Below are 72089 nucleotides of genomic sequence, written 5' to 3'. Positions count from 1 at the left end.
AGCCTGGAGTCTCTGGCGCTGCGCAGAGACCTCAAGGGACCTCTGGATCTGTACCCAAGAAGCACGTAGGACGGAAAGGTGATCCTCCACAGCCGGAATATCCTGGGGAGAGAATACCTCCGGTAACACGGCAGGTTGGAACCCATAATTGGCCATGAAGGGAGACGTCCCAGAGGAAGAGTTCACCGCCGTGTTCCTGGCAAACTCAGCCCAAGGCAGGAGGTCAACCCAATTGTCTTGGTGATCGGAGACATAGCAACGAAGGAATTGCTCCAAGGCCTGATTGGATCGTTCTGCGGCCCCATTGGACTGAGGGTGGTAGGCCGAGGAGAAAGAGAGATGAATCCCCAACTGGGAGCAAAAGGCGCGCCAGAACCTGGACACAAACTGACTCCCCCGATCCGACACAATCTCCTTGGGCAAACCGTGCAACCGGAAGACCTCCCTGGCGAAAATCGTGGCCAACTCTTGTGCAGAGGGTAACTTCTTGAGAGGAACACAGTGGCACATTTTGGAAAACCGATCCACAATCATGAGAATGACCGTATGGCCTCGGGATGCAGGGAGGTCCACAATGAAATCCATCCCCAGGTGTGACCATGGGCGCTCCCCGGTGGCTATGGGTTGCAAAAGGCCCAACGGAAGGTGCCGAGGGGACTTACTCTGGGCACAAACGGAGCATGCCGCTACATATGCGGCGATGTCGGAACGTAGAGAAGGCCACCAGAACAGACGTGAAACAGCCCAGGACAGCTGATTCTTACCAGGATGCCCCGCGGCCTTGGAGTTATGGTAGGTTCGCAACAACCGAGTGCGCAACTCCTCAGGCACAAAACACCTGCCGTTGGGTCTCCCAGAGGGAGCACCAGATTGAGCCGCCAAAATCTGCTCCCCCAGGGGAGAGGTCAGGCTGGTGCGAATGGCGGCCAGGATCTGATTCGGAGGTATGACCGAAGTCGGAATCGACTCCTCCCCGGACAGCTCGGAGTACTGCCGTGATAAGGCATCCGCTCTGATGTTCTTGGAACCGGGTAGGTAGGAGACCACGTAATTAAAACGTGACAAGAACAGAGCCCATCTGGCCTGACGTGGTGTCAATCTCTTGGCCTCAGAAAGGTAGGTCAGATTCTTGTGGTCCGTCAGGATGAGAACCGGAACCACCGAACCCTCGAGCAAGTGCCTCCATTCTTTAAGGGCCTGCACGATGGCCAATAACTCCCTGTCACCAATCTGATAGTTGCACTCCGCGGAAGACAGTTTCCGGGAGTAAAACCCACAGGGAAGCAGAGGTGTTCTACGCTGAGACAGAAGGGCGCCTACTCCCGTCTCAGACGCGTCCACCTCGAGGACAAAGGGCAACCCAGGGTTGGGATGCGACAGAATCGGAGCCGACACAAAGGCGGACTTTAGAGCCTCAAAATCTCGGATGGCCTCGAGCGGCCAGACCTGGAAATTACTGCCCTTCCTGGTCAGATCCGTGAGAGGCTTGGCTAGCATAGAAAAGTCCCTGATGAACTTCCGATAATAATTGGCGAAGCCCAAAAAGCGCTGCAGGGCACGGAGACCACTGGTCTGGGGCCACTGTAAGACAGCCGAAACCTTCTCAGGATCCATGGAGAACCCCTCAGCGGAAATGATGTAACCTAAGAAGGTTACCTGGGATCGGTGAAATTCGCATTTCTCAAGCTTACCGAACAGCCTGTTCTCTCGTAACCGTTGCAACACTCGTCTGACATCCATAATGTGGGCCTCCATGGATTCAGAATATACCAAGATGTCATCCAAATAGACCACCACACACTGCTGCAACAGGTCACGGAAAACATCGTTGATGAATTCCTGGAAGACTGCGGGCGCATTGCACAACCCAAAGGGCATAACCAAGGATTCATAATGACCGGTCCTGGTGTTAAACGCGGTCTTCCACTCATCGCCCGCCTTGATCCTTACCAGGTTATATGCCGCCCTCAGGTCGAGTTTGGTAAAGACCGTGGCCCCTTTGAGGCGATCGAACAGCTCGGAAATCAAGGGTATCGGGTAAGCGTTCTTGATCGTGATGCGATTGAGACCCCTGTAATCGATGCAAGGCCTCAACTCACCGCCCTTCTTTTTCACAAAGAAAAATCCAGCCCCTGCCGGGGATGAGGATTTGCGAATGTGTCCGCGTGAAAGCGCCTCCCTCACGTACTCCTCCATGGCCTCATTCTCCGCTACCGACAGTGGATAGACTTTGCCACGAGGAGGAACGGCACCAGATTGTAACTCTATGGCACAATCGTATGGGCGGTGCGGAGGTTGGGCAACCGCGCGCACCTTATCGAATACATCCCGGTACTCTTCGTATTCAGGAGGCAACAGAGAGTCCGAGGAAGTACACAGCAACTTGACAGGCCCATGGATGCAACTAGCCCCACACTGCGGTGACCACGAGAGGATCTCGGCCGATCTCCAATCGAAAGTCGGATTATGCTTCTGGAGCCAGGGGTACCCCAAGACCACCGGGTAGTGTGGAGATTAAATCACCTGGAGACAGACCGACTCTCAGTGAACGGCACCAATGGCTATCCCCACTGGAAGGGTCTCATGAGTCACGTGTGGCGGCAGAAGGGGTCTGCCGTCTATCGCCTCAAGAGCCAGTGGGGAACCTCGAGGCTGCAGAGGAATGGAATTGGCGGCAGCGAACACACTATCAATGAACAAACCACCAGCACCAGAGTCCACCAACGCCTGGGTCGTCACCGAGCCCCCGACCCAGGAGAGGACAACAGTGATCAGTGGTTTGTCAACACGGGAAACCGGGGACGAGGAGACTCCACCCAAGATCTGCCCCCGACAGGATCTCAGGTGCGAGCGTTTCCCGGACGGTTCGGACATGCCAACCGAAAATGCCCACCGAGACCACAGTACATGCATCGGCCCTCGCGTCTCCGGAGTACCCTCTCCCCCTCGGACAGGCGAGCAAACCCCAGCTGCATGGGTTCACCCCCAGACAAGTCATCCCCAGGAGGCGTGGGAGGAGAGGGAGGCACGGGTGGGACAGCAAACGTAGGCGCCAATCTGTTAGAAGACCTCCGCAGGCTCTCCTTAAAGGAAGGCCTCTCCCTGAGTCTGGTGTCAATCAAAATCAGGAAAGAAATAAGAGACTCGAGCTCCACTGGTAGGTCCTTAGCTGCAACCTCATCCTTCAAGGCATCCGAGAGACCATGAGAGAAAGCAGCGACCAGAGCCTCATTATTCCAGCCCACCTCTGCTGCCAGGGTACGAAACTCAATGGCGTATTCAGCTACGGATCGTGAACCCTGTCTGATGGACATAAGGAGCTTCGCAGCAGAGGCAGCACGAGCCGGCACATCGAATACCTTCCGAAGAGAAGCAACAAAACCGGAAAACTCGGCAACCACCGGATTGTTGTTCTCCCATAAAGGGCTGGCCCAGGCCAAGGCCTTGTCCGAGAGCAGCGAGATCAAGAAGCCCACCTTTGATCTCTCAGTAGGAAAGGCATGTGGCAGCAACTCGAAATAAATGCCCACCTGGTTGAGGAAACCTCGGCACTGAGTTGGCTCTCCCCCAAAGCGCTGTGGAAGGGGGGCAGAACCGGTCATACCCCGAGACACCGCAGGCGCAGCAACAGGTGTCGGGGTAGACTCTTGCGCAACAACCGGAGCGGCAGTAGGAGCGGGCCCAGGAGCGACAACCGACCCATCGGCAACGGAAGCGAAATGAGCCGTGCGTTCAAGCAGGGTTTGCAACGCCACAGCGAACCGACCCAACAGGTGATCCTGCTGATCAAGTCTGGCAACCAGCGTAGGTAGCGAGGATGGCCCTGTACCGTCAAAATTCATGGCTTGGTCCTAATGTCATGGAACCATGAACCAGACGTACAACAAGAGATAAGTGGAAATAAGAAGGCTTTATTGCAAATCAAGCTGTAAGCAAAAGTCCAAGCGGATGGCTAAACCGAAGCAGGGTCTTGCGTAGACAGGGGTCAGGAACTAGAAGGGTAGTCAGATGAAGCCTGGATCAGGAACCAGCAGGGTAGTCAGACGAAGCCAGGATCAGGAACCAACGGGGTAGTCAGACGAAGCCAGGATCAGGAACCAACGGGGTAGTCAGACGAGGCCAGGATCAGGAACCAGAAGCAGCAGCAGTCTTAGAAGCATGTGAACACAGGAGGACCAAGCAAGGAACTGAAGCCACAAACCTCCTATATATATGAGCTAGGCATCCAGCTCCTCCCAGTGGGAAGGAGAAGCCGCAGGGTGGGAGGCTACAAGAAACCCAGAAACCAAGATGGCCGCCAGCACATGTCAAACGAAGGAGAACAGTGAGAAGGTAAGACCATGACATAACCTCACGACTCTCTTGCCCAGAGGTAGAGGGAGGGACTTGGCGGCGATGTCTGGGCTGGCTGGGCTGGCTGAATAATACAGGGTGGACTGGCCAGTGGTAGGGGGGCCTGGGCCAGTGTTGATTCCTCCGGGTCCTCTGCCGGCGTAGGTGCTGGACTGGTTGCTAGGGAAAAAACCACAGGGGTTTCACTCCCAGCCGAGTCAGATTCTTCTGAGGGATCCAGACTGTCCACAGTACTGTATTTGAAAGAAACAAAAGTTAAAATTAGATCATTTGATTTCAACATTACAAAAGTACATAATTTATATTAGGTGTAACCAGCCGTGTATATACAATATATATACGGAGTGGCACCATACATCAGATATTTGAGTTTACACAATGAACACCAGCTTCTATGTGAATAGTGCAATTCCTAATTTAATTCCATTTTAAATGCAACGATGGGACAAGTCTTGTAAAGGGCTAATGTTAATGTAATGGGAAAACATTGTTTGCCGTTTGGAGCTGTCCAGCGTCAGAAGAGGATTCCTCATTCAAGGGACAAAACCAGTGCGGATATTCAGGCCATCTCGACAGTATGTGGCCTGCTTCAACCATCCAAACATACAAGATGTAATGTTAACCTTGTAGAACCTCATTTACGGCTAAAAAATAACATGTACTAGGCCACACTTGAGCATGGTGAGAGTAGTCGTTTTAAGCCGGCTGGTCAAGCGTTGTTGGAACATCATTATAATCCATTATCATAGGATTCTGGTATTGTCATTTTATATGAGCAATGTAAGGAATCCGTGTTGTGGTTGGTGCTATACCATTAAACCAATATAAATGACATTGCCAATACCTAATGGTTAACAATTTCAAAAACATACAAAAGTAAGATAATAGGTCTCTATGTGAAAAATATTACGTCACCCTATAAAACCAAAAATGATACACTATTCTGGACTCCCATAAAAACGGGAGGCATTAGCACAATTTTTTAAAAAAACAGACCTATCCAGAGGATATGTACGAAAGAATATATTGGTGTGTGACCAACCGCCGACAAACACGCTGAACATCTGTATGAGGAGATAATGCATGCAGTGCGCACGTGGCATCTCGCATCTCAATTCTTGTTCAGATTGCAAACATGTTCCAGGACCGTCAATAAATTGATTCATCAGGAACAAAAAACAGAGAGGGGAGGCGAAATCTGCGCACTGCACGTGTCGTCTCATCATACAGCTCATCAGCGGTGGTGCCTGGTGTGACTTCCCCACAGAAATGATGGAGACAACCAACACCAGGCATGTACAAACTGTTGCCCACCAGCTGATGCACAACTACAACTCCAAGCAGGACTGGTTAGCTTACAGCTATTCTGGCATGCTTGGCGTTTCACTTTTAAAAGAGCTGGATGGAGTCAGTTATGACATGGCAGGCCTACTGAAAGTATATGTCTTCAATAGTACAACACAACTGAACCCATTACTTTCGTGTACACTTTAGCTCACCAAGATACAAACGTAAGTGTATGCAAAATTTGAAATGCAAGTACAAACATAAAAAAACTTACGGCCTCAAATCCATTACAGGTCTTAAAAACTGCAACTGTGAAGTGTATAGGTAGGGCCGCTTTCTTGAGGTACCCTCTCCACTCCGGCCTTTACTTGAGACCTCCCACCGGAATTGGTCCCGGCAACTGGCCCAGCGGGTTTTAGTTTGTTTTACTGTAAAAAAATGACATAAAAATCAATTGTGCGCAAAAAAGATTAATTCCGAAAAAACTTACAAATAGTATAATTTGATCAAAAAAATAAATAAAAAGAGGACAAAGCAATAAAAACTCAAAAATGGACAGATTAAACAGCACATGGTACAGTCCAGAAGGTGTGTGGATACTAATGAAGAAGAGCAAGATGGAGGAGACTAGTCATGGAAGCCATTTGGACTAAAATACTTTACAATATGTGAAGGTGACAACCGTAAGATGCTCAATTACAAGGACACATGTGTCAGGCCACAAAAAAGTGCACAGACATGTGATTATACATGAGTACTGTGTGCTGAAGCAAAGGGAGGGACAGCCATTTAAAGATAGAAATGGTGTGGTATTTAATAGACGCCACTTTTACAAACCATGTACAGGCCTTTATGCAAAATAAAGCTGGACAACCAAAAAAACACTATTGTGACCTCAGGGAATCTAAAACGACATCTTTTTGGCACACAGAGGGCAAGGACAGCACAACTATATTACTCCTTCTTACCTAATTCGGCCCGGCCTCGGCTATCAGCTTTGGCCCGTTCATTTTTGCGCAGGCTCCGGGCCACTTGCTCCCACGTAGCATCCTTTTTTTGTACGGTCCAAATAAACATTGGTTCTGGTATCCCAGATCTCTGGCCTCTCCTGTACCAGGGTGATCAGCTTCTCGACATTCCAGCGAGGCATGGTGCCAGGAAAAGAAATGTAATGGCTCCCTCACCACACAGAGAAGCTTACAGGCACAGGTGGCTAGAAATTAGCATAACCTGTGACCTTAAACTTCCTGTACATATTTTTTTTAAATCTTATTGGCACAAGTTTTGCCAGACAGATTGCCCATGGCAAAAGAAATAAATAAAACGGGCGCGGACGCGGACGTCAAACGGGTGTGCAACCGCGTTTTTCATGGCCCCATTGACTTGAATGGGGCCGCGAACCGTTAGCCGTGAAAAAATAGGACAGGTTATATTTTTTTCACGGGCAGGAAACACGGGTCACGGGCGCGGGTGACAAAACAGTGCAGAAGCCGAGTTTTCAACTGACCCATTGAAAGTCAATGGGACCGCAGAAAATCACGTCAAACGGAACAACGGCCGCGGATGCACACAACGGTCGTGTGCATGAGGCCTTACAGATATTTTTTGTCAAGCTTCGGGTTTCAAATTAAACAGACAAAAGTGTGACTGTTTTGTGATTGGAGACTGGTCAGACGTACACTTACATGATATTAAGATCCATTTAGAAGAGATAAAAATACTCAGAGTCATCTTTGATATGGAGAATAAGGAGAGGAAAAACTGGTGTGCTGAAAAAAGAAAATACAGGAAAAACTAGAGTTTTGGAGACTAAGACAACTGACAATTGAAGTGAAAAATCTAATAATAAAAAGCACTAAGTAATAATACCAATTATGCTGTACCTGTCACAAGTATTCCCACGAGATGAGAACTATACAAAACAACTACAGAGAAGCTTTCAATTCATCTGGAGTTCAAAGAATGAAAAATTTGAGAGGGAAGTTATGTACAATTTAAAAAAATATGGAGGTAAAAGAAATACCGAACCTCAAACGGTTCCTGCATTTACAGTTTTTTTCTCTATGTTCGAAAGTGATACATACGGAGTGTATGTGGTCTTTTTTTCTGAGATACGAAGCTGGTCACCTGTTTCGGAAAAGGAAATGGATTCAGTTACCATTGACAATCCCAGTGTTGTTAGTGCCACCAAAACAATATGCAATAATAGAGAAAATAATATACTCTCTTGAAAGCAATATCCGTAATAATGCAAAGAAAGTAAGAGCTATTCTTGACAATGAACAGCAAGCTGAAATCGTGGTAAATTATCCTCCAAATAAATCCCTCGATTGCTGGAAAATTTGTAATATGTCTTATATGTCCAACAATTTGAAAGACCTTGCATGGATGATAATGCATGAGTGTGTTCCAACTAGAGACTTTGGCTAGTTTCACACGGGCGTTGCGGGAAAAGATGCGGGTGCGTTGCGGGAACATGCGTGATTTTTCCACGCAAGTGCAAAACATTGTAATGCGTTTTGCACGCGCGTGAGAAAAATCGGCATGTTTGGTACCCAAACCCGAACTTCTTCACAGAAGTTCGGGTTTTGGTTAGGTGTTCTGTAGGTTGTATTATTTTCCCTTATAACATGGTTATAAGGGAAAATAGCATTCTGAATACAGAATGCTTAGTAAAATAGGGCTGGAGGGGTTAAAAAAATAAAAAAATAATTTAACTCACATGAATCCACTTGATCGCGCAGCCGGCATCTCTTCTGTCTTCTTCTTTACCGTGCACAGGAATAGGACCTTTGATGATGTCACTGTGCTCATCACATGGTCCAATCACATGGTTCATCACCATGGTGAGGGACCATGTGATTGTATCATGTGATGTGACGTCACCACAGGTCCTTAGCCGGCAGCTCAACATTACAGAAGAAGACAGAGATCCGCAACTACGCGATCAAGTGGACTCTGTGAGTTAATTTTTATTTAATTCTTTTTACTTTTCAGTCTGTATTCAGAATGCTATTATTTTCCCTTATAACCATGTTATAAGGGAAAATAATACAGATCGGGTCCCCAGCCCAATCGTCACCTAGCAACCATGCATGAAAATCGCACCGCATCTGCACTTGATTGCGGATGCTTGCGTTTTTCACGCGGCCCCATTTACTTCTATGGGGCCTGCGTTGCGTGAAAAACGCAGAATATAGAGCTTGCTGCGATTTTCACGCAACGCACAAGTGATGCGTGAAAATTAGGGATGAGCGAACTCGAACTGTATACCGAATTTTGGGGTGTCCGTGACACGGACCCGAACCCGGACATTTTCGTAAAAGTCCGGGTTCGGGTTCGGTGTTCGTCGCTTTCTTGGCGCTTTTGTGACGCTTTCTTGGCGCTTTTTAAAAGGCTGCAAAGCAGCCAATCAACAAGCGTCATACTACTTGCCCCAAGAGGCCGTCACAGCCATGCCTACTATTGGCATGGCTGTGATTGGCCAGAGCAACATGTGACCCAGTGTCACGGCTGTTTAAGGGTAACAAGAGTATACACAGTAAAAAGAGCAACTGACCGGACCCCAAACTAGGGAAGAGAAAGGGTGACCCCTGTCAGACCCTCAACACTCTCCCTATGCTGCTAAAGCACATGCCCGGATCCAAATGGTGGAACGAGGCATGCCCGCGTACCTTAGACTGATGAGCCCTGTAACCCCTACAATAGTGGAAGGGGCACGGCCACCGATGCCCTGCACAGAATATGGAGGGAACCGGGGCCACCTCAGATCCAGTCAGGAAATCACCAGGTACATAACAAAGTTTGCACACTTAGCTGATGGAGCTGCAGCCGCAGAGAAGACGGATCCAAGGACCGCTGGCAATATCCGGAGTGCTTGCAGCAGCAGAACACAGGTCCAGAGAACTAGTAGCTAAAGAAGAGAAGATACTCAAGGCAGAGTTACAACTGAAAAGAGAAATATAATCCACGCCCTGCAATAGGAGGAGGGGTGATTTAAAGGCAGAGAAATCAAACGCAGGAGAGACAGCTGGGAGTAAGACCTCATCACAGGGGCGGAGAAACAGAACAGTGAGAAAACCTCCAACCCTAAGTGACATCATCACAGGGGTGGAGACACAGAGCTGTGAGAACGTCTCAAAGCTCTGGTAGTGACAGTACCCCCCCTTCTACGGGTGGACTCCGGACACCCAGGACCCACCTTCCCAGGATGAGCCCTATGAAATGCCCTGATAAGGCGAGTGGCTTTAATGTCCGACATCGGAACCCACATCCTCTCCTCAGGACCATAACCCTTCCAATGAACGAGGTACTGAAGAGAACCGCGGACAATGCGAGAGTCCACAATTCTGGAAACCTCAAACTCCAGATTGCCATCAACCAAAATCAGAGGAGGAGGCAAAGAGGAGGGTACCGTGGGCTGGACATATGGTTTTAAGAGAGATCTGTGAAAAACATTATGTATCTTCCAAACCCGTGGAAGATCAAGGCGGAAGGCAACAGGATTGATGACTGACAAAATTTTATAAGGCCCAATAAACTTGGGACCCAATTTCCAGGAGGGAACCTTCAGTTTAATATTTCTTGTAGACAACCACACCAGATCACCCACATTCAGGTCCGGACCAGGCTCACGTCTCTTATCAGCCACACGCTTATACTTCTCACTCATCTTTCTGAGATTACTCTGAATCTTTTGCCAAATGGTAGACAAAGACGAGGAAAATCTCTCCTCCTCAGGTAAACCAGAAAGAGCCCCTCCCGAGAATGTCCCAAACTGCGGATGGAACCCATATGCACCAAAAAATGGTGACTTATCAGAAGATTCCTGACGACGGTTGTTCAAAGCAAACTCAGCAAGAGGGAGAAATGAACACCAATCCTCCTGGTTCTCTGCCACAAAACAGCGCAAATATGTCTCCAGATTCTGATTGAGGCGCTCAGTCTGACCATTCGACTGCGGGTGAAAAGCAGAAGAGAAGGACAGCCGAACCCCCAGGCGAGAACAGAAAGCCTTCCAGAACCTGGACACAAACTGCGTGCCTCTATCGGAAACAATCTCAGAGGGAATGCCGTGCAATTTAACAATATGATCGACAAAAGCTTGCGCCAACGTTTTAGCATTGGGTAAACCAGGGAAAGGAACGAAATGAGCCATCTTGCTAAAACGGTCCACGACCACCAGGATCACCGACTTCCCCGAGGAACGAGGAAGATCCGTGATAAAGTCCATGGACAGGTGTGTCCAAGGACGGGAAGGTATGGGTAACGGGAGAAGGGAACCTGAAGGTCGTGAACGAGTGACCTTAGCGCGAGCGCACGTCTCACAAGCCGCCACAAAACTCTCCACAGACTTACGAAGAGCCGGCCACCAAAATCTCCGAGCAATGAGATCTACCGTGGCTCTACTCCCGGGGTGACCAGCAAGAACTGTATCATGATGTTCCTTAAAGAGTTTGTGACGTAGCTCAGGAGGCACGAACAACTTCCCGGAGGGACAACGGGCAGGTGCCTCAGACTGGGCAGCCTGGACCTCGGCCTCCAAATCGGAATATAGAGCAGAAACAACTACCCCCTCCGCCAAAATGGGACCCGGGTCCTCGGAGTTTCCTCCTCCCGGAAAACAGCGAGAGAGAGCATCAGCCTTCACATTCTTGATCCCAGGGCGGAAAGTAACAACAAAATTAAATCTGGAGAAGAACAGAGACCATCTGGCCTGTCTCGGATTCATACGCCTGGCCGACTCCAGGTACGCCAGATTCTTATGGTCGGTAAAAACGGTGATAGGGTGCCTGGCCCCCTCCAACCAATGGCGCCATTCCTCGAAAGCCAACTTGATGGCCAACAACTCCCTATCTCCCACATCATAGTTTCTCTCTGCCGGGGAGAGTTTTCTAGAGAAAAAGGCACAAGGTCGCCATTTGGCAGGAGAGGGGCCCTGGGACAAAACTGCACCCACACCCACCTCGGAAGCATCCACCTCAACAATAAAAGGTAAGGAAACATCGGGATGCACCAAGATGGGAGCAGACGCAAAACTCTCTTTAATCTTAGAAAAGGCTGCAAGCGCCTCCTCCGACCAAGAGGAAAAATCCGTCCCCTTTTTTGTCATGTCAGTAAGGGGTTTGACAATAGAGGAATAATTCAAAATGAACTTTCTGTAGTAGTTAGCAAAACCCAGAAAGCGCATCAATGCCTTCTGATTTTCAGGAAGCTCCCACTCCAGCACAGCACGGACCTTCTCCGGATCCATGCGAAAACCAGAAGCAGAGAGGAGAAAACCCAGAAATTGAATCTCTGATACCATAAAAAGACATTTCTCCAGCTTGGCATACAGTTTATTTTCCCGCAGTATCTGCAGGACCTGAAAAAGATGATCCTGATGAGTCTGAACATCAGGGGAAAAAATCAAAATATCATCAAGATACACCAATACAAATTTCCCCATTAAATGATAGAAAATACTATTAACAAAATGCTGAAAGACGGCCGGAGCATTCATCAGGCCGAAAGGCATAACGAGATTCTCGAAATGCCCGTTAGGGGTATTAAAGGCCGTTTTCCATTCATCCCCCTCTCTGACCCTGACCAGGTTATACGCGCCTCTCAGATCCAATTTGGAAAACACCTTGGCCCCAACAATTTGGTTGAAGAGGTCCGGGATCAGAGGAAGGGGATAGGGATCGCGAATCGTGATACGGTTCAGCTCCCTAAAATCTAAGCAAGGTCTCAGAGAGCCATCTTTTTTTTTAACAAAAAAAAAACCCGCGGCAACAGGTGACTTTGAGGGACGAATATGCCCCTTCTCGAGACTCTCGGAGATATAGGTTCGCATTGCGAGTCTCTCCGGTTGTGAGAGATTGTAGAGGCGTGCCTTTGGCAGCTTGGCGCCGGGAATGAGGTTAATGGGACAGTCAAACTCCCGGTGAGGAGGTAGCTCCTGAACACCGCTCTCGGAAAACACATCCGAGAAATCAGAGAGAAATGATGGCAGAGTTTTAGTAGACACCTCTGCAAGAGTGGCTGTGAGACAATTCTCTCTACAAAAGTCACTCCACTCATTTATTTGCCTTCCTTGCCAATCAATAGTGGGGTTATGTCTAGTGAGCCAGGGTAGCCCCAAAACTAGAGGAGAAGGCAATCCGTTAAGGACAAAACAAGATATCTCCTCCACATGAGTGTCACCTACAGCTAGCCGGATATTGTGAACAATGCCTTTCAGAGATCTCTGCGAGAGTGGGGCAGAGTCAATAGCAAAAACAGGTATATCCTTTTCTAATGTACAAACCTGAAAACCATGCAAGGCTACAAATTGAGTGTCAATAAGATTGACGGCCGCTCCACTATCGACAAAAATCTCACAAGGAATGACCTTGCTCTCTAGCGCCACCCTGGCAGACAGGAGAAAACGGGAACTGCAGGTCAGAGGAAAAGCATCAATTCCCACATCAACTTTGCCCAAAGTAGCAGATGAAGCAGAACTTGATGATCTACCTCTTGAGGTTTTTCTCTTATTATCGCTCTTAGTACAGTTCAGGAATCTCCTAGACGGACAAACATTTGCCAAATGACCTATGCCCCCACAACAAAAACACACCATATTCTGAGGACTAAATCCTCTTTTATCAGGGGCAAGTCGGCCTAGCTGCATGGGCTCCTCCTCAGAGGGGAGCGAGACAGGATGAGACCCCTGCATACTGAATGAGTCCGCACCATTGCCCCTAGACTGACAATGGCTGGACGGAGAGGTCTTGTTTCTTTCCCTTAGACGCCTGTCAAGGCGTACCGCCAATGACATGGCAGACTCTAAGGATGTTGGTCTCTCATGGAAAGCAAAGGCATCTTTCAAATCCTCTGAGAGACCATGACAGAACTGACTTCGGAGTGCAGCATCATTCCAGCCTGAATCAGCTGCCCATCTCCGAAATTCAGAACAATAAAGCTCCGCAGACAGTTTGTTCTGGCATAGAACACGTAAGTTCGATTCTGCCAGAGCAACACGATCCGGGTCATCATATATCTGCCCCAGGGCCACAAAAAACCTTTCCACGGATCGCAGGGAAGGATCCCCTGATGGCAGCGAAAAAGCCCAAGTCTGAGCATTACCTCTGAGCAGGGAGATGACAATCCTCACCCTCTGTTCCTCATTACCAGAGGAGTGGGGACACAAACAAAAATGGAGTTTACATGCCTCTCTGAAGCGAACAAAATTCTCACTGCCCCCGGAGAACGTTTCCGGAAGTGAGACCTTTGGCTCGCAACAGACTCCATGAGCCGGAGCAGAGCCCAATGCTTGTAGCTGAGTCAGAGATTGACGGAGATCCGCTACTTCCAAAGAAAGACCCTGCATGCGGTCAACCAGGTCAGAAAGCGGATCCATGTCAACAAGGACGGTTTTGGTGGATTATAATGTCACGGCTGTTTAAGGGTAACAAGAGTATACACAGTAAAAAGAGCAACTGACCGGACCCCAAACTAGGGAAGAGAAAGGGTGACCCCTGTCAGACCCTCAACACTCTCCCTATGCTGCTAAAGCACATGCCCGGATCCAAATGGTGGAACGAGGCATGCCCGCGTACCTTAGACTGATGAGCCCTGTAACCCCTACAATAGTGGAAGGGGCACGGCCACCGATGCCCTGCACAGAATATGGAGGGAACCGGGGCCACCTCAGATCCAGTCAGGAAATCACCAGGTACATAACAAAGTTTGCACACTTAGCTGATGGAGCTGCAGCCGCAGAGAAGACGGATCCAAGGACCGCTGGCAATATCCGGAGTGCTTGCAGCAGCAGAACACAGGTCCAGAGAACTAGTAGCTAAAGAAGAGAAGATACTCAAGGCAGAGTTACAACTGAAAAGAGAAATATAATCCACGCCCTGCAATAGGAGGAGGGGTGATTTAAAGGCAGAGAAATCAAACGCAGGAGAGACAGCTGGGAGTAAGACCTCATCACAGGGGCAGAGAAACAGAACAGTGAGAAAACCTCCAACCCTAAGTGACATCATCACAGGGGTGGAGACACAGAGCTGTGAGAACGTCTCAAAGCTCTGGTAGTGACACCCAGCCTCTATTTAAGCTGGAGTCACATAGCGCCGCCCGTCACTCTGCTCTGATTAGCGTAGGGAGAGGTTGCGGCTGCGACAGTAGGGCGAGATTAGGCAGATTAACTCCTCCAAAGGACTTGATTATTGATCGATCTGCAGCTGTGGGTCATTGAGCTGCTGATACTCAATTGCTCACTGTTTTTAGGCTGCCCAGACCGTTTGTCAGTCACTTTTTTCTGGGGTGATCGGCGGCCATTTTGTGTCTTGTGGTGCGCCAGCACAAGCTGCGACCAAGTGCATTTAACCCTCAATGGTGTGGTTGTTTTTTGGCTAAAGCCTACATCAGGGTGAAGCTGTCACACCAAGTGCTTTTAACCAGCAATAGTCTGTTTATTTTTTGGCCATATACTACATCAGGGGCAAGCTGCGCCTGTCACCAAGTGCATTTAACCCTCAATGGTGTGGTTGTTTTTTGGCTAAAGCCTACATCAGGGTGAAGCTGTCACACCAAGTGCTTTTAACCAGCAATAGTCTGTTTATTTTTTGGCCATATACTACATCAGGGGCAAGCTGCGCCCGTCACCAAGTGCATTTAACCCTCAGTAGTGTGGTTGGTCAAGCTGTCACACCAAGTGCATTTAACCAGCAATAGTGTGGTTATTTTTTGGCCATATCCCAGTCTAATTCTGTCAGTAAATTCATACCGGTCACCCAGCGCCCAAATACTAGGCCTCAAATTTATATCCCGCTAAATCTGTCGTTACCGCTGTCCTGTTGTGGCTGGGCAAGTTATTTAGTGTCCGTCAAAGCACATTTTTTGTTCTGGGTTGAAATACAATTCCCAATTTAGCAATTTCATAATTTTGTGGTTTCTGCTATATCAGAGCTATTTGAAATCTATCCCTAAAAGGGTATATAATATTCAAGGTGCACATAGGGTCATTCAGAATAACTTCACACACACGCTACTGTGCATTTCCAATTTTAATTCTGTCAGTAAATCCATACCGGTCACCCAGCGCCTAAATACTAGGCCTCAAATTTATATCCCGCTAAATCTGTCATTACCGCTGTACTGTTGTGGCTGGGCAAGTTATTTAGTGTCCGTCAAAGCACATTTTTTGTTCTGGGTTGAAATACAATTCCCAATTTAGCAATTTCATAATTTAGTGGTTTCTGCTATATCAGAGCTATTGGAAATCTATCCCTAAAAGGGTATATAATATTCAAGGTGCACATAGGGTCATTCAGAATAACTTCACACACACGCTACTGTGCATTTCCAAGTCTAATTCAGTCAGTAAATCCATACCGGTCACCCAGCGCCTAAATACTAGGCCTCAAATTTATATCCCGCTAAATCTGTCGTTACCGCTGTACTGTTGTGGCTGGGCAAGTTATTTAGTGTCCGTCAAAGCACATTTTTTGTTCTGGGTTGAAATACAATTCCCAATTTAGCAATTTCATAATTTAGTGGTTTCTGCTATATCAGAGCTATTTGAAATCTATCCCTAAAAGGGTATATAATATTCAAGGTGCACATAGGGTCATTCAGAATAACTTCACACACACGCTACTGTGCATTTCCAAGTCTAATTCTGTCAGTAAATCTATACCGGTCACCCAGCGCCTAAATACTAAATACTATATTCAGCTGAATTTGAATACAATACATTGGGCCAAATAATATTTTTGTTGTTGTGGTGAACGATAACAATGAGGAAAACATCTAGTAAGGGACGCGGACGTGGACATGGTCGTGGTGGTGTTAGTGGACCCTCTGGTGCTGGGAGAGGACGTGGCCGTTCTGCCACATCCACACGTCCTAGTGTACCAACTACCTCAGGTCCCAGTAGCCGCCAGAATTTACAGCGATATATGGTGGGGCCCAATGCCGTTCTAAGGATGGTAAGGCCTGAGCAGGTACAGGCATTAGTCAATTGGGTGGCCGACAGTGGATCCAGCACGTTCACATTATCTCCCACTCAGTCTTCTGCAGAAAGCGCACAGATGGCGCCTGAAAACCAACCCCATCAGTCTGTCACATCACCCCCATGCATACCAGGGAAACTGTCTCAGTCCTCAAGTTATGCAGCAGTCTCTTATGCTGTTTGAAGACTCCGCTGGCAGGGTTTCCAAGGGCATCCACCTAGCTCTTCCCCAGCGGTGAAAGACATAGAATGCACTGACGCACAACCACTTATGTTTCCTGATGATGAGGACATGGGAATACCACCTCAGCATGTCTCTGATGATGACGAAACACAGGTGCCAAATGCTGCGTCTTTCTGCAGTGTGCAGACTGAACAGGAGGTCAGGGATCAAGACTGGGTGGAAGACGATGCAGGGGACGATGAGGTCCTAGACCCCACATGGAATGAAGGTCGTGCCACTGACTTTCACAGTTCGGAGGAAGAGGCAGTGGTGAGACCGAGCCAACAGCGTAGCAAAAGAGGGAGCAGTGGGCAAAAGCAGAACACCCGCCGCCAAGAGACTCCGCCTGCTACTGACCGCCGCCATCTTGGACCGAGCACCCCAAAGGCAGCTTCAAGGAGTTCCCTGGCATGGCACTTCTTCAAACAATGTGCTGACGACAAGACCCGAGTGGTTTGCACGCTGTGCCATCAGAGCCTGAAGCGAGGCATTAACGTTCTGAACCTTAGCACAACCTGCATGACCAGGCACCTGCATGCAAAGCATGAACTGCAGTGGAATAAACACCTTAAAACCAAGGAAGTCACTCAGGCTCCCCCTGCTACCTCTTCTGCTGCTGCCGCCTCAGCCTCTTCTGCTGCTGCGCCTCGGCCTCTTCTGCTGCTGCCGCCTTGGCCTCTTCCTCCGCCTCTGGAGGAACGTTGGCACCTGCCGCCCAGCAAACAGGGGATGTACGACCAACACCACCACCACCTCCGTCACCAAGCATCTCAACCATGTCACACGGCAGCGTTCAGCTCTCCATCTCACAAACATTTGAGAGAAAGCGTAAATTCCCACCTAGCCACCCTCGATCCCTGGCCCTGAATGCCAGCATTTCTAAACTACTGGCCTATGAAATGCTGTCATTTAGGCTGGTGGACACAGACAGCTTCAAACAGCTCATGTCGCTTGCTGTCCCACAGTATGTTGTTCCCAGCCGGCACTACTCCTCCAAGAGAGCAGTGCCTTCCCTGCACAACCAAGTATCCGATAAAATCAAGTGTGCACTGCGCAACGCCATCTGTGGCAAGGTCCACCTAACCACAGATACGTGGACCAGTAAGCACGGCCAGGGACGCTATATCTCCCTAACTGCACACTGGGTAAATGTAGTGGCAGCTGGGCCCCAGGCGGAGAGCTGTTTGGCGCACGTCCTTCCGCCGCCAAGGATCGCAGGGCAACATTCTTTGCCTCCTGTTGCCACCTCCTCCTACTCGACTTCCTCCTCCTCTTCTTCCACCTGCTCATCTAGTCAGCCACACACCTTCACCACCAACTTCAGCACAGCCCGGGGTAAACGTCAGCAGGCCATTCTGAAACTCATATGTTTGGGGGACAGGCCCCACACCGCACAGGAGTTGTGGCGGGGTATAGAACAACAGACCGACGAGTGGTTGCTGCCGGTGAGCCTCAAGCCCGGCCTGGTGGTGTGTGATAATGGGCGAAATCTCGTTGCAGCTCTGGGACTAGCCAGTTTGACGCACATCCCTTGCTTGGCGCATGTGCTGAATTTGGTGGTGCAGAAGTTCATTCACAACTACCCCGACATGTCAGAGCTGCTGCATAAAGTGCGGGCCGTCTGTTCGCCCTTCCGGCGTTCACATCCTGCTGCTGCTCGCCTGTCTGCGCTACAGCGTAACTTCGGCCTTCCCGCTCACCGCCTCATATGCGACGTGCCCACCAGGTGGAACTCCACCTTGCACATGCTGGACAGACTGTGCGAGCAGCAGCAGGCCATAGTGGAGTTTCAGCTGCAGCACGCACGGGTCAGTCGCACTACAGAACAGCACCACTTCACCACCAATGACTGGGCCTCCATGCGAGACCTGTGTGCCCTGTTGCGCTGTTTCGAGTACTCCACCAACATGGCCAGTGGCGATGACGCCGTTATCAGCGTTACAATACCACTTCTATGTCTCCTTGAGAAAACACTTAGGGCGATGATGGAAGAGGAGGTGGCCCAGGAGGAGGAGGAGGAGGAGGAGGAAGAGGGGTCATTTTTAGCACTTTCAGGCCAGTCTCTTCGAAGTGACTCAGAGGGAGGTTTTTGGCAACAGCAGAGGCCAGGTACAAATGTGGCCAGCCAGGGCCCACTACTGGAGGACGAGGAGGACGAGGAGGTGGAGGAGGATGAGGAAGAAGCATGGTCACAGCGGGGTGGCACCCAACGCAGCTCGGGTCCATCACTGGTGCGTGGCTGGGGGGAAAGGCAGGATGATGACGATACGCCTCCCACAGAGGACAGCTTGTCCTTACCCCTGGGCAGCCTGGCACACATGAGCGACTACATGCTGCAGTGCCTGCGCAACGACAGCAGAGTTGCCCACATTTTAACCTGTGCGGACTACTGGGTTGCCACCCTGCTGGATCCACGCTACAAAGACAATGTGCCCACCTTACTTCCTGCACTGGAGCGTGATAGGAAGATGCGCGGGTACAAGCGCACGTTGGTAGACGCGCTACTGAGAGAATTCCCAAGTGTCACAGGGGAACAAGTGGAAGCCCAAGGCCAAGGCAGAGGAGGAGCAAGAGGTCGCCAAGGCAGCTGTGTCACGGCCAGCTCCTCTGAGGGCAGGGTTAGCATGGCAGAGATGTGGAAAAGTTTTGTCAACACGCCACAGCTAACTGCACCACCACCTGATACGCAACGTGTTAGCAGGAGGCAACATTTCACTAACATGGTGGAACAGTACGTGTGCACACCCCTCCACGTACTGACTGATGGTTCGGCCCCATTCAACTACTGGGTCTCTAAATTGTCCACGTGGCCAGAGCTAGCCTTTTATGCCTTGGAGGTGCTGGCCTGCCCGGCGGCCAGCGTTTTGTCTGAACGTGTATTCAGCACGGCAGGGGGTGTCATTACAGACAAACGCAGCCGCCTGTCTACAGCCAATGTGGACAAGCTGACGTTCATAAAAATGAACCAGGCATGGATCCCACAGGACCTGTCCGTCCCTTGTCCAGATTAGACATTAACTACCTCCCCTTAACCATATATTATTGTACTCCAGGGCACTTCCTCATTCAATCCTATTTTTATTTTCATTTTACCATTATATTGCGAGGCTACCCAAATTTGAATGAACCTCTCCTCTGTCTGGGTGCCGGGGCCTAAATATATGCCAATGGACTGTTCCAATGTTGGGTGACGTGAAGCACGATTCTCTGCTATGACATGCAGACTAATTCTCTGCTGACATGAAGCCAGATTCTCTGTTACGGGACCTCTCTCCTCTGCCTGGGTGCTGGGCCTAAATATATGCCAATGGACTGTTGCACTGGTGGCTGACGTGAAGCCTGATTGTCTGATACGGGACCTCTCTCCTCTGCCTGGGTGCTGGGCCTAAATATCTGACAATGGACTGTTGCATTGGTGGCTGACGTGAAGCCTGATTCTCTGCTATGATATGAAGACTGATTCTCTGCTGACATGAAGCCAGATTGTCTGTTACGGGACCTCTCTCCTCTGCCTGGGTGCTGGCCTAAATTTATGAAAATGGACTCTTACAGTGGTGGGTGACGTGAAGCCTGATTCTCTGCTATGATATGAAGACTGATTCTCTGCTGACATGAAGCCAGATTGTCTGATACGGGACCTCTCTCCTCTGCCTGGGTGCTGGGCCTAAATTTATGACAATGGACTGTTGCAGTGGTGGCTGACGTGAAGCCTGATTCTCTGCTATGACACGAAGACTGATTCTCTGCTGACATGAAGCCAGATTGTCTGTTACGGGACCTCTCTCCTCTGCCTGGGTGCTGGGCCTAAATTTATGAAAATGGACTCTTACAGTGGTGGGTGACGTGAAGCCTGATTCTCTGCTATGATATGAAGACTGATTCTCTGCTGACACGAAGCCAGATTGTCTGTTACGGGACCTCTCTCCTCTGCCTGGGTGCTGGGCCTAAATTTATGACAATGGACTGTTGCAGTGGTGGCTGACGTGAAGCCTGATTCTCTGCTATGACATGAAGACTGATTCTCTGCTGACATGAAGCCAGATTGTGTGTTACGGGACCTCTCTCCTCTGCCTGGGTGCTGGGCCTAAATTTATGAAAATGGACTCTTACAGTGGTGGGTGACGTGAAGCCTGATTCTCTGCTATGATATGAAGACTGATTCTCTGCTGACATGAAGCCAGATTGTCTGTTACGGGACCTCTCTCCTCTGCCTGGGTGCTGGGCCTAAATTTATGACAATGGACTGTTGCAGTGGTGGCTGACGTGAAGCCTGATTCTCTGCTATGACATGCAGACTGATTCTCTGCTGACATGTAGCCAGATTGTCTGTTACGGGACCTCTCTCTTCTGCCTGGGTGCTGGGCCTAAATTTATGAAAATGGACTCTTACAGTGGTGGGTGACGTGAAGCCTGATTCTCTGCTATGATATGAAGACTGATTCTCTGCTGACATGAAGCCAGATTGTCTGTTACGGATCTCTCTCCTCTGCCTGGGTGCTGGGCCTAAATTTATGACAATGGACTGTTGCAGTGGTGGCTGATGTGAAGCCTGATTCTCTGCTATGACATGCAGACTGATTCTCTGCTGACATGAAGCCAGATTCTCTGTTACGGGACCTCTCTCCTCTGCCTGGGTGCTGGGCCTAAATATATGCCAATGGACTGTTGCACTGGTGGCTGACGTGAAGCCTGATTGTCTGTTACGGGACCTCTCTCCTCTGCCTGGGTGCTGGGCCTAAATATCTGACAATGGACTGTTGCATTGGTGGCTGACGTGAAGCCTGATTCTCTGCTATGATATGAAGACTGATTCTCTGCTGACATGAAGCCAGATTGTCTGTTACGGGACCTCTCTCCTCCGCCTGGGTGCTGGGCCTAAATATCTGACAATGGACTGTTGCATTGGTGGCTGACGTGAAGCCTGATTCTCTGCTATGATATGAAGACTGATTCTCTGCTGACATGAAGCCAGATTGTCTGTTACGGGACCTCTCTCCTCTGCCTGGGTGCTGGGCCTAAATATCTGACAATGGACTGTTGCATTGGTGGCTGACGTGAAGCCTGATTCTCTGCTATGACATGCAGACTGATTCTCTGCTGACATGAAGCCAGATTGTCTGTTACGGGACCTCTCTCCTCTGCCTGGGTTCTGGGCCTAAATTTATGAAAATTGACTCTTACAGTGGTGGGTGACGTGAAGCCTGATTCTCTGCTATGATATGAAGACTGATTCTCTGCTGACATGAAGCCAGATTATCTGTTACGGGACCTCTCTCCTCTGCCTGGGTGCTGGGCCTAAATTTATGACAATGGACTGTTGCAGTGGTGGCTGACGTGAAGCCTGATTCTCTGCTATGACATGCAGACTGATTCTCTGCTGACATGAAGACAGATTCTCTGTTACGGGACCTCTCTCCTCTGCCTGGGTGCCGGGGCCTAAATATCTGAGAATGGACTGTTCCAGTGGTGGGTGACGTGAAGCCAGATTCTCTGCTATGGGACCTCTCTCCAATTGATTTTGGTTAATTTTTATTTATTTAATTTTTATTTTAATTCATTTCCCTATCCACATTTGTTTGCAGGGGATTTACCTACATGTTGCTGCCTTTTGCAGCCCTCTAGCCCTTTCCTGGGCTGTTTTACAGCCTTTTTAGTACCCAAAAGTTCAGGTCCCCATTGACTTCAATGGGGTTCGGGTTCGGGACGAAGTTCGGATCGGGTTCGGATCCCGAACCCGAACATTTCCGGGAAGTTCGGCCGAACTTCTCGAACCCGAACATCCAGGTGTTCGCTCAACTCTAATAATAAAACATTTTTTTTTTATGTTTTTGTGTCTATTTTCTGCAAGCCATATTTTATTTTATTTTTTCTACCAATTATCCTGTGATGGGGATTTTTTTTTTTTACATAGTAACATAGTTTATAAGGCTGAAAAAATACATCTGTCCATGTAGTTCAGCCTGTTATTCTGCAAATTTATCCAGAGGAAGGCAGAAAAAAACAAAAAAACCCTGTGAGTAGGGATGAGCGAACCCGAACTGTAATTTTGGGGTGTCCGTGACACGGACCCGAACCCGGACATTTTCGTAAAAGTCCGGGATCGGGTTCGGTGTTCGTCGCTTTCTTGGCGCTTTTTGAAAGGCTGCAAAGCAGCCAATCAACAAGCGTCATACTACTTGCCCCAAGAGGCCGTCACAGCCATGCCTACTATTGGCATGGCTGTGATTGGCCAGAGCACCATGTGACCCAGCCTCTATTTAAGCTGAAGTCACGTAGCGCCGCACGTCACTCTGCTCTGATCAGCATAGGGAGAGGTTGCAGCTGCCACGTTAGGGCGAGATTAGGCAGTGATTAACTCCTCCAAAAGACTTCATTCAGAGATCGATCTGCAGCTGTGGATGATTGAACTGCTGCTATTGAATTGCTCACTGTTTTTAGGCTGCCCAGAGCGTTTTTCAGTCACTTTTTTTTGGGGTGATCGGCGGCCATTTTGTGTCTTGTGGTGCGCCAGCACAAGCTGCCACCAAGTGCATTTAACCCTCAATGGTGTGGTTGTTTTTTGGCTAAATCCTACATCAGGGTCAAGCTGTCACACCAAGTGCATTTAACCAGCAATAGTGTGGTTATTTTTTGGCCATATACTACATCAGGGGCAAGCTGTCACCAAGTGCATTTAACCCTCAATGGTGTGGTTGTTTTTTGGCTAAATCCTACATCAGGGTCAAGCTGTCACACCAAGTGCATTTAACCATCAATAGTCTGGTTATTTTTTGGCCATATACTACATCAGAGCAAGCTGTCACCATGTGCATTTAACCCTCAATGGTGTGGTTGTTTTTTGGCTAAATCCTACATCAGGGTCAAGCTGTCACACCAAGTGCATTTAACAAGACAGAAAATGAAAAACAAAAAAATTTGTGGCAATTCTGGAGGAGCTGCTCAGCCCATGACACTGTAGCGTGTCTTTAGTTAGGGGAGCAGCCCGACCGCATGTGGACCGCAGTAATCGACACTCTAGCACTTTTTTGCACCTGGTAACCTCCCTCACATGGTCTGGTGTGGGTGTGGCTCACGGCCTGGCTTCATCCACATTGTACAACCACAGCATTTATGCTGGGCAATTGTGGGGAGCTTGGCTGTGAGCTGAATTATATCATCCCCAGACCGTGTTCACACCATAGTCAGAGCAGTGGTTAGGACCCCTTGCCATGCTGAGAAACCGTGACGTGGTGCATGTGGGCTCCGATATCTCCATGACTGGAACATATTGGCGAAAGTCTCAGCTTTTAATACCTTTACTTGTGTCTTGCCAGCATAGTCAGTGTTATATCTGTTTGGTGCATTCCCTCTGTGTGTTCTCATTTAACCATCAATAGTCTGGTTATTTTTTGGCCATATACTAAATCAGGGGCAAGCTGAGCCTGTCACCAAGTGCATTTAACCCTCAATAGTGTGGTTGGTCAAGCTGTCACACCAAGTGCATTTAACCATCAATAGTGTGGTTATTTTTTGGCCATATCCCAGTCTAATTCTGTCAGTAAACGTATACCTGTCACCCAGCGCCTAAATACTAGGCCTCAAATTTATATCCAGCTAAATCTGTCGTTACTGGTGTGGCTGGTCAAGTTATTTAGTGTCCGTCAAAGCACAGTTTTTGTTCTGGGTTGAAATACAATTCCCAATTTAGCAATTTCCTAATTTAGTGGTTTCTGCTGTATCAGGACTACTTTATAAATTTATCCCTAAAAGGGTATATCAGATTCAAGGTGCACATAGGGTCATTCTGAATAACTTCACACACACGCTACTGTGCATTTCCAAGTCTAATTCTGTCAGTAAACCTATACCTGTCACCCAGCGCCTAAATAATAGGCCTCAAATTTATATCCAGCTAAATCTGTCGTTACTGGTGTGGCTGGTCAAGTTATTTAGTGTCCGTCAAAGCACAGTTTTTGTTCTGGGTTGAAATACAATTCCCAATTTAGCAATTTCCTAATTTAGTGGTTTCTGCTGTATCAGGACTACTTTATAAATTTATCCCTAAAAGGGTATATCAGATTCAAGGTGCACATAGGGTCATTCTGAATAACTTCACACACACGCTCCTGTGCATTTCCAAGTCTAATTCTGTCAGTAAACCTATACCTGTCACCCAGCGCCTAAATAATAGGCCTCAAATTTATATCCAGCTAAATCTGTCGTTACTGGTGTGGCTGGTCAAGTTATTTAGTGTCCGTCAAAGCACAGTTTTTGTTCTGGGTTGAAATACAATTCCCAATTTAGCAATTTCTTAATTTAGTGGTTTCTGCTGTATCAGGCCTACTTTAAATTTATCCCTAAAAGGGTATATCAGATTCAAGGTGCACATTGGGTCATTCTGAATAACTTCACACACACGCTACTGTGCATTTCCAAGTCTAATTCTGTCAGTAAACCTAAACCTGTCACCCAGCGCCTAAATAATAGGCCTCAAATTTATAGTCAGCTAAATCTGTGGTTACTGCTGTGCCTGTATTAGTGTAATACGGTACCTAAATAGATAGCCAGATAGTGTTAAGTGTCTTTAAAAAATGGCCTGAATTAGAATTCAATACATTGGGCCAAATAATATTTTTGTTGTTGTGGTGAACGATAACAATGAGGAAAACATCTAGTAAAGGACGCGGACGCGGACATGGTCGTGGTGGTGTTAGTGGACCCTCTGGTGCTGGGAGAGGACGTGGCCGTTCTGCCACAGCCACACGTCCTAGTGTACCAACTACCTCAGGTCCCAGTAGCCGCCATAATTTACAGCGATATTTGGTGGGGCCCAATGCCGTTCTAAGGATGGTAAGGCCTGAGCAGGTACAGGCATTAGTCAATTGGGTGGCCGACAGTGGATCCAGCACGTTCACATTATCTCCCACCCAGTCTTCTGCAGAAAGCGCACAGATGGCGCCTGAAAACCAACCCCATCAGTCTGTCACATCACCCCCATGCATACCAGGGAAACTGTCTGAGCCGCAAGTTATGCAGCAGTCTCTTATGCTGTTTGAAGACTCCGCTGGCAGGGTTTCCCAAGGGCATCCACCTAGCCCTTCCCCAGCGGTGGAAGACATAGAATGCACTGACGCACAACCACTTATGTTTCCTGATGATGAGGACATGGGAATACCACCTCAGCATGTCTCTGATGATGACGAAACACAGGTGCCAACTGCTGCGTCTTTCTGCAGTGTGCAGACTGAACAGGAGGTCAGGGATCAAGACTGGGTGGAAGACGATGCAGGGGACGATGAGGTCCTAGACCCCACATGGAATGAAGGTCGTGCCACTGACTTTCACAGTTCGGAGGAAGAGGCAGTGGTGAGACCGAGCCAACAGCGTAGCAAAAGAGGGAGCGGTTGGAAAAAGCAGAACACCCGCCTCCAAGAGACTCCGCCTGCTACTGACCGCCGCCATCTGGGACCGAGCACCCCAAAGGCAGCTTCAAGGAGTTCCCTGGCATAGCACTTCTTCAAACTATGTGCTGACGACAAGACCCGAGTGGTTTGCACGCTGTGCCATCAGAGCCTGAAGCGAGGCATTAACGTTCTGAACCTTAGCACAACCTGCATGACCAGGCACCTGCATGCAAAGCATGAACTGCAGTGGAGTAAACACCTTAAAACCAAGGAAGTCACTCAGGCTCCCCCTGCTACCTCTTCTGCTGCTGCCTCCTCGGCCTCTTCTGCTGCTGCCGCCTCGGCCTCTTCTGCTGCTGCCGCCTCGGCCTCTTCCTTCGCCTCTGGAGGAACGTTGGCACCTGCCGCCCAGCAAACAGGGGATGTACCACCAACACCACCACCTCCGTCACCAAGCATCTCAACCATGTCACACGGCAGCGTTCAGCTCTCCATCTCACAAACATTTGAGAGAAAGCGTAAATTCCCACCTAGCCACCCTCGATCCCTGGCCCTGAATGCCAGCATTTCTAAACTACTGGCCTATGAAATGCTGTCATTTAGGCTGGTGGACACAGACAGCTTCAAACAGCTCATGTCGCTTGCTGTCCCACAGTATGTTGTTCCAAGCCGGCACTACTTCTCCAAGAGAGCCGTGCCTTCCCTGCACAACCAAGTATCCGATAAAATCAAGCGTGCACTGCGCAACGCCATCTGTAGCAAGGTCCACCTAACCACAGATACGTGGACCAGTAAGTGCGGCCAGGGACGCTATATCTCCCTAACTGCACACTGGGTAAATGTAGTGGCAGCTGGGCCCCAGGCGGAGAGCTGTTTGGCGCACGTCCTTCCGCCGCCAAGGATCACAGGGCAACATTCTTTGCCTCCTGTTGCCACCTCCTCCTACTCAGCTTCCTCCTCCTCTTCTTCCACCTGCTCATCCAGTCAGCCACACACCTTCACCACCAACTTCAGCACAGCCCGGGGTAAACGTCAGCAGGCCATTCTGAAACTCCTATATTTGGGAGAGAGGCCCCACACCGCACAGAAGTTGTGGCGTGGTATAGAACAACAGACCGACGAGTGGTTGCTGCCGGTGAGCCTCAAGCCCGGCCTGGTAGTGTGCGATAATGGGCGAAATCTCGTTGCAGCTCTGGGACTAGCCGGTTTGACGCACATCCCTTGCCTGGCGCATGTGCTGAATTTGGTGGTGCAGAAGTTCATTCACAACTACCCCGACATGTCAGAGCTGCTGCATAAAGTGCGGGCTGTCTGTGCGCGCTTCCGGCGTTCACATCCTGCCGCTGCTCGCCTGTCTGCGCTACAGCGTAACTTCGGCCTTCCCGCTCACCGCCTCATATGCGACGTGCCCACTAGTTGGAACTCCACCTTGCACATGCTGGACAGACTGTGCGAGCAGCAGCAGGCCATAGTGGAGTTTCAGCTGCAGCACGCACGGGTCAGTCGCACTGCGGAACAGTACCACTTCACCACCAATGACTGGGCCTCCATGCGAGACCTGTGTGCCCTGTTGCGCTGTTTCGAGTACTCCACCAACATGGCCGTTATCAGCGTTACAATACCACTTCTATGTCTCCTTGAGAAAACACTTAGGGCGATGATGGAAGAGGAGGTGGCCCAGGGAGAGGAGGAGGAGGAAGAGGGGTCATTTTTAGCACTTTCAGGCCAGTCTCTTCGAAGTGACTCAGAGGGAGTTTTTTTGCAACAGCAGAGGCCAGGTACAAATTTGGCCAGCCAGGGCCCACTACTGGAGGAGGAGGATGGGGATGAAGCATGTTCACAGCGGGGTGGCATCCAATGCAGCTCGGGCCCATCACTGGTGCATGGCTGCTGGATCCCCGTTACAAAGACAATGTGCCGTCCTTAATTCCCTCACTGGAGCGTGATCGGAAGATGTGCGACTACAGGCGCACGTTGGTAGACGCGCTCCTGAGAGCATTCCCGTCTGATGCCGGGGGACAAGTGGAAGCACAAGGCGAAGGCAGTTGAGGAGGAAGAGGTCACCAACGCAGCTGTGTCAGCGCCAGCACCTCAAAAGGCAGGGTTAGCATGGCCGACATGTGGAAAAGCTTTGTCACCTCGCCGCAACAACCGGCCCCAACTGCTGATATGGAGAGTGTTAGCAGGAGGCAGCATTTGAACAACATGGTGGAACAGTACCTGTGCACACGACTACACGTACTGACTGATGGTTCTGCCCCATTTAACTTCTGGGTCTCTAAATTGTCCACATGGCCAGAGCTTGCCCTGTATGCCTTGGAGGTACTGGCCTGCCCTGCAACCAGTGTACTCTCTGAACGTGTATTTAGCACAGCAGGAGGTGTCATTACAGACAGACGCAGCCGCCTGTCCACAGCCAACGTGGACAAGCTCACGTTCATTCAAATGAACCAGGCTTGGATCCCTCAGGACTTGTCTGTACCTTGTGCAGAATAGACAGTTCTAACAGCCTCAACCATCCATCCTTGTACTCAAGTGCACTTATTCCTTTTTATTTTATGTGTCCCAATATTTTTGGGAATACCCCTATGTAAAAATGCAAAATAACACACATCTATGTTGGCTACCTATTCCTCCTTCGCCGCCACTTCCACCTAGACCGCCACATGAGCGTACACGGCCACATCCACCCATTCACCGCCTCCTCAACCTCTCCCTCCTACATCATTCCTAATTTTTATTTTTTTAAGGTCTTTTATGTTTTTTTTATTAATTTCCCTATCCACATTTGTTTGCAAAGCATTTGCCATGCTCTTAAGCACATTTTGCTGCCTTTTGCAGCCCTCTAGCTCTTTCCATGACATTTTCACAGCCATTTTAGTGCTCAAAAGTTCGGGTCCCCATTGACTTCAATGGGGTTCGGGTTCGGGGTCAAGTTCGGGTCCCAAACCAGAATTTTTTTTTTCAAGTTCGGCCGAACCTGCCGAACCCGAACATCCAGGTGTCCGCTTAACTCTAGTCTAATCATCTTCAGCGGGAGCAGCTCTGCAGTAACCAGGCTCGGCCACTACACCGTGGACTGAGCGGTGTGGTTCCGGTACCTGGTTCTGGTGCCGTGACTATTAAAAAACAGCTTAACGGCAAAGGTACTGGAAGTCGGACTCTGGCTATGCCGATATTGATGAGGACGCTGATGTGTAAGTTCTGGGAAACCCCTTCAAAACTTTTACTCTCATGTCTTGATGGTTGGAGTGTCTCTAGAAAGAATTGTAGGTAGGCTTCCAGGTATTTTTCCCATCATACCTTTCCTTAAAGGGATATTCTCATATTGGACATTGGGGCATATTGCTAGGATTTGCCCTCAATGTCTGATAGCTGTGGGTCCCACCTCTGGATCCCGCACCCATACTTAGAACGGAGCCCTCAAAGTGGCAAGAGGGCGGACCGTGCATGCACAGCCACCGTCCATTCATTCCTATGGGAGCGCCAAAAATAAGCGAGTGCAGGCTTGGCTATTTCCATCAGCCCCATAGAAGTGAATAGAGCTGTGGCAGCGCATGCGCTGTGCGCTTCCTAGTGGGACTGCAGAAAATAGCCAAGTGCTCCTATAGGAATGAATAGAGGACCACTGTGCATGCGCGGTGCATTTCCCATTCATATCAGTGGGACTGCAGAAAATAGCTGAGCGGACTCCCATAGGAATGAATAGAGGGCTGCTGTGCATGCGCGGTGCACCTTCCGGCACTTTGCAGGCTCCGTTCTATGTACACGAGTCCCAGAGGTGGGACCCGCACCTATCAGACATTAAGGGCATATCCTAGCCGTACGCCCACAATGTCTAAGATGGGAATACCCCTTAAAGTGCCCAATAATAATGCTGTATAGATATCTTTCATACTAACGACCTTCTATGACACTGTAGCCAGATTTACTGGTCGTGCCTCCATCGTATCCTCGTTGCATTCACAGTGTATTTGGTGTCACGGCTTTCTGCAATGAAAATACTGCATGTCAAAAAAAGCACTGCTGCAAGCGCTGTCTGAAACCCGGTCTAATGTCATGGACAGGGAGCAACCAGATTATTGCATTGTCAGCCCCAGAAGCTCAATCGGAGCAGCGTCTTGTGGCTGCAGCCGTCACCTACTGCACATTGCTTGTGCTATGACCTCTAGTGGCTAATCACACTGTCTACATTATACGAGTTGCTTCGCATGAAAAAACTCCTAACAGCACATCTGTTAGAACAGGCGGCTCTAAATACCAGCACAGGACGCTATAAATATTCAGTGATTGATCGGATGCTTGATACTGAGGTTCTTACGGGCCATTATGTCATTACATATTGCCATTATACTCTATATGTAGAGAAGAGGGTGCCTGCACCGTTTTCATATTACCTTGTAAATGCTGGACGGTCGCCTCCTACATTATGCAAGATTTCTATCACGTGGATGTTATGTACTATGCAGCAAGAGTTTTCAATCCTGTGAAGGAAGAAAAAAATAATATGCACCACATAGATTAGCATCTACCTATTTTTCTGCCGTAACACAACATGTTTTATGTATTGAATCACATTTATTTCTGTTGTGTGATGTGAAGTGGGTGATGAAATGTCTCGGGCAAAGTCATATGTCCCTCAACCTTCACAACATTCTTCATCAAGAAGAAGACCTACTTGTTTGTAGGAAAAAACAAATCACTTCTCAGCTTAAAATATCCCAGGAGCAGCTGCCCTCAGCCGACTCTTCCCTGGGGTTTACTAAATTGATTTCTTTCTTGCTTTTCAACACTGTAAATGTCGAGTTTATATGCATTTTGCTTCCTAAAGTTATATCCTGGTTTCAACAAATAAATGTTAGCCTTTTGTATAATGAGAAATCGTACAAGTTTCCAGTACACTTGACAAAAGAAAATGTTTCAATTGGGCACTGGGTAGAGATGAGCAAATCAATTCTAGCGATTTAGAATTGATCACAAATTTCTTCTTCAGGGCGTATCAGAGACACCCACACTTAATACTACACTACAAAAGAGACGTCCCAAAAGAACATATGCATTGAACATCCCTATATTACATTTCTCTAAATTTGACATGCAAGTTCTTTCCTCTTTCAAAAAGACAAGTAAACAAGATCTCAAGAGAAAATTGTCCTGGTTAACTGAGTGGCCTTTGTCAGAGTCTTGGAGGTGCTCTTTCTCATTAGGGAGACCACCTAATATGCATGAGGAGTATTGTAGTCCAGCCAACACTGCTCTGCAAAAATATATGCAAATTATCTTATTTTACTTCTACTAGCACCAGGGGAAAATCTGGTGGTAGCCATAACTTGTGCAATCATTGTTTTTTTCATAATAACACCTAATAAGGCACCTTTATTCAGGGAATAAACTCCTTCCAGGGAGCCTACTTTCAGGAATGAATATACATCTGGATAACCACAATACAACAACCCCCTCCCCCATTCCCTCATTTTATCTAAATTTGCCTACTTGTCAACAACCAATTCCTCCAAAGACTCCTCCTACTTCTGCTGCTAAACATATGAATATAACCTTCAATTCTCAATTCTAGGGGTGGCTGATATTATTTCCCTGTAAACTTCTTGATCCTTTACTATGGTTCGAAAATGAGGCCCTCCCAGCCTGACCCAACCCTATATACCTCAATCCAACTCTCCATGTGTTCAAGTATAGATCAGATAGATAGATTTGAAATAGATGAATAGATAGATTTGAAATGGATAGATAGATAGATAGATAGATAGATAGATAGATAGATAGATAGATAGAGTGGCATGCAAAAGTTTGGGCACCCCTGGTCAAAATTACTGTTACTGTGAACAGTTAAGCAAGTTGTAGATGAAATGATCTCCAAAAGGAATACAGCTAAAACAGAAATACACATTTCAACATGTTAAACAATATCAGTTTATTATTTTGGTTCTGTACAATTATATAGTGAAAAAGGAAATGAGTACCTTGCACATGTTTGGCAACCCCAGGAGATTTGAGCACTCAAATAACTTTGACCAATGTCTCAGGCCTTGAACAGCCTGTTAGGGTTAAAGGGGTTATCCAGGGAAAAAATATTTATGACTTATCCTCAGGATAGGTCATTAGTATTAGATCTGCAGGGATGTGATACCTGGGACCCCTGCTGATCAGCAGTTAGAAGAAGACTTGAGTATCCCAGCCTCTTCCTAGGCCAGTGACATCACCGTACATCGATCACATGGCCTAGTTGCAGCTAAGCCCCATTCAAGGCAGTGGGGCTGAGCTGCAATACCAAGCACTTCCATTATACAATGTACAGCACTGTCCATGGAAAACTGTTGGGAGTCTGCATCGCTCAAAAGAGCTTCGATGAGCGCATAGGGTCCTTGACACAGCTGATCAACAGGGATGCCAGGATTGAACCCTCTCTGATATGATAATGATGACCTATCCTTTTCCAGGATAACCCCTTTAAGGCTTATACACAATCAATGTTTGGAAAGGCTGCGTGATGCCAATTTAAAGCTGTATAATTACCCAGACTCCTCTAACCTTGTCCCAAAAACAGCAGCCATGGGTTCTTCTAAGCAGCTGCCTAACACTCTGAAGATGGTTGAAGCCCACAAAGCTGGAAGCTATAAGAAGATAGCAAAGCGTTTTTTAGGTTAAAAGGTCTAGCAGACCAAGAGAAATTTCAGAGACAGCTGCTCGTAGAATTGTTAGAAAGAAAAACCTCTGCTTGACTGCAAAAGACCTTCAGGAAGATTTAGCACACAGTTGTGGTACATTGTTTTACTGTTCAGCAACACTTGCACAAATATGGCCTTAATGGAAGAGTTATCAGATAAAAAACCTCTCCTACATCCTCACCACAAAATTAAGAGTCAGAAATTAGCAAAAGAACATCTAAACAAGCCTGATGCAGTTTGTAAAGTCCTGTTAACCGATTAGTTTAAAAAAGAACTCTTTCGCCACAATGAGCAGAGGTTTGTTTTGAGAAAAAAGGGCATATGTGACGGACTTAACCATCACTGGGGCTGCTGGAGAGGCCTGAGGGCTAGCCTCCTTCCTATGGACTATGGACCCAGAACTATGGAGACCCCCCCCCCCCGGCTCATTATTCTACAAAGGGAAAAATGGGTAGTTTCTGCCTGTGAGTTATTACGTTATCCCATTGTGTTGGGTAATTGTATCACATGTGTGTGTTTTCTGCCTGTAACTGCATGTTATTGGTTTATGTAAGAAACTGTCTCAGTCTTCCACAAGGTCCCCCATGGGAGTGTCCCTTGATGGAAGACCTGCATAAAAGACTGACATGTTGACCTATTAAAATGTCATGTTCTACCCTTCATGAAGTCTGGGCTCAAGTTTGGGGGATTGGAGAACTACACTGGAGGGGATTTATATAATCATTATACTCTCCAGAGTATAATCTCTAGCTCTTGTAAGAAATGTTCCTTTTCCTGCATCACTCTCTGAAAGAAGAGAGGTGCACCCACTGGAACCTGGAAGCCTTGTCGTAGGTCCAGGGTGTGTAGAAGACGGCAAGGTCCCAACCAAGCTGTGGTGGTTCATGGGGTCGGCAGTGCTTACGGTGTCAAGTGGAGTGGTTGGAGTCCTCGGGAAGCACTAGGAGTATCTATTAATGGAGGTACCCAGTCGGGGTGCCAGGAGATCCGTTACAGTGGTGGCAGCGGTGGGATGGCATCCTAGTGTAAGGAAAAGCAGCTCGGAGACACCATTTGTGGATTTATAATTAGGGCAACGCTAGTACTTGTACAGCGCCCCTGCGACAGTAGCATGGAATCGGCTAGTTCTTGGACAGCATTCCATGAGTAAGAGGAGGATCATCCGGATTACAGGGATGCAGTTCAGAAAGGCGTATGGCACGAGGCCCTGGAGGATGTGCAGTGTCGGCGGGACGAGAGCCTCCCCAGTGAGGAGCAGAGGTTGCGGATGTGATGGGAGCTGCGAATGCCTCTACTGGGAGAGCAGCCCCTGAAGTGGTGGGTGTCGGAGTGTGAGACCCTGGTATGGCAGGAGATTTGGCTGGATGATGCATATCATGCACTATGGGAGGACCCACAGTTGGCAGGTGGAGATGGGGCCGAGGTCTCTCTACCGACCCTGCAGGGATGCTGGGTAGCCATCCCAGATCCCCGGTGGCAGTGTATTATAAAGGAAGAAGAGACAACTGGTCTCTCTCCCCAGCGGCAGCCCATGTCACAGAGAGAGGAGAGTGGTTACCGAGGAGATGATATGGGTGGCATCACTCTCCTGCAGCAGAGTCAAGTAGACCAGTTGGAAGAGGTTCTGGATTCATCTTGTCCGACTAACATAGGTCCAGACCAGTTGGAGGTCTGGTACCTGGTTAGTCTACTGTTGGGACCCAGAAAAAACTATGGACCCAGAACTATTGAGCTTCCCCCCCTTTACAAAGGGAAAAATGGGTAGCTTCTGCCTGTGAGTTATTACATTATCCCATTGTGTTGGGTAATTGTATCACAGGTGGGTGTTTTCTGCCTCTGAGTGATTATGTTATCCCATTGTGTTGATTAATTGTATCACGTGCGTGTCACGACTGTGACTGATCCAGACAGGTCTGGGAGGAGAAGGTCGCAGCGACTTGCTACTCGCGATAGCTTGTGAGTTTGCTCTGTGGTTCAGGGTATGTCATCAGGGTTTTGCCTTGTGAACCTTTTTGTCCTGACTGGGAGTTTGTAGGCATCCTTCTCAGGTGAGTCCTGTCTGCCACTCCCAGCTACTATATTAGTTTCAGTTTCACTTGCAGTCATTGCCAGATATAGTCCTTACTTCCAGTGCTATTCTGACCTTTGGAGGAGATCGTTTGACAGTATATCTGGCCATTTTAAAAAGAAAAAAAAGCTGTTTTGCTTTGTATTTTTCTGTTCCACTATGAATCCGGTTACGGTTTTGGCGAAACAATTACAGGGGTTATCCCTTGAAGTGGCAGGATTAAAAGCAACTGTGCTGCAGCAGCAGCAGCAATCCTTGGGTTCCACCGTTGCTACGGGAAACCAGGGTACTCCTGAGCCAAAAGTGGCTTTACCTGATAGGTTCTCAGGAGGAAGAGACCAATTTGTAACCTTCAGAGAAGCTTGTAAATTGTTCTTCAGGTTACGCCCTAGGTCCTCCGGCGGTGAGGAACAACGGGTGGGCATTGTAATTTCGCTCTTGCAAGGAGATCCGCAGGCTTGGGCTTTCTCCCTACCATCAGACTCTCCGGCCTTACGATCAGTGGAGGAGTTTTTTGAAGCCCTGGGTCTCGTATATGATGACCCGGACAGGGTCTCACTGGCTGAGTCTAAGCTACGTAGACCTTGGCAAGAGAACCGGTCTGCTGAACTATATTGTTCCGAATTCCGTAGGTGGGCTACTGATACATTATGGAACGACTCGGCCCTTAGGAGTCAGTTCTGCCAGGGGTTGTCTGAAAAATTAAAAGACGCGCTGGCGGTATATACGAGGTCCCTGGGTCTCTTGAGGCTGCTATGTCTCTGTCCATAAGAATCGACAGACGACTCAGGGAGAGACTATTAAATTCTACAGAGGCCTCTATAGGGCAGGGATCAGTTTGTTATGATCCAGTCAAACCAATGCAAATAGGGGGCGCCACTAGACGGGTGAATCCTCCTAAGGTCCGCCGTAGGTCAGAGGTTTGTTTTCGTTGTGGGGGGAGGGGTCATTTTGTAAATGTATGTCCCTCAGAACCCAAGAGACCACAAACAAAGGAGCCGCCGGAAAAACTAGAGTCCCCAGATTGTGCGGAGGATAACAGTCTGGGCGTATTTGTTTCCTCCATACGCATGTCTCAGTTTTTGTTGTCCGCTACCGTTGAGGCGGGCAATAAGACTGAGATCTGTTCCGTCTTTTTGGATAGTGGGGCAGGGGTCAACTTGGTGGATTCACGGTTTGCTCAGGCTCTGGGTTTTACTCCGGAACCGGTACGCAGAACTATTCCTGTTTTTGCCATCGACTCCTCCCCTCTTACTCATAGAGAGTTAACTCAGATCATCCATAATATCCATCTGCAGGTAGGGGACCTCCATAAAGAACATATCTCTTGTTATGTCCTGGACGGTCTTCCGGCTCCTATGGTATTGGGGTTTCCCTGGCTGGTGACCCACAATCCAGTGGTGGATTGGCAGGCCGGGGAGATTGTGGAGTGGAGTGAACATTGTAAGGACAACTGCTTGAGTAGTAGGTTCTCTACACTCTCTGTAACATCTCTACCTGCCTTTCTGTCAGATTTTATGGATGTGTTTTCTGAGAAGGGTTGTCAGGGGTTACCACCTCATCGTCCATATGATTGCCCGATTAATCTTGTACCTGGGGCAAAACTACCTAAAACCCGGTTATACAATCTTTCCGGCCCGGAGAGGAAGGCTATGAAAGATTATATTTCGGAGAGTTTGGCTAAGGGACACATCAGACCCTCTTCTTCACCAGTGGCTGCAGGTTTCTTTTTTGTTAAAAAGAAAGATGGGGGCCTGCGTCCTTGCCTGGATTTCCGGGAATTAAACCGGATAACTATCCGAGATCCCTATCCTCTTCCTCTCATTCCCGACCTCTTTAATCAGGTTGCTGGTGCTAAATGGTTCTCTAAAATGGATCTCAGAGGAGCCTATAACCTGGGTCGCATCAAAGAGGGGGATGAGTGGAAGACGGCTTTTAATACTCCAGAAGGGCATTATGAAAATCTGGTCATGCCATTTGGTCTTACTAATGCACCTGCGTTGTTCCAACATTTTGTCAACAATATTTTTAGTCACCTTATCGGGAGATTTGTTGTGATATATCTTGATGACATCCTGGTCTATTCTCCGGATTTGGAGACACATAAGATCCATGTGAGACAAGTGCTGCAGATATTAAGGGCCAACAAATTGTTTGCTAAATTAGAGAAATGTGTGTTCGCCGTAAAAGAACTGCAATTTCTGGGGTATGTGTTGTCAGATTCAGGTTTCCGCATGGATCCAGAGAAAGTCCGGGCGATTATGGACTGGGATCTGCCTGAGAACCTGAAGGCATTGCAACGTTTCCTGGGGTTTGCCAATTTTTATAGAAAGTTTATAAAGAACTATTCCTTGGTGGTCAAACCACTGACTGACATGACCCGAAAGGGATCCGATTTTTCCAAATGGTCACATGCAGCCAAAACTGCCTTTACATCTCTGAAGGAGAGATTCACCTCGGCCCCTATTCTCGTACAGCCAGATGTCTCGCTTCCTTTTATTGTAGAGGTTGATGCATCAGAGGTGGGGGTGGGAGCGGTACTTTCTCAGGGCCCGTCCCCTGGTGAATGGCGTCCGTGTGCTTTCTTTTCGAAGAAATTGTCTACTGCAGAAAGGAACTATGATATTGGCAACAGGGAACTTTTGGCTATTAAGTTGGCCTTTGAGGAGTGGCGTCATTTTTTGGAGGGGGCGGTTCATCCCGTCACAGTGATTACTGATCACAAAAACTTATTATATCTGGAGTCTGCTAAACGTCTCAACCCTAGACAGGCTCGGTGGTCGTTATTTTTTACTAGGTTTAATTTTGTAATAACCTATCGCCCGGGGGCAAAAAATACTAAGGCGGATGCATTGTCTCGAAGTTTTCCTGGAGGGGGTGATATTGAGGTACCAGAGCCTATTTTGCAAAAGGGGGTGGTGGTCTCTGCATTACACTCAGGTTTAGAGGGGAGGGTGTTGGAAGCTCAGGGGGACGCCCCGGCCTCCTGCCCCTCGGGTAAACTGTTTGTGCCAGAAAATTTACGCCTGGAGATACTAAAAGAACACCATAACTCCACACTGGCAGGACACCCAGGTAGTAAGGCAACCTCTGAATTAGTGTCTCGTCGGTTCTGGTGGCCTAAGTGGCGCCAGGAGGTGTTTAATTTTGTGTCTGCATGTGCTACCTGTGCTCGTTCTAAGGTAGATCATACTCGTCCAGCAGGGCGTCTTTTACCTCTGGCCATCCCCAACAGGCCTTGGACGCACCTATCAATGGATTTCATTACGGATCTACCAGTATCAGCTGGGAAGACTGTTATTCTTGTAGTTGTTGACAGATTCAGTAAAATGGTGCACTATATTGCTCTTACCGCATTGCCTAATGCTAATACACTGGCTCAGGTTTTTATTGACCACATCGTGAAGCTTCACGGGGTCCCTTCCGATATTGTTTCGGATCGTGGTACCCAATTTGTTTCTAAATTTTGGAAAGCTTTTTGTTCTCGTTTAGGGGTTCATCTGTCGTTTTCTTCATCTTTCCATCCACAGTCCAATGGTCAGACTGAACGTACCAATCAAAACCTAGAGACATATTTGAGATGCTTTGTTTCCGAAAATCAGGAGGAATGGTCATCTTATTTACCGTTAGCCGAGTTTGCCATTAATAATCGTCGTCAAGAATCCACAGATAAGTCACCATTTTTTGGTGCGTATGGTTTCCATCCTCAGTTTTGTACGTTTAGTGAGGGGGGGCCGTCTGGGATTCCCGAGGAGGAACGATTTGCATCTTCACTTTCATCAGTGTGGCAGAGTGTGCAAGAAAGTTTGAAGAGAATTGGTGGTAGATACAAACGTGCGGCTGATAAGAAGCGCTCTGAAGGTCCGGACCTTGGGGTGAATGACTTGGTGCGGTTGTCTACCAGAAATATCAAGTTGAAGGTTCCCTCGTGGAAATTAGGTCCGAGATTTATTGGTCCTTATAGGGTAATTAAGGTCATTAACCCGGTGGCTTTTCGTCTGGAGCTACCTCAGACTCTAAGGATCCATAATGTCTTCCACAGATCTCTGCTTAAGAGATATGTAGAACCTCCTGAACCATTGCCACTACCGCCTCCACCGGTGGTTGTTGATGGCAGTCTTGAGTTTCAGGTAGAAAAGATTGTTGATTCACGATATGTTCGCCGCTCTCTTCAGTACCTGGTGCACTGGAGAGGTTATGGTCCCGAAGAGAGAATGTGGGTGCCAGCATCAGAGATAAAGGCGGACAGACTTATTCAAGCTTTTCATAGGTCCCATCCGGAGAGGCCGGGTCTTGAGGGTCCGGTGGCCCCTCGTAGAAAGGGGGGTACTGTCACGACTGTGACTGATCCAGACAGGTCTGGGAGGAGAAGGTCGCAGCGACTTGCTACTCGCGATAGCTTGTGAGTTTGCTCTGTGGTTCAGGGTATGTCATCAGGGTTTTGCCTTGTGAACCTTTTTGTCCTGACTGGGAGTTTGTAGGCATCCTTCTCAGGTGAGTCCTGTCTGCCACTCCCAGCTACTATATTAGTTTCAGTTTCACTTGCAGTCATTGCCAGATATAGTCCTTACTTCCAGTGCTATTCTGACCTTTGGAGGAGATCGTTTGACGGTATTGCTGTGGAGCTCTGGTCTGGCGTGGACTGTCGTTGTTGGGATCACCTTCTCTGCTCGTGACTGGATAAGTCTATGTTATAGATTGTTTGTTTGTTTGTTGCTGTCTTCCCCTGTTGTTCTCCTAGACGTGAGTGATGGTGACTAGTGCTCCCATCTGCCTTTCCCCAGTCTAGTCTTGTTAGGGTGACTGAGGGTTTAGGCATCCTGCTCGCCGCACGGGTTCACACCCCGTCTAGGGTATCAGGGCAGACAGGTTCCAGCTTAGGGTTAGTCAGGGGTGACCATTCTATTTCCCATCCGTAGAATAGGGTCCCCCTTCCCCTCCGTCTGGTGCGACACGACTGCTGCTGGGATAGCGGTCGTGACAGTGCGTGTGTTTTCTGCCTGTAACTGCATGTGATTGGTTTATGTAAGAAACAGTCTCAGTCTTCCACAAGGTCCCCCATGGGAGTGTCCCTTGCTGGAAGACCTGCATAAAAGGCTAACATGTTGCCCCATTGGCTGACATGCTGCCACTACGACAATGCTTCCAGTGAACCTGGAAGCCTTGTCGTGGGTAAAAAGATCCCAACCAAGCTGCGGCGGTTCGTGGGGTCGGCAGTGCTTAGGGTGTCAAATGGAGTGCTTGGAGTCCTTGGGAAGCACTAGGAGCATCGATCAACGGAGGTACCCAGTCGGGGTGTTAGGAGATCCGTTACAGCATAGAATTTCAAGAAACAAACACCTCTCCTACCACTAAGCATGGGGATGGATCAATCATGCTTTGGGGGTTGTGTTGCAGCCAATGGTACAGGGAACATTTCATGGGAAGAAGGAAGAATGGATGTAATGAAATTCCAGCAAATTCTGGAAGCAAACATAACAGCAACTGTAAAAAAGGTGAAGTTGAAAAGAGGATGGCTTCTACAAATGGATAATGATCCTAAACACAACTCAAAATACACAATAGACTACCTCAATAGACTTCAATTGAGCAGTGTATGCAAGACCGCCCCGAAATCTCACAGAAGTGGAAGACTTGTGCAAGGAAGGTGCTACTAGGTAATAGTGAAATATATACCGTGGCTCTCCCGTATCTGATTTACAGTTAGGGTGCTCTGTTTTCCGGATGGTTCACCTATCCATCCAATATAATGTATACGTATTCAAAGGTTCTAAATAAAACAGGCACTCACCACCTGGTGTACTGTTTAACATGTTTTACTCGATACAATATCTTTAAAATTCACTATAAGTCAATGTGATTGGCTACTAGGTAATAACCATGCACGGTGCCCAAAGTTTAGCTTCAAGCCTTTTTTCTTCTTTTGTTATTTCGAAAATGTGAAAGTAAAAGATGAAAAAAAATTATGATTAAAATACAAAGGGAATGTGTTATCTTTAACTTCATGCCTTTTGGAGATCATTTCATCTTCAACTGTTCACAGTATCAGTAATTTTAACCAGGGGTGCCCAAACTTTTGCATGCCACTGTAGAAATATAGATATGAGATAGATAGATGATAGATAGATAGTTAGATATAAGATAATTAGAGAGACAGCTATTAGATGATGACGATGAAGATAGATGGATAGATAGATAGATAGATAGAAATCCAAAAATCGAGGCAGCACTCCGACTTCAGGTGAATAGGCGATGGCCTTGTTTTTTGGATTTAGTATACAATGAAAGAGACGCCTGCCTTCCCTGAGGATTTTCACCCTATCCACGTTGTCTAACTGTGCTGCTGCTTTATCTGTGTTTGTAGATAGATAGATAGATAGATAGATAGATAGATAGATAGAATGTTAATAGATATGTATATTATCTGCATATATTGTTCTGGTTCTGATCAATGGTCAGGTAGGTTGATAGATAGATAGGTGCATGCACGGCGAGAGAAATAATACTGACACTCTATATAAGGTCAAAGCATGATTCTAATTTATTAGGTGGGGTTTCACATTATATACCCTCCATATAAGTGGGAGGAGTGGGCTCACATGATTGGTCTTTTAGCAAGAAGTAATGTAAACAAGAAATAAGTTTAAGGCATATGTATGATAGACTTAGAGGAATTCCTGACAGTTTCAAGTTTTTGCTGCAAATGGTTTCAATCATAGAATGCATACTGGGGGTTGTCTCTCGGACAGACACCATTTTGTAAGTGACAAGCAAGTGTCCATTATATTAATATATTCCATAACAGTCCCCCCTTGGATTCTTGATTGTAGAACTTTCCCTGCCTAATGAACCCCTGGGAATACCATTTGCAATCCTCTTCACCCACAGTGGTGACAACCTACCCCTTTTGGGTAGACTCCCGGTTAATCGAAATTATGATAGTACCCTCGGATTCATCTTTCTCTATCTCCGTACAACATCATAATTGGTGGGGGTACTTCTGTTATATTCTTTGGTTTCCATTTCTTCTTCACCGTATAGCAGCATGATGTCGTTGAAGTCATAATTTTTTCACATATTTTTCAGACACAGGGTACAATGCAACATAACACTACTGACATTAATACTAGCATCAAGACTATCACCATACCCATCTGGGTGAGGAAGGATTTCCCATTTTTGAACCATCCAAAGTACTCATCCCATGGGTCTGTTATCCCTGAGCTACGTTTTAATTCCTCTGAGAGGTTAGTAAGCTTGTTTATTGCTTCAGTTACCTTCCCTTTGGGGCCAGTGTTATCTGGGATGTAGGTGCAGCAAGTTTCCCGAATCATTTTACAAACTCCCCCAGTCTCAGCTAGGATCATATCTAGGGCCATCCTGTTCTGAAAGGCCACAGCAGAAGTGGCCTCTATCTGTTCTGCAATTCCTTTTAGGGCATCATGGGTGTAGTTTACAAATCTTTGCTGATTATAATATATGTAGTTTATCCAGTCGACGTTCTTGTTGATTGTCACTATTGGGAGTAGGGATTCAAATCCAGCTGCCACCTTATCTCTGGCCTTAAACTCGTTGGGGACCCCCCTTGGGACTCCTATTGCATCTATACACAATCTTTCTCCTGCTACATCGAGTGTCACTCGAGGGGCGGGACCAGCGGGAGAGGTGTGAACCGCCATGTAGGTGTTATCCCCTCCTGGCACTGGCTTGCCGATGTCCTACTGGTTATCGCTGGGGGCGGTGGCATGCTTTCCTGCTGCTGCTGTTGCTGCCGCCATTGCTGATAGGAGGGCCAGAGGTGTCGACTGTGACAGTTCCTTTTTATATGTCCTGGTTTTCCACACCCACAGCAGGTACGTGTGGGAGAGCGGTCCCCACTCTCCTCCCCTGACATGACGGCAATCACAGCCGCCATGGTTCTCTTGTTGTTCCATTCAAGTCCTTTAGCAACTTGTTCGAGTATGTCTATGGGTAAAGCCTTCCACTCGGGGCGACATGTGGTTAGTGCTTTGTTGATATCCTGTCTCAGACCCTCAACAAAGGAACGTGATAGAAGCCTCATGTGTACGGGCTTGTTCACGCTGAGCCCCATCTCCCTATAATTTTGTTTCACTCAGAACAACACATAAAACACAGTGTATCAAAATCTCATCAATTACTGTGGGGTTCTTACTTGCGTGCCCTCAAAGGCGCCCCAACTGCCGCCGCACCCCTTCTTTAGACAGATGTCAAGAGGCTACACCAGGGGACACAGTAATAAGCAAGATTACTCAGTTTTCTTACCTCATATCACGGGTAGCGATCCCGGTGTCCGTTGGTGCGCCCCTCCTACGTCTGATCTCCGGGGGTACATGAACAGAGGGGTCCAACCTTTGAGCCCCACGTTGGGCGCTAAAATGTTCTGGTTCTGATCAATGGTCAGGTCGGTTGATACACTGCTCCAAATTAGATAGAAAGATATGTGCATACACAGCGAGAGAAATAACACTGACACTCTATATAAGGTCAAAGCATAACTCTAATTTATTAGGTGGGGGCTTCACATTATATACCCTCCATATAAGTGGGAGGAGTGGGCTCACATGATTGGTCTTTTAGCAAGAAGAAATGTAAACAGGAAATAAGTTTAACCACTTCAGCCCCCCTAGCTGAAACACCCTTAATGACCAGGCCACTTTTTACACTTCTGCACTACACTACTTTCACCGTTTATTGCTCGGTCATGCAACTTACCACCCAAATGAATTTTACCTCCTTTTCTTCTCACTAATAGAGCTTTCATTTGGTGGTATTTCATTGCTGCTGACATTTTTACTTTTTTTGTTATTAATCGAAATTTAACGATTTTTTTGCCAAAAAAGGAAATTTTTCACTTTCAGTTGTAAAATTTTGCAAAAAAAACGATATCCATATATAAATTTTTCGCTAAATTTATTGTTCTACATGTCTTTGATAAAAAAAATGGTTTGGGTAAAAGTTATAGCGTTTACAAACTATGGTACAAAAATGTGAATTTCCGCTTTTTGAAGCAGCTCTGACTTTCTGAGCACCTGTCATGTTTCCTGAGGTTCTACAATGCCCAGACAGTACAAACATCCCACAAATGACCCCATTTCGGAAAGTAGACACCCTTAGCGGAAAATGATGATTTTTTTTTTTCTTACAAAGTCTCATATTCCACTAACTTGTGACAAAAAATAAAAACTTCCATGAACTCACTATGCCCATCACGAAATACCTTGGGGTGTCTTATTTCCAAAATTGGGTCACTTGTGGGGTAGTTATGCTGCCCTGGCATTTTAGGGGCCCAAATGCGTGTGAAGTAGTTTGAAATCAAAATCTGTAAAAAATGACCGGTGAAATCCGAAAGGTGGAATGTGGGCCCCTTTGCCCACCTAGGCTGCAAAAAAAGTGTCACACATCTGGTATCGCCGTACTCGGGAGAAGTTGGGGAATGTGTTTTGGGGTGTCATTTTACATATACCCATGCTGGGTGAGAGAAATATCTTGGCATTGACAACTTTTCCCATTTTTTTATACAAAGTTGGCATTTGACCAAGATATTTATCTCACCCAGCATGGGTATATGTAAAATGACACCCCAAAACACATTGCCCAACTTCTCCTGAGTACGGCGATACCACATGTGTGACACTTTTTTGCAGCCTAGGTGGGCAAAGGGGCCCACATTCCAAAGAGCACCTTTAGGATTTCACCGGCCATTTTTTACAGACTTTGATTTCAAACTACTTCGCACACATTAGGGCCCCTAAATTGCCAGGACAGTTTTACTACCCCACAAGTGACCCCATTTTGGAAAGAAGACACCCCAAGGTATTCGGTGAGGGGCATGGCGAGTTCCTAGAATTTTTTATTTTTTGTCACAAGTTAGTGGAATATGAGACTTTGTAAGAAAAAATAAATATACAAAAATTACCATTTTCCGCTAACTTGTGACAAAAAATTTAAAATTTTAGGAACTCGCCATGCCCCTAACGGAATACCTTGGGGTGTCTTATTTCCAAAATGGGGTCACTTGTGGGGTAGTTATACTTCCCTGGCATTCTAGGGGCCCTAATGTGTGGTAAGTAGTTTGAAATCAAAATGTGTAAAAAATGACCTGTGAAATCCTAAAGGTGCACTTTGGAATGTGTGCCCCTTTGCCCACGTAGGCGGCAAAAAAGTGTCACACATGTGGTATTGCCGTACTCAGGAGAAGTTGGGGAATGTGTTTTGGGGTGTCATTTTACATATACCCATGCTGGGTGAGAGAAATATCTTGGCATTGACAACTTTTCCCATTTTTTTATACAAAGTTGGCATTTGACCAAGATATTTATCTCACCCAGCATGGGTATATGTAAAATGACACCCCAAAACACATTGCCCAACTTCTCCTGAGTACGGCGATACCACATGTGTGACACTTTTTTGCAGCCTAGATGCGCAAAGCGGCCCAAATTCCTTTTAGGAGGGCATTTTTAGACATTTGGATCCCAGACTTCTTCTCACACTTTCGGGCCACTAAAATGTCAGGGCAGTATAAATACCCCACATGTGACCCCATTTTGGAAAGAAGACACCCCAAGGTATTTATTGAGGGGCATAGCGAGTTCATAGAAAAAAAAATTTTTGGGCACAAGCGAAAATTGATTTTTTTTTGTATTTTCTCACAAAGTCTCCCTTTCCGCTAACTTGGGACAAAAGTTTAAATCTTTCATGGACTCAATATGCCCCTCACGGAATACCTTGGGGTGTCTTCTTTCCGAAATGGGGTCACATGTGGGGTCACCCTCCTGTCATTGATAACCCCCCTGTCATTGATCACCCCCCTGTAAGGCTCCATTCAGACGTCCGTATGATTTTTACTGATCCACGGATACATGGATCGGTTCCACAAAACACATACGGACGTCTGAATGGAGCCTTACAGGGGGGTGATCAATGACAGGGGGGTGATCACCCATATAGACTTCCTGATCACCCCCCTGTCATTGATCACCCCCTGTCATTGATCACCCCCCTGTAAGGCTCCATTCAGACGTCCGTATGTGTTTTGCGGATCCGATTCATGTTTCCGTGGATCCGTAAAAAACATACGGACGTGTGAATGGAGCCTTACAGGGGGGTGATCAATGACAGGGGGGTGATCAATGACAGGGGGGTGATCAGGGAGTCTTTATGGGTGATCACCCCCCTGTCATTGATCACCCCCCTGTAAGGCTCCATTCAGACGTCCGTATGTGTTTCGCGGATCCGATCCATGTATCCGTGGATCCGTAAAAATCATACGGACGTCTGAATGGAGCCTTACAGGGGGGTGATCAATGACAGGGGGGTGATCAATGACAGGGGATGATCAATGACAGGGGGTGATCAGGGAGTGTATATGAGGTGATCACCCCCCTGTTAGGCTCCATTCAGACGTCCGTATGTGTTTTTTGCGGATCCGATTTATGTATCCGTGGATCCGTAAAAATCATACGGACGTCTGAATGGAGCCTTACAGGGGGGTGATCAATGACAGAGGGGTGATCAATGACAGGGGGGTGATCAGGGAGTCTATATGGGGTGATCAGGGGTTCATAAGGGGTTAATAAGTGACAGGGGGGTGTGTAGTGTAGTGTAGTGGTGTTTGGTGGTACTTTACACAGCTACCTGTGTCCTCTGGTTGTCGATCCAAACAAAAGAGACCACCAGAGGACCAGGTAGGAGGTATATTAGACGCTGTTATCAAAACAGCATCTAATATACCTGTTAGGGGTTAAAAAAATTGCATCCCTAGCCTGCCAGCGAAAGATCGCCGCTGGCAGGCTGGAGATCCACTCGCTTACCTTCCGATCCTGTGAACGCGCGCGCCTGTGTGCGCGCGTTCACAGGAAATCTCGGCTCACGCGAGATGACGCGTATATGCGTCACTCTGCGCAGAGCTGCCGCCTCCGGACCGCAATCCTGCGTTAGGCGGTCCGGAGGCAGTTAAGGCCTCTTTCAAACTACCTGGTTTATTTTCCGTTTTGTGGGTCATTTTTTGTGTTCCGTATACGGTCCGTATACGGAACCATTCATTTCAATGGTTCCGCAAAAAAAACGGAATGTACTCCATATGCATTCCGTTTCCGTATTTCCGTTTTTCCGTTCCGTTAAAAGATAGAACATGTCCTATTATTGCACGCAAATCACGTTACGTGGCTCCATTCAAGTCAATGGGTCCGCAAAAAAAACAGAACACATACGGCAATGCATCTATTTGTCTTCCGTATCCGTTCCGTTTTTGCGGAACCATCTATTAAAAATGTTATGCCCAGCCCAATTTTTTCTATGTAATTACTGTATACTGTATATGCCATACGGAAAAACGGAACGGAAAAACGGAATGAAAATGGAAACACAATGGAAAACAAAAACGGAACAACGGATACGTGAAAAACAGACCGCAAAACACTGAAATAGCCATAAGGTGGTGTGAAAGAGGCCTAAGACATATGTATGATAGACTTAGGCCTCATGCACATGACAGTATTTATTTGCGGTCCGCAAAAAGAGGTTCCGTTGTTCCGTGATCCGTGTCCGTTTTTGTTTCCGTGTGTGTTCCTTTATTTTTGGATGATCTCCAAACATGAAGGAAAGTAAAAAATAAGTATAGTTTGCCATGCAAATAATAAGGAAAAAATGGACGCGGACGCGCGGATTGTGCATCTGTGTTTTTTCACGGACTCATTGACTTGAATGGGTCCGCGGACGGTTGTCCGTGAAAAATTAGGACAGGTCATATTTTTTTCACGGACTGGAAACACGGATCACGGACGTCGATGACAAACGGTGCATTAGCCGAGTTTTCCACGGACCCATTGAAGGTCAATGGGTCCACAGAAAATCACAACGGAAAAACGGACACGGGACACGACAACGGTAACATAACAATATAACAATTGTTTTTGCTTTTACTAATCCTGTGCCTTAGATAGTAGAATGTAGATAAAAAAAGGATAAAAAGAAAGTAGCAATCACTTATTTGATGCATAAATAGATGACCTAATTACTAGAGGGAATAAAGCGAAAAGGAAAAATAAAAGACATGCCGAGCGTAGAAGCATTAAATGTTAAGAAAAAAAGTGTTTTGAACAGAGTAACAAACAAAAAGGCAATGAAATCAAACAAATTCCTGAGGGTAGCCATTAAAATCACATAGTGCGTGCATTAGGTATATGGATGGATAGAAGTTAAAGAAGGAACATTTAAAGGAAAGCATAAAAAGCTCTCATTCGGATTTGCAGGAATGGAGCCGCACAAAACATATCTTGTTGACACCGAAATGCTTCGAGGAAAAACATCATGCGGCATAATGCTTCCTCTGCCAATTAGACCAAGTCCAAACACCATCTTGAGGATAAGTGAGCCAGAAGTCACAAGTGCCATGCCCTCCGAGACAGGATTTAGTCAGCCACCATGGAAGGGGGACATAAAAGGAGAACATGATCAATGCGAGGAGATGGCTCCTCCATCAGTGGCTCTTTGTTACATCTCTGCAAAGTAGGGGTTAATTATACAGTCAACAGCTTATAATAGTGATATCAGTCACTCCTACTTTACATATACACAAATTACTGCAGGTATCGGATACAAAGCAAAAATCATGTCGAGGGGCAGAGTTTTTTTTCTACAATTTTTCCTTCTAAAGATTGCGCTATCAGGCTGATTAAAATACTTGTCTGCTTTTTGCTATAAGGATCCCACAAAAATAAACTGATCCCAGCTTTTCCTGCTCCTGGGAACTCCAGCAATCAGCCGTAATCTGTGGGGGAACCTGGAAGTGAGTGCTGAATTTTCTCACAGCACCACCACAGGGCTAATGAAGCATTACACAGTTCTTATTGAAATCAAGGGTCTGTCTGTGCAGGACCTGGGTCCTCCAGAAAGAAACACAGAAGGTCTCTGGAGCACTATTGGGCTAAGGCTACTTTCACATCAGCATTTTCCTTTCCGCTGTTGAGATCCGTCGTAGGATCTCAATACCAGAGGAAAATGCTTTAGTTATGCCTCTATTCATTGTCAATATGGATAAAACTGAATGGAATGCAGCAGAATACACTCTGTTCCTTTTCGTTGCGTTCTCATGACACACAAAAAAGCATTGCAAGAAGCGTTTTTGCGTGCGTCATGAATACTGATCAAGACGAGACACATGAGACACAAGGTAAGTCAATGGTGCCGGATCCGTTTTCTCGGACCTGAAAGAAAGTGGGTCTGGCGCCCATTGACTTACAATGGTTTTACTGCTGGATCCATATTTTAGAGATAATGCAACCGGATCCATTCATAACAGATGCAGACGGTTGTATTATCATGACGGAAGTGTTTTTGCTGATCCATGTGAAAGTAGCCTAGTAGATGAGGATCCTGAATGGAAAAGACTCCATAAGGCGGTAAATTAAAATTACTGTACTTTTCCGAATCAGACTAATCCTTGAAGCCACCACAAAAAGCAACACCAAATGTCAATGCTGCACATGGCTTTGATTTAAAGGGGACTTGTCACCACTCCTGACATGTTTTTGAAAATTATTGTATTTCTCATAAAATAACAACTTCAGGGCATCTCTGCCATTTCTCAGTTATTCCTCCTGGAAATGTAGGAATAAATTGACAAACCCTATAAACACTGTGGGGGACATTTTATTTAGATCGGCGATTTAGGCGCCAGTCTTAATCCCTGTCCCAGGACTCTACATGACTTTGGGGCTTGCTGCCGCCAGCCGTGCGACCTGTTTTAATCTATGCCAGCTTCCCTGCCCACGCCACGCCCTCTTTTTGTGCCACATTGCAAAAGTGCCACAAGTGAGGTAAAGTCACAGATTTTGTCGCAAAAAACCTTTGTGACAGAATCTGCATCCTAAGGTCCCCCAAAAATTGAGTACAACACATAATAAATGACCGCTTGTGTTTTTATTCAGAGCCTTTGCTAGCAGTTTTTGCTCTCTTGGGGGTTACTGAAATCACAATTTTTTATTTTTTTTTACTTGACAGTCAATATATAAAGGACAATGTGTTTCGCCTTTGGCTTCTTCTGGGGTGCTATCTCCTCCAATAAGATAAGGAAAAAACATATATTTTACAATATAGAAGCCCCAAAAATGTGGAGGAAAAAGTGTGGGAAAAAATAAACTAATGAAAGTACCTACCTGTGTGAAGGAAGCCTGAGTGGGTTTTCTACACAGTGAAGTCCATGAGTACCACAAGTATGGCTGCTAAACATCTTATGGATAGTGTAGGTTTCACCTAGCAAAGAAAATGCACCAAATTTATTTAGAGATGCTTTGTCTCTTTATAAATCTGGACACCTTACTCCTGTGGTCTTTTTGCTCTGACTCGTGTAGGTAACGCCTATCTTGGTAAATCTTCTGTACTGAATCTGTCTAAGGGCTCATGCAAACCAATGTATGTATTTTGCTGTCCTCAAAAACAGATCCGCAAAAAATATGGAACAGCTGGCCCCTAATATAACAGTACTATCCTTGTCCGTAATGCGGACAATAATAGGACATAGACATACAGAAATGGAATTCACATGGAGTAAGTTCAGTTTTTATTTGTGGACCCATTGAAATTAATAGTTCCGCATACGGTCCACAAAAAAAACTGAACGGACATGGAAAGTAAATATGTTCATGTGCATGAGCCCTAAATGCTTAAAGGGGTATTCCGGTTGTTTAATGTTATCCCCTATCTACAAAAAAACGCATAAAAAAACACTACACTACAGGAAAATACTACTAAAAAAAGCTGCAGATTTAGCCAAGCTAAATTTGATGGTTGACGCATTAAGTAAACAAGGACAAGAGAATGTTAATTGACCTTTTCAATGGATTTCAATGTCTTTTGTCACGAGATAACACTGTGACATGTGTTATCAGAGTCAATTTAAGCTCGCCTATACGGATGAGCGAACCTATAGAAGTTCGGGTTCCTCGAGTTCGGCCAAACTTTAGGTCACAGTTTTCGGACCCGATCTTGACCCCGAACCCAAATCCCATTAAAGTCAATTGAGAACCGAACTTAATTTTATTATTTCGCGTTATAACATGGTTATATCGGAAAATAATAGCACTCTTAACACAGAAGGCAAAACAATATGGCCATTTAGGGAAAAAAAAAAAAACTCAACTCATCCACTTGTGATCAGCCTGATGACTAGAGATAAGTTAATTTCTCAAAAATTCTATTCAGTCGGTTCACCGAATTTTCCAAAAAGATTGAATTAGATCAGAATTTATTTGTGGCGAATTGCGCTAAAAAAACAGCTATTTCCTGGCTGCGGAGAGCCTTTATAGTGGTGTAGAACACTGTGACTTGCAGTAACATGTATAGGGAGTCTGCTGGGGTAGTAAAACAATACTGTGAGTCCGTATGACATGCAGATGACAGGCGTCGCTCTTAGAATCACTGCACACATCACTTCACTTCACTTCATTTGGGCAGTCACGGGCCAAAACCGACCAAATGACTCAAGTGTGAACTCATCCTTACAGGTCGATGTTAGTGCCAGGTATAAAGAACTGTGCAGAGGCCCAAGATCCTACTGTAGCGTGAAAGAGCGCACTTCTTTTACACCAATTTACTGATTCCACATAGATGTCTACAGAACCTGTTCAATTAAATGCTTATACAAGTAGAGCCCCCGACAGAGTGGAGAGGGTGTCAGCAGTAAGTTTATGTTGACGTCACTGATTATTTTGCCCTTCCTCTGATCCATCTGAACAATAACCCCCAAAAAATGGATCCTGTCTGTGGAGCATCCGCCTTCACTCGGTCAGCATTTGGTCAGTAATCCATCAGTTATGCTGAAGCCCAAAAAAACACAAAAAAAAACAGGAGTGGATACAAAACAGAGATGACACGTGAATGGAATATTTGCACGTCTTCTGTGTGCTGTACCCACTCCTGCTTTTGGCTACCAAATCATAAGCCAATTCTGGTGCAAAATAGGGACCATATCATACAGGCCTTACAGCTGTTACACAGACAGGATCCGTTGTGCATCTCATCTTTTCTTTTTGACAGATCAGAAGAAGGGTCAAATAAATTATGATGTCAACCAGGCCGAAAAGGCAAAATAGTCATGGAGTGGGGTGGGAACAGCATGAGAAGACCACAGAGGGAAAGTGGTGAGGTGGCAGCAGCATGAGGAGACCACAGAGTGGCCCAGTGACATAGTGGTTAGGTGGCAGCAGCATTTTTTGGATCTATTCGTCTCTCCTGGTTTTGACCCTGCTTGTCTTTTACTCTTTGCACACCGGTCATTCTGGTAGGTCTGCTTCTAGAGAGCTTGCACCAGTTTTCTGATTACTTACTTTGCAGCTGTAATCTAGGGTAACTTATGGGTACAGCAGCCAAGTGTATCCAGCCTTGTGGCAGGCTCTAATGAAATATCTAGGGGTAAGCTTCCTATAGATTGACGTGATTGAGGAAGACTGGTAGGGTTTCCTGGCTGTTCCAGATGTGGCCGTAGCATTACTTTACACAGAGTGTAAGCATTTCAGACAGCCTTCCCACAGAAACCAATGTGAGATATAGGACTATATCCCCCGTATAGTAATAGCACTGGTGACACATGCCAGTTTTTCATTTGAAGGCACAGTGGTGTATATAAAAAGCAGAGCGACCACCCCCCGATCCCATGCAAGGACAGTATATGGGTCTCTAATACTCCAATAGCTCATCATAGCTCAGTCCTTTTATGTCTAACCATCTGCCAGTTACCGTGAAATGCATTAGCTGAGTGCAATGTAATGGACAGTATAAAGTAGCTTTAAATGGTCACAAATATTTTTCACACAATGCTGTACAAGTGACCACAATAATTTTTTTTATGTATTTTATCAGTGTGAAATGTCTACTTCTCCCGTTATTAGCAGCCCTTACTAGCTCCCCCACTAGTGGTGATGGAGCATGCTTGGCACATCGCAGAGTTCGGCTAAACAATGCGTCTGCTTGATGCATTTAAATGTAATTTAGCATCTATTTCTGAAAAGGTTCTGCAAGGATTTGAACTCCCAACCCCTTGTACATGAGAGGGAAGGACCTTATCCACTCAGCTATAAAGCAGAATAGCCTCATAGTAGTTTGTGATGTAGTGACTATTCCTTTTCAGCAGAAGACTTATTTTATATTTCTGTACAAGTTAACAAGTAGCTCTATAGTCTAGTGGTTAATGTCCTTGCCTCTAACGTACAAGGTTTGGAGTTTGAATCCTGGCAGAAACATTTATATATATATATATATGTTTTTAGCCATAATATATTTACATATATTATTATATATTTAGAATATTTAATATATTATAATATATGAAAATATATTATGGCTAAAAACATCAGTAGTAGTTTCCCACATATTATACACTCATATATATCAGAAGTATGATTTTAGTGTTAAAGTATTATAGTGTTGCCCACTACACTATAGAGCTACATGTTAACCTGCACAGAAATATAAAATAAGTCTTCTGCTGAATAGGAATACTCACACCGTTTAGCATTCAGCTTTATAGCTGAGTGGATAAAGTCCTTGCCTCTAATGTACAAGGGGTTTGGAGCTCAAATCCCAGCAGAAACTTTTCAAAAATTAGATTTAAATACACTGGGGTGTCCCCAAGCACTGACTCCATATATGGAAATAGCTATATATGGAGTCAGAGTCAACCGAAATAGAGTCCTGACACCCTCTCCTCTTCAGAGCAGGGGGTGCCTAGTGTTCTTCCATTGTGCTCGGGTGCTCGGAAGAACACCTGAGCATTGCGAAGTGTTGCACATGAGCACTTTGGTGCTCGATCAACACTACTCCCCACCTATAATTGCTTTATACTTTGCAAAATTCCTCTGCAAAGTATAGCTCATCTCTCCAGGAGTGAGCAAGAGCTGAGGAGATACTGTAGGCACTGACAACGAGAGGCTGCACAGGTACATAAAAATATTTTAGATCAGTACAAAAATACAGATTAGTAAATCTCTGTAATGTCCGCCATCATCCTGGGGCTGCTTCTGAGTGAGTAAGAGAAAGTTAGGAAGCAGCTTCTCCTCTACTTTCTATGTGTGCAGTGGATGGCAGCTAGTTTCCACCAACTATCTCTAAGAGAATTGCAAACTAGATATTCAGCATGCAGAGGAAAACTGCAAAAATGCCAAATACAAATAATATAATAATCATAAAATGTGTTATTCCTCATGTACACACACTATACTATTGATTAATACAACGTTTTTTGAAAGCTTGGTTACTCTTTAAGTGGAGGTGGTTTCACACACAGAATTTTTTAAATCCCAACTGCAGTTTTTGAGCCAAGCTAGAAATGGCTCCAGGAAGGAAGAAGGACTAAAATGTGGGTGCTGGAATGAATTTAGGATCTGGTCTTGACTCAATGGGTTATCTAGGCTATGTAATTGCCTACACATAGGGCCTCATAACAAAACTTAGTATGCCCCCCCCCATTTTCATGAGATGTGTGCTAAATTGTCAAGTTTTTTTTTAAAACACCCTCAACCTCACCTACTTCACCTAACTTCCAAGTGGAACAGGGGATTTACAAACATGGAGCTCATTCTGAATACCATATTTCTCAATGCATTTACACTGCACAGCTCACATTGGTAAACTCCTTCCATACTGTTCTAAATCTTTTGCTTCCCCTTACACAATACATTTTAAAACTGGCAGCCTGCAGTTACCACTAGGGGGAGCTCAGTGCACAGGAATTTATACTTTTACGACTGAACTTAGTGTAAGCTATAAAATCTTTATGCAGAGATCCCCTAAGTGGTAGCTGCAGGAAAATGCCTGGGTTTCTGTCAGGAACAGAAGTTGAATGTCAACACCCTCCCCCCCTTCCTGCCACTAGGTGGCAGTCACGTAGTCTGTCTTCATCGTCTAGCTGAAAAATGGCTTGGTATAATTTTGTGGCACATGCACAGCTAGAGGACATGCCACATATATTAAGAGGCTTTTTGCTTCTTATAAGGGTTCTCTGGGCTGCAGATACTGAGGACCTAATCTCAGGATTAGTGAGGGTCCAATGCTAAGCATCCCCATAGATCAGCTATTTCAGGCAGCCACAGTGCTAGAAACTATACAGTGTATGGAGCTGGTAACAGAAGACTTCATACACTGCATAGTTTGCAGAGTTGGCGCACTAAAGCTCAGCTCCAATTAACTTGAATGGGATTTCAACTGCAGTACCCCAGCCTGGCCACTACACCGTGTCTGCTTTCAGCTACCCCCACTGTATAGTTTCCTGTGCCACGGCTGCCCTGTACCTATACGTCCCCACTGATCTGATATGGATGACCTATCCTGAGGAAAGGTTATCAATATCTAAAGCCTAAAAAAAACCTTTAATTAATTTGGTGCGTCTTACTGCAAAGGACTTTTGACAGACTGGCATACGAAACAGCAGGCTTAGAGAATCTGACCTTTTATTTAAAAAATAAATAAACAAATAAATAAAGTTTGTGCTAATAAAAATAAAGCACATAAAATAGAAAAAAAATATGTTTTTTTCAATTATAGATTTTTATTGAATAAAAGTTAAAAGGGTTGTGCGGGTGTTTAAAATTGATGACCTAGCCTCATACTTCTGATATATATGAGTGCATAATATGTGGGGAAACTACTACTGATGTTTTTAGCCATAATATATTTACAAATTGGCAGGGATGTAACACCTGCCACTCCAGCTGATTAGCTTTTTAAGAAGGCTGTGACCATTATAAAAAATAAAAATAAAAAACATAAATGTGACATATGTACCTGAATCTATACCAAAAATAGAACCTCAAATTGCACAGTAAACATAAAACTAGTAAAGTTATAGCTGAGAGAATACAGGAAGGAAAAAGCACCAAAAATTCAGTGTTTACATCATTTAACCCAACATTGGCTTGGTCCTTAGGGACTAAGCAGGAGGAAGGAAGAGTTATATGGTGCCATCATCCAGACTGAGAGTAATTTCCTAATACGGTTTCAGAATCGGAAATCTCCTTTATTATACAAATCATACAAAATGAGCAATGTCTGACGTTTACATGCTGTTAACCCCTTCTTGCAGTTTTTACATTAACCTTTTTATTTACTCGCCGCCTTCCAAAAGTCTTATTTTTCCGCTCACATAGGCATATGGGGAATTGCACAAGCCAATAATGGCTCATGCACACTAATGTATATATTTTTTTCCATGTCCGTTCCGTTTTTTTATTATTTTTGGTGGCCCGTATGTGGAACCATTCACTTTCATGGGTCTGGAAAAAAACCGGAAATGACTCCATGTGCATTCCGTTTCCATACGTCCAAATGGCCGTTCCGTAAAAAAGATAGAACATGTCCTATTCTAGTCCATTTTGCGGACAAGATAGGCATTGTTATAATGGATGTTATACGGATGCAATATGGATGTCACATGAACGTCATCTATATTTTTTGTGGATCCGTGTTTTGCGGACCGCAAAATACATATGGTAGTGTGCATGAGCCCTAAGACAGACCATGCCACTGCTATGGGGCCCATGGTGGGGGTGAGGTGCTGGACTCCTGTTTCTCAACATAAATCTGTGACATTTTCCAGCCACCACCAGGGGGAGCATAGTGCAAATAGATTTTTACAGTTTCTATTGTGTTTAATGGTTGCTAAATAAATTCCTATGCACTGAATTCCTCCTAGTGGCGGCTGCAGGCAGCCAGCTTTGTAATATACTGTGTGAGGGGAAGCAGGAGACTTACAGATGTATGGAGGAGATTTGTCTGTATATTTTTGGCAGCCATCTAGTGAAAATAAATTGAGAAATATGGGATTCAGAATAAGGCTTGAGGCTTCAGGCACCCAGTTTTATAATATGACGTATGAAGGAAGCAGCAGACATAGAGCTATATGAGGGAGGTTGATCAATGTTGTATAAAGTATAACAGTCAATGCATTCAGCAATATGGTGTTCACAAAGAGGGTACTATTCATGAGCACTAGTGTTGGTCGAGCACCAAAGTGCTTGTGTGCTCTGGTGCTCAAGTAGAACACTTTGGGATGCTTGGGTGCTTTACAGAGCACCTGAGCACAATGGAAGTCAATGGGAGAACCAGAACATTAAACCAGGCACCCCCTGCTCTGAAGAGGGGAGGGTGTCGGGACTCTAGTTTGGCTTAGAAGTCCCTGCCTGACTCCATATATAGCTACATTATGTCCATATATGGAGTCAGTGCTTGGGGACACCCAGTGTATTTAAATCTAATTTAGCCTCTGTTTGTGAAAAGTTTCTTGCACGATTCAAACTCACAACCTTCTACATCACAGCCAAGAATCTTAACCACTACACTATAGAGCTGCATGGCCAGTTCCTATTTAAAAAATATTTATAATAATAAAAAATACAATAAAAAAAAAAGAGACTTCTGCTGTATAGGAATGCTTACTAGTAGTGAGTGGTGTAGTAGTTAACATTCTTGGCTGTAATGTAGAAGGTTGTGAGTTTAAATCCCGCCAGAAACTTTTCAAAAATAGAAGGTAAATTAGATTGAAATACACTGACTTGAGCACACACAATATTCGGCCGAGCATAGCGATGCTCGAGCCGAACTGGTGTTCGCCCAACACTAATGAGCACCTGTTCCACTTTTTCCGACAGAAGTTGGATAAAGTGGATAAGGCTGGGAGTGGTTTTTCATTGCAATTTATTTAAATTACATTTTCTTCCACCTAAGGCCTCTTGCACACGACCATATGCCCTTCGAGACATACGGTCCATAAGCGGGCCATATGTCCCGGAGCAGCATTGATCGTGTGCACGGGAGTACACAGCATCATAGATTACAATAATGCTGTGCATGTCGGGCGGCCCTCAGGGCGATTGTCCTGCACTCTCATGATCTTATGTGCGGGACAATAGCCCTGCGGGCGGCCCTACATGCACAGCATCATTGTAATCTATATTGCTGTATACTCCCGTGCATATGATCAATGCCGCTCTGGGACATATGGTCCGCTTATAGACCGTATGTCTCGGAGGGCATACAGTCATGTGCAAGAGGCCTAAAGGTCTTAGAAGAAGACATGGGGTCTTAGGAAAAGACATGGAAGCATGGTGGCTCAGTGGTTAACACTGGTACCTTGCAGTACTGGTGTCTTAGGAGAAGACATGAGGTCTTAGGAGAAGTCATGGAAGCATGGTGGCTCAGTGGTTAAAATTGGTGCCTTGCAGTACTGGTGTTTTAGGAGAAGACATGAGGTCTTAGGAGAAGTCTTGGAAGCATGGTTTCTCAGTGGTTAACACTAGTTCCTTGCAGTACTTCGGTCTTAGGAGAAGACATGAGGTCTTAGGAGAAGTCATGGAAGCATGGTGGCTCAGTGGTTAAAATTGGTGCCTTGCAGTACTGGTGTTTTAGGAGAAGACATGAGGTCTTAGGAGAAGTCATGGAAGCATGGTGGCTCAGTGGTTAACACTAGTTCCTTGAAGTACTTGGGTCTTAGGAGAAGACATGAGGTCTTAGGAGAAGTCATGGAAGCATGGTGGCTCAGTGGTTGGCACTAGTGTCTTGCAGTACTTGGGTCTTAGGAGAAGACATGACGTCTTAGGAGAAGTCATGGAAGCATGGTGGCTCAGTGGTTAGCACTTGCAGCGCTGGGGTCTAAGGTTTGAATCTGACCAAGGACAACATCTGTATGGAGTTTGTATGTTCTCCCCGTGTTTCCTCCCACACTCCAAAGACATATTAGTAAGGAACTTATATTGTGAGCCCCATTGGGGCCAGAGAGTGATGATGTTTATAAAGTGCAGCAGAATAGGTCAGCGTTATATAAGTGCTTAATGGAAGCAAAAAGATGAAAAGGGGATGTTCTTTAAACATGTGCCAGAAGCCATGCAAATGACTTTAAAACAGCTGTTATTGGGACTCTTGGTCTGGAAATTATTCAGGGGGTACACCTTTAAGAAAAAATAAAAGTCCCAGTGAAGTTACAGCAAACATGTAATGACTGCAGGATCCACAGCAAACAGAAAACTACACTCAGCCCCATCCAGCTGACACCATGAGGGAAAACATAGGAGACTTCCCAATTCTCCTGCCAAATCATAAAGGCAGAGATTGTCGACCTTAATATGTTACATGAGAGATAGTTTGCAGCTTTGACAGCTGGTTACACCTCAGAGAAATCTATCCCCCCCCCCCCCCTCCCTCCCTCCCCACTCATTATGGACTCTCCCAGTCTCTCCCAGACTCCTGGGCTCCCAGTGCAGAGCTGTAGATGGAAAGCACTGGTGTCTGTCTGTCTGCCCTCCTGATTTGTGTACATCCCACCAGCCAGTAAATGTCCCCTCACCAGGAGCTGTGCATCTTATTCACTGAGCATCAGAAGCAGCAGCAGCACTTTCACGCCCTAAGGAGGGTGGATGGGGGGGGGGGGGGGCTGCCTGGCTGGTGACTGGCAGTTTATGTAGCGACTGATTGGCTGGAGATTAATGAAAAGATAATGAAGCATGATGTGCAAAACTGGAAAAAAAATGAAAGAAAGAAAGACACCATCCAGGCATTAGATACATGCCAATTATAATGCACTGGGATTGGATTTGCTTCGTATACCATGAGATGGTTTCAGCTGTATGAAGTGTATTGCAATGTGAGGTGGGCTGGTGAGAAGGTGGGCATGTAAAGATGTGTCTATCAGGGCAGCCCTGGCATCATCCGCATGCTGATACAGTAGCAGAAATAATGCGAAGGATGAGATACAATTGTTGCAATTTTAGGAAAATGTAAATATTATGAGAAGGTGTCACAACAACCACAACATTCCATCCCTTGCTACGCTGCATCCTTGCCTCCTATTCATCAGCCCAGACATTGCGTTTTTTTGACGCTTGTCCTTTCCACCCAGGAACAATGTGATGATGTGCTGTGAGTCAGGAAAACAGGTAGAGGATGGGGGGGGGGGGGGGGAGAAGGGGAAAAAAAAAAACGCAAACATACCAGGAGAGGGAGGTAAGAAAACGCAGAAATTCACTTCCAGCCAGTGAGAAAAGTAATGAGCAAAATGAGAGAGAAGGAGCTGATGGAGGGAGTATAAGAAGGGAATGAAAAAAAAAAAAGAAGGAAAGAATGAGGTAGGGGAGGAGGGAGGAGAGACAGCTCACAAGAAGGACGCAGCCAGTGAGAGGCGCCCAGCTGCACAGAAAAGGGAAAGCATTGGATGAGGGATTGTTCTACACACAGCACCGACCAGGAGAGGTGCATCACCTAGTCTCCCATCTACAGAGAGAGGGTCATGGGCACAGGGAGCCTTCTGCTGGAGCTCAGGGCGCTGGAGGACCTGGAGATCTACTAGAGACTGTGGAATGCTGGACAGTTCCCTTAGGACAATCACAGAAACTCCTTCCCTTCTGGCTGGAGATGACAGAGAACTGCTGTGCTTGACTTTTACCTAATAGATAGCGGAATGCTACCCACCAAGCAGTGACAGCCAGGATTCCTATGGCAGGCCAGGTAAGGGCATGGGATGGATTGGTGGGAGGATGAGGAAGACTTTTCCTTGGGAAGACCTTTGGCCAGGAGGCTTCTGCTTGTGCTTATGTGAGAAAGTCAGGCTTGGGGTAATTGGCATAGGAAGTTCATGCTACTATATGAAAGGGGGGGTTGAGGAGGGCATCTCATGGGGGGTTTGGGTTGGATTTGAAGTTGAGGTCTATCCTAGGGAGTAGTGTTTTGGTTGTGAAGTGCCAGTATTCATATCACTCTATGGAGTAGGCAGATAATGAGTGGTTTAACAGGTGTCTTCTTGCATTCAACAGGGCCGCCCCTGCTAAATCCCATTGACAAAACGTACTGGAGAAATCACAGTGCATGGGTTTATTTTTTATTTTATTTTTTTTGCAGTAGGGTTTCACTTTATGGCTGGAGGCGTGAGGATTGGGGCAAAGTTTTGCTGGTGGTAATGGATTGATCATAGACGCTTAAAGGGACACAGACTGTTTTATGGTAATGTGATAATATTCAGTTTGGTTGGAAGTTTGGACTATTTCGTTATGAGACGGCAGATCCTGATGCAGCTAATTAAGCGTAAGATGCGCCGAATAATTACACGGCTTCTTGTGCTGTCGCTTTAAATGGCGGTGTCATTGTGCTTAACCTCAGCCAAGAGTCACAATATAAACATACAATCATCCTAATGAGGAGCGCGGGTCTGTGTCAGTGTTACAAGTGTGGCAGATAATGTACAGGTGTCACTTATACACAAACACAGGTGTAGCAGAGCTGAGTTTGTCATTTGGTACAACTCAAGGAGATATCACCTAGTCTGTCAGTCTTTACTGATGAATCTTCACTAACTTAAATCATTGGGGGCAGGTCAGTTTCAGCTCTGCTACATCTGTATAGGCTGAAATGCAAACTTTCCATTCATTGATTTCACTTTGGTTCAGTCTGTATTGGCCGTGCTGAGCATTCCTCCATAGTCCATAGTGTTAGAGGAGGAGTGTGCCAGAGAACTGTGATTCACTGGACTAGGGCTCAGTTGTACCTTGTGTCATATCTATCTATCTATCTATTATCTATCTATCTATCTATCTATCTATCTATTATCTATCTATCTATGTTCTGTATCTATCTATCTATCTATCTATTATCTATCTATCTATCTATCTATCTATCTATTATCTATCTATCTATCTATTATCTATCTATCTATCTATCTTCTGTATCTATCTACTCTATCTATCTATCTATTATCTATCTATCTATGTTCTGTATCTATCTATTATCTATCTATCTATCTATCTATCTATCTATCTATCTATTATCTATCTATTATCTATTATCTATTATCTATCTAGCTATCTATCTATCTATCTATCTTTTGTATCTGTCTATCTATCTATCTATCTATTATCTATCTATCTATCTATCTATCTATCTATCTATCTATCTATCTCATATCTATCTATCTATCTATCTATCTATCTATCATTTCCATGTACAGTTATCCCATTTATCTAGCAGGTATTTTTGTGTACAGTCCATATCGGTGTAGGGTATATACTGTATTCATGTAGAGTATATGATATGCACAGTATATACCAGTGTAGGTGTACAGTACGTTATAATGCAGATATAAGTTTATCACTAAACCTGTGAAAAGTTTCTGGTGTCCATATCCTAAGATCCACGTTGATATACACTCAGATAATATTCGGGTCTTGCGTCTATTGCCTTAGACATTAGTCTCCAAAAACGTCCATCAAGTTCAACCAAGGCATGGGAAGCTTATGCAATTCAATGACCGTCTCTCAGTACAGTATGTTACTCATCTCATCCACGTTCCATATTATGGGCCCAGGACAAACCACAAAAACAGGACCTTACAGTGTCCTAGTAAAGGAACCCCAATACCATTCTATAAACACGTTCCTTGAGAGACCCAACAATTCTGAGGGACCTTTCAAGAAGACCTAAAAGGGTCAATGACGACAAACAGTGTCTAAAAGTATCTACACACAATATGGTGGCATATATAAGTTTTATGGATACGCTAATGGCAGATCCAATCTCTGTGCAAAACATCTACCATCTGTGGTGAGCAGTGCCATTACCCTGGTGGAGCATGTCGGCATACTGTATGAAGAACTTATTTGAGTTTGTAATAGACAATTAATGATCGACTGAGATGAGAAGTCATCACTTCTGTCCACGTCAGACCTCATGGGGAACAGTTAAAGGGGGGTTAGAAAAAAATGGTGGTTGTGTTTCTAAAAAAACAGCGCCACTCTTGTCCACGGGCTGTGTCTGGTATTGCAGTGGATGAGGCTAAGTTGCAATGCCAGACACAGTCTATAGACAAGAGTCGTCCTGCTTTTATCCCACGCGTTCCGTCAAGTTTTCCCGGACAGGGTTTTGAAATTGTTTGAGGAGAAAACCATAAATTGCTGACGGGGAATATAAAGGAATCCTCCTCAGCATGTTACATGGTAATTTTTGTGCTGTGTGGCCATAAAATGTAAATGACTTTTTTAATAGTAACGGCTCATTCATGTTGTTTAGCAATAAAAAGGATTGCGTTTTGTGAGTCTCCGGGGACTTTACTGAAGCAAAAGTCAAAAACTGCAGGGAAATTTAATAGAGAAGGAAAGTTTTCCAATTACATCGGAAGCCTCTAATTTTAACAGGATAAGAAATTATTAATTTTGTATCCGGCGCCAATTTTTTGTAAAGGAATTTCATAGAGCTTTATTGAATGTGAGTTAATCAGAATGTCTGCTCTTACTACTAGAACAAGCAGTGTACGCGGTGCCTAGGACTGCGGAACGACCTACTACATTATTCCTACTCAAGGAGTAGCATCTTCCAACCTGTTGCAAAGCTACTAGGTCCCTGTGGCTCTCAGGGTATGCTGGGAGTTATAGTCTGGGAAGCCACAGGTTAGAGATTAAGAGAGCAGGGACCAGTAACCTCCAGCACTCTAGCTGTTCTGAAACTACAACCCCCAGAATCCTTTTTTGACTTCTGAGGGAGTTACAATCACAGCCGAGTAAGTGTGCATGCTAGGAGTTGTAGTTTTACAGAGTGCAGAAGGTTGCTGATCCCTGCCATGCACACACACACAAAAAAAAAAGTAGCTCCAATTAAACAACATCGGCTCTGCTACATCTATATTGTTTGTCGTAAGACATGTGCCTAAAAGGTGATATCTTTACTTTTTGAGCTGAAATGGTTTAATCTTGAACATTTTAAGCCAAGCCTTATCTTCTTCTCTAAGTATCTACCCCCCCCCCACCCCCCCACCCCCCCATCAGAGCTGGAGTACTCCATAGCCCTGACTTAATGAAGTGTGTAATATTGATATTGACCACTAGAGGGAGGTTAAAGCTTCTTCTTTATCCATTATCTTCTCCCTTTCCTTTATCACTAGTTTTTCAAGGAAAAAAGATTCCATAAAACAATTGACAAGTGAACTGGAATTGGACTTGCCTTCCCGACTCTCTAGCTGGAGGACCATCTACATTCTACACTTGTTTTACAGATGTAACAGACGATTCTGTAAGTGCAGTCGTCAATGAGCTTAACCTGCTAAAGCTTCACCGTCATTCTGCGAGCAAAGCAAGCCAAAGCAGGAATAGTTAAATAAAGAACGGAAAACTCAGCTCTGCTACATCTGCTGTTTTCCGGTTTCAATGTAAAATTAACGCCTATAATTAGGAAGCGATCAGAACAAACATGTAGTGTCCAGAATCTAAGCATACGTGTCTCCGTCTGTCGTAAATTCAGTTAATGGCAAAAACAAATATGTATGTATTGTAAATGTACCAGGAATTGTCAGTTCTGACTCACAGATGGAGGTGGTTTTAGTGATGCAAGTGGTGCAGTTGGATGTGTATGCGCCATGATGGGCTCCTAAGGCCTCTTGCACACGAACGATACGGATTAGGTCCGGATACGTTCGGGAAAACTCTCACCAGTTCAGTCAGTTTTGTTTGCGATTGCGTTCAGTTGTTCAGTTTTCATTCCGTGGGTGAAATGCGCATTGATGCTTTTTTTTTACGCGAGTGATAGAAAACTAAAGGTTTACAAACAAAATCTCTTAGCAGCCATCAGCGAAAAACGATTGCTTGCGGATGCGATGCGTTTTTCATGCAGCCCCATTCAATTCTATGTTGCCAGCGTTGCGTGAAAAACTCAGACTATAGAACATGCTGCGATTTTCACCCAACGCACAAGTGATGCGTGAAAAACAAGGCTCATGTACACAGACCCATTGTAAATGAATGGGTCCGGATTCAGTGCAGGCGCAATGCGTTCGCATCACACATTGCACCCGCGTGGAAAACTTGCTCTTCTGAAAGGGGCCTAACAGTATAACCTACCCTTGTGTTCAGGCAATTAATTTGTCTAATTAAAGGCACTCAATCTAATCGCTAAAACCTGTCATGTTTTAATGACTTTGTGGAAGTGAAAAATCAACAATCATCACGATATACAATTACACAATATATAATTGTGCTAAAGTCTGCGCGACAACCCTCCCTGCATCTCCAGAACTCTCACACTCACATCTGTCCTATCAAACTTCATGTGTAGTCCCACGTCATAAGGATTGGAATAATGGGGTTTGCTCTAGAGACAGCGCCACCCTCGTGCATAGGCAATGTCTGTTATTGCAGGTCAGCTCCATTCAAGTGAATTATAGCTGCCTCCAACATTCAACAGACTTCCTACTCTACTCATTGGGCTGGAATGTGTGCTGTTTATAAAGGAGTTGAACTGGCTTTTAAAAATTTGGCTGGGTTTTTTATAAAACAGTGGCAGGCGCGTCCACGGGTTGAGTAAGTGACATTGCAGCTCAACTGCAGAACTGAACTGCAATACCAGATGCAACCCGTGCACAGATGTGGCGCTATTCCTGTAAGAAAACATCATTGCTTTTCTAATCCTGCACAACGCATTTCGTATTTTACTGACAACTGCTGATTCCACAGCAGCAGCTATCTGATCAAAGTGTCATTAAAGGGGGTCTGTCTGCAGTTTTGGCTATTCAAAACTACTGACAGCACCAGGTAGGGGCTGGAGAGACAAGTACAAATATACCTTTTGTGGAGTTTTTTATTATCAAGAATTGTGAATTGTGAATATAAACTTTTATTCTGCCAAGTTCTGCTCCTGCAAGAGCTGAGGAAGTGGAGCTTCCCCGTGAAGTGCTCAATGCATTCAGCTGCTTCACAGCTCCTGACCTCTGCTCTGAGTGACGGCTGTAGTGGTCTCCTAGTTGGATCTTACAGCCGTCACCTCGAGCAGAGGAGAGCACTTATGGAGAACACTTTACAGTTAAGCTCCGCCACCTCGACACTTGAGAGAGCGGAACCGGGGAGAAAAAAAAAACTTAATGTTCATTCTACTCCTGAGAAAAAAAGCTCCCAAAAATAGATGTTTGTCTGCTCTGCCAAGCCATCATCAGTTCTGCATGGTCAAAACTTCTGACAGACTCCCCTTAACACTACTATGCTCTTACATACCCTAAGATGCAACATAAAACTCCTGGGCCCCGTTGGAAAATATATAACAGGGCCCTCCAATTTTTACATGTCATTTGTGGCCATGTCGAAAATCTGCCTGAAAATATTTAGTTGCATGTTGTGACACAGTGAGAGGTTTGGTCTGGGAAAACAGGTATTTTGCTCCCAACATGTGCTGCTGGGCTGATTTACAGCCAGGTGATGTCAAATACCGGACCGGATTTTAAGTGCCAGTTCAGGTTTTGGCAGCACCTGACTGTCCTTAAATAGGCAGCTGGGCTCAGAAGCGAGATCTCTGTGTTGGGATCTGGATGCCTTGTGTCTAGATGAAGGCTTGCTACTAGTGTTGAGCGAACTTGCGATTTAAGTTCAGCGTCTAAAGTTCGGGTTCGAGTTATCGAAGAATCACGTTATGGATTCCGCTACCACGGACCATAACTTGGTCCGTGGTAGCGGAATCCATAACGCGATTCTTCGATAACCCGAACCCGAACTTTAGACGCCGAACTTAAAACACAAGTTCGCTCAACACTACTTGCTACCTGTTTGGCGTGAAAGCAGGTTGGTGCTGCTATGCTCAAGGACTCTTTGAGGCAGAATTGCCGCATGGTGTGAATTACCACCAACACCGAAAGCTGACTTTTTGTTTGATTATGACTTGTTTTGTCACTTGCCTAAAGTGTGAATAAAACACTGAACTGTTTGATCCAAAGAACTTGTTGTTGCCTCTATACTGTCTACCAGAGCGAAACCCCACAATGCAGAAACCCTATTAAAAAGAATAGGATATGTACTATGAAATGGGAAATGGCTTTTGGAATGTGTGAACAATACTTTAAAGGGGTTGTCCTCTTTTTATACTGATAACCTATCTTCAGGATAGGTCATCAATATCAGATTGGTGAGGATCCGTCTCCTGGCACAACTGCCTATAAGCTATTTGAAGAGAATGCAGAGCTCGTATGAGCGTGCAGCCACTGTAGCAGCGAACAGGTGTAATTACAGCTCCGCTATTCACGGAGCTGCTGCATTGTCAACAGCGAGAAGGTACTGTAAACAGCGAAGAGAAGGCAGCTCTTGCACGAGGACTGCGTTCTCTTCAAATAGCTGATATTCATGACCTATCCTGAGGAAAGAAAGCCGAAAACCCCTTTAACCTATGAGTATGGAATTTTGTATGCAGACACTTGAGTCTGATATACAGCAGACTGCCTCTCTAAACTACACAGACTTGTTTAAGATCAGCAAACAGGAGGACTGCAGTAGGAACCACTAGACACAGGGAAGAGGTGCAGGAAGATTGGGTAATATGCTATGTGTGCAGTGTTGAGAGCTACAGATGTAGTAGAGTTAACACACATGCTTAACTAGTTGTGTTAGGCCTCATGCACACGGCCGCTGCTCGGCTGTTCCGTGCATTGGGGACCGCAATTTGCAGTCCCCAATGCACTGGCAACATCCGTGCAGTTTCCTCAGGCGGATCCAGACCCATTCAACTTGAACCATCCATCCACGCTGCAAAAAATCAGAACATGGGTCCGCATCTGTGAAGCAGTGAGCACACGGCCAGTGCCCGCATATTGCAATACGGGCACGGCCGGGCAACGGCCGTGTGCAAGAGGCCTTTCAGCTGACACCTTCAATTGCTTTTCGGTGGCTTTTGTTACAGGATATCACAATGAATTAAGAAATCTAAGTGTTAAATTTACCACTATAGGTGTGAATAAAGCTTCATAACATCTTCATCACGTAGTTCACCGAAATCCGGCACAACAGGGGGGCCTGCAGACCTTCACAGGTGGTTGAACTATCAGGGGAGCTGTAATTCAGCTCGGGGATTGGGGAAGTGCATACTACCCGGAGACTTCTTCAGCCAAGAAAAACTGAAATTTCCTGTAACTCCAGAAAGAATAAAGGATCCAACTTCTCCGCCAGATCTTTTCCTTGTTAGGTCACTGCAAGATTTGTTTAGTTAAAAACAGAATGAAGACAACTTGAGCTAATGATGCAGTAGACTGTATGAGACCAAGGAAATGGGCCGGGAGGAAAAAAAGGATATTGACTAACAAGTGCTCGCTGTCTCGCTAGAACTTCGTCTTCTGAGAGATCAGCCCGACCCAGGCAAGAGGACAGCGCAGCAGAGCTGAGGCAGTAATTAGGGAGAGCTACGGCTGTAGATAGTCAGGGTCATACTGACCCACCGGATTACCAGAGGACTCTCTGGGAGGCCCAGGCTCTGTTGCAATAGTGGTCCCCAAAAGTCTAGAGTTGTCCTTTGGTGATAATTAGTGTTGAGGATAAATTTGATTCCCGCAAAGCCGAAATTCCTTGTGCTTCGCGGTAGAGATTCGATTTAACCTGAAAATTCTATTTACCTGAATAATTTACTCGCGACGGGCTGGCTGCCGTCATCTTGTTTGAAGATCTCGGACGAAATCCTGAGCACGGTGATGTATGACATCACCATGCCGGCTGGATGACATCTTGGGCCGCAAAAGATTTCGTACAAGACCTTAAAACAAGATGGTGGCGGACAGCCCGTCGCAAGCAAATGGATCAAGTAAGGTTTTAATTTTTTTATTTTACACTCTTTTATTTATATCAGATGTATGAACGCACTTCGTGACAAAGTAATTCATCATAAAGTAATTTTTTTTTCAAAATTTGGTGAGGCAGCCGAATAGAATTTGACAAAACTTAACTCATCTCTAGTGATAATCACTTGCCACTAGGGTCAGGGGTGCACCTAGCCTTTTTGTTGCAAGCCAAAAACTGAAACGGCGCGCCCCCAATGCCAATTTCTTAACCTAAACCCCGTTGCCACAATGAAAGTCCTCATTGCTCATGGCCCTTCCGCTGCCCCCCACTTGCCCCTACCTACTGCTGCCTGAGGCGATCATTTGGCCTCATTGGTGGTTGAACCCTGACTAAGGTCTATTAGACATAGCTGAGAATAATTTCCCCTCATTGACTCAAGGAACTCCAGTCCGACATTGCTAATAGTGACTATAATAACATAATAATAGTGATTACTGTAATAAAAAAAGTCTTTTTTGGAGGATGGAAGGAACATATGAAAACGCCAGGGACTCTGTTTACAAGCGCGGCGGGACATCTGCCGACCGTTTGACATAGTTGGTGGTATGTGGTGACAGATGCCCTTTAAATGAACATATTGGGGCAGATTTACTAAGGGACTTGTGTCTATTTTAGTCAAAAAATAGTTGCAAGTCCCCTTTTTAACCGACTATATCGGTTTTCCCCCCGCGCTCGCCGATTGGGCAGGACGGGGGCCGTGGCAGGGCCAGGACTCCAGCCCAGGCGTAAATGTTACCCCTGTTTTTTTGCCAGGCGCAAGGAGTGCCATAGATGTGCCTAATTTACAATGAGACGCACGCCTCATCAAAAATTCGACAAATCTAACAGCAGCGCAAGGGGTAAACTAAGATCGGCGTAAAAAGGCGGTCTTAGTAAACGTGCCCCGTTGGCTGCTGTTGTAACCGTCAGAACCAGGACAATGAATGTGTCCAGATGAGAGTGAATGGGTTAAAACCGCCCTGTAACCCGTCGCCATGTATCATCGATGGCCACTTCTACTTTTACAGGTTTGTAAAATGAATTTGGCGGTTCTGTAAATAACTCATGACTTTGCCATCAAGATATATTGCTCAGTAAAGCGACAATCCAGGCCGCTATCTATTCTACCCACAGGAACACGGGTCTTGTGATCCATGAATTGTGCTCACAGTAAGACGACTGCGGCTCCCGGGCAGGGAGAACCAGCCTTGTGTGCTGCCTGATCGATACTGTGCTGCTGTATACACAGGCAGCTGGACTGTATGTTCCAAGGGGGGCGTCTAATTAGCCCTGTCAGTCTAACAGGGCTTTAACTGGTGCGTCAAAATAATAGCAGTAAATGCTTCCACGGGGCTGGGAATGATGCTGTTGGACGGGGTCCAGTATGCCCCTGGTCAGTAGGGTGAAACGGTAAAAGCGGCCTGTCAGTTATTACTTTGCCAGTTTCTAGGAAATCATCATCAAAAAAGCTTTTGAAAAGCATCATCTTAAGGTAGTTACATGAGAATTTTTTTTTTTATATATATAGAAAAAGCACCACTCTTGTCCATAGGTTGTCTGGTACTGCAGCTTAGCTCCATTCATGTAAATTTAAAGGGGTTTTCCAGGATTACTAGGGTTTCTAGCAGACCCGCTTGTGTAATTGGTTACCGCATGTACATCTTCCCCATGCTTTTGTTTTCAGTTTGGACTCTCCTGACCTGATTTCGCCATGTAAAACAATTCCTCTGGTTTGTTTCCATTCTGTAGGTAGCACTTCCTGTTGCTGTATCCAACCAAACCCATGATGCACTTCTCCTTCCTCTGCTACAGCTCCAGCACCGCCCCTAACAACGCCCAGCTAGTTTATAGCTCCTCCCACCCAGCTAGTTACATAGACACGCCCCTATCACTGCCCCGAACAGGAGATAGGAATAATAAAGGGAAAAGAAATACCTTAAAACATTACAGCAACCTCCATAAATGATTATTTTAAAAGATGGTGATGCAAAGTGAAAAATACCTTTAACTTGCCTACATATGACAGACGCCGCCTCTTATTATTAGCATAATCTCCAATTCTAATAGTAGGTGTTTGGAAATGACAAATTACGTTACGGGCTTATCCCATGACTAATGGGATGATTGTTATTTAGTACATGACATTCTCTTTCTAACAAAGCTAGAACCAGCCCTGTACCTCACATGGATCCAGAGATCTCCCCATTTATTGCTCCGCTAGATTTATATCAAGCTGGCAGCTGAGGGGGCGTGTCCATGCTCTCCCTATCACAGCTCAGGAGGCAGTTGAAGGTTGGAACTGAGAATGTGCGGCCATCTCAGTGAGCAGGACAAAGAAATAAGAAAAAGAATAAACAGCAGGTGGCGCTATACAGATAGATTTCAGTGAATAACTCTGTGGCTGTACTAAATTTTTAATTACGTGCAATTACAAAAGAATCCAGATCCAGGCGCTGGTTTGAAAATTGTAGAATATTTGTCGTGGGACAACCCCTTTAATAGAGTAGTGTGCCGTCTGTCATGTTAAAATGTGTATTGTAATCTGAACCAAATGAGTATCTACATAGGAGAGTACTTATGTACTGTATCCAGCAGCCAGCGCCAGACTGAAGTCCCTTGGGCCCACCAGAGGAAATGATTTGTAGGGCCTACCTACTGTGTATATAGGACCTTGAGGGCCTTGTTTTATTTGGGGTCCATTATTGTCAGAGCTTGGACCCACCGGTGGATCCTCTGGTACTCTGGTTAGACCCTGCCGGCAGCCCCTACTGGATCATAATATGGGGATCGACAATTGACGTTTCTATTATTTAGATGTTTAAAAGGAGTTCTCCGCTTTAGACAATCCACACTTCATAGAAGAGTTAGTCCTTTGACTAAAAATATGATCCCTGAATGTCCTCATGTTTGGGCCACCAGTGATTGGCTTTAATCTGTGTGGAAACCCTGCAGTAAGTGTTCATTCTTCTTACAGCGCCACCACAGGGGAAATGAAGCATTACATAATACAAAATTCAAATCACTACATTGTCTGTGTAATGCAGGACAGGACAGGACAGGTCCTCCAGAGCTAGAGACACTGTCTACTCTAGCCAAAAGAGAAGGATCTTGAACAGGGGACTCTTCTTTATTAACCATTTTCCTTTAAGCTGTTGAGCTCAGTATCTAAGAGGCAAAGCAGCTGGAATTAAAGTTATCTCAGGTGCTGGCAGAGCTGTCAGTCCCAGCGTCCTCCCAGCTGGAGAAGACGTGGACGCAACCAGGGGAAATTTATCAAAACTGGTGCAAAGGAAAACTGGCTCATAGCAACCAATCAGATTCCACCTTTCATTTTTCACAGTTCCTTTGGAAAATAAAAGGTGGAATCTGATTGGTTGCTATGGGCAACTAGGCCAGTTCTACTTTACACAAGTTTTGATAAATCTCCCCAAATATCTGTACACGTAACCTTACCCTGCCATACAACTTACATTGAGCACAATAAAAAAAGCCTGTCGGCGCCCTATCTG

The sequence above is a fragment of the Bufo gargarizans genome, chromosome 3 (genome assembly GCF_014858855.1).
Source record: "Bufo gargarizans isolate SCDJY-AF-19 chromosome 3, ASM1485885v1, whole genome shotgun sequence".
In the NCBI taxonomy this organism is placed as follows: Eukaryota; Metazoa; Chordata; class Amphibia; order Anura; family Bufonidae; genus Bufo; species Bufo gargarizans.
Note: the sequence above shows the minus strand (reverse complement) of the source record.